Source organism: Diplotaxodon limnothrissa, linkage group LG3, assembly GCF_057381915.1.
Source record: "Diplotaxodon limnothrissa isolate DT_005_m linkage group LG3, D_limnothrissa_male_GT1.1, whole genome shotgun sequence".
Taxonomy (NCBI): Eukaryota; Metazoa; Chordata; class Actinopteri; order Cichliformes; family Cichlidae; genus Diplotaxodon; species Diplotaxodon limnothrissa.
Window position 1 is genome coordinate 34,270,901 of NC_140598.1, and position 72,089 is coordinate 34,342,989.

Sequence of the window (72,089 nt, forward strand, 5' to 3'; positions counted from 1 at the left end):
TTTGCTAAAGCATATAGTTAGGTCTGGATCAAATGACTCTTAATACAGCTGATTATAGACATCACGCAGTGAGTGTTTCTTCATCATTTACCATGCATTTATGTATTACTCGTTATTTAATTATTAGTTAATATTCATGTCTGTGTAAATGTGTTGCTGAACAACCGTTGTCAAATACAATTACCGTATTTCCCGGACTACAAAGCGCACCTGAATATTAGCCGCACAAGCTAAAATCAGGGGAAAATCCTGTTTTGTACATACATTAGCCGCACCTGACTAAAAGCCGCAGGTGTTTCAATGTTGACTTATCATATGTAAGAGAATATGCACAAAGGGAATTGTCAGGAAAGAGATGGCTGTTTGGAGACACCCCTTTTATTAATATTTTGAAAAACAAGTTATGGGTACATATTTGCACATGTAGTACATAACAGTAACCTACAGCACACCAGAACAATAGATTCGGACTACCTTTTAGGCTCAGGTGCAGTGACACGGCTTTAACAAGAAGAAAAGTCAGTCATTCACCATCTTTCTCTTCTTCCTGCGCTCTAAAACCACCAAAGTCCTCTTCTCCAATGTCGGAAACGAACAGGCTCAGGATGGCTTCGTCATCCACTCTCCGCTTCTCTCCTTCGTTGTCACTTTCAAAACCAAAGAAATCCTCGTTGTCAGTGTCAGAGTCGAACACCCTCAGAAGGGCCGTGGCGGTGTCCTCCTCTCCATCATGCAGCAGTCCAGCCCTTCAAAATCCGTTGGTGATCGTGGATGTTTTCGCACTTTTCCACGCTGTCAGAATCCACCGGTGGAGTTGGGCATAACTTGCTTTTCGCAAGTTTATCGCCGCTCGTCATCCACGCCTCCCGCTGAATGCGTAGCGCTACTTTGAAGTTTGTTTTTCGCGCTACTTCGTACGGCACTACGTTGCCTGGCGGACGGACACGTGACTAACATACCACTCTTGAACCCCGATCCTTCCGCCAGGCAACGTAGTGCCGTACAACAGCGGAACAAACAAAACAAATCGTCTTACGATATCACAAAAATCATGGACAATCCATAGAAAAGCCGCACCTGACTAAAAGCCGCAGGGTTCAAAGCTTGTGCAAAAAGTAGGGGCTTATAGCCCGACAATTACGGTATACATGATAGCCTGTCATTTTATGATAGTTGGAGCAGATCCTTCCACTAAATGGTACGCAGGCGGTCAAAGTACACACTTGCCTTATTCACGTTCAGCACAGCCGAAGATCCTGTAGCGTGTTGAACGCAGGTGCAAACTCACTCAGAGAAACAACCGGTAAGTGTGTGATGTTACTTAAATACAGTTTTGTTTTAGTTTTAATGGTGGTTCTTTATTGTAGTTCTAATTTGATAAATTGCAAACTGGTTTTCTTGTTTTATAAACTGTGTTAACTCTATTTGTTAGCTAAGTTTTCATTATATAGAGAATACTATATTTTAAGTTTTTCTTCTGTTAGCCATCATAAAAATAGCGGCCAACCAGTACAGCTTTCTTTTCTTGAACAGGAAGTAGTTTAATGTCAGAATCGAAACACTTTTCTTCTTCCTTGTCTTAGGCTACCTTTATTTTTGGTGTTGACTGTGCTGGACTTTGTGATCAAGCGTATAACTAACACAAAATGGCAGTATTGGTAAGTTGTCTTTTGTTTTGTTTTGTTTTTTGATTGACTAATTTACCCTTTATAATCCAGTTTAAGGTATATTTGTTTTTGTTGATCAAAAACACAGATTGCCAAAGGAAGGTCTGTGGCAGAAAAAAAAGGAAAACAAAATAATTAGCTTTGCAATAAAAGCATTTTTTTTAGTGCACAGTCTACATCAGTATTCAAATTGGTATTTTGTTTCATGTCATTGGCTAAATTTTACAAGATGATCAGTATTTTTTGTTCACCTGTTATTGGTGATCTCAGCTGATATTTTTACTTGTTTATGCTTTTTGCTGTCTTAAAATCATGATATACTTTTAAGTAATTAAAATTTGGTGGCTTTATATTCTTTTTCGAGAACTCCAGGATAAATTCCCAATGTGGTCAACTCACTTTGAAACGTCAACCATGCGCTTTGTTTTTTCACCACACTGTGATCCTACTCCTTCTGACAGATATAAGGACAGGTAACATCTACACAAACGTAATCAGCTAAAGTAAATACTTTACACAAAATATATCCTTCTTGGAGGTCTGTGTATATTTTATAATATATTTTACAATTTGTTAGGTGTATAAAAATATAAATGAAACTGAGCAGTCAAGCTTCAGCTGCAGATAATCTAAGAACATTAGATAAACATGACTGTGAGATACAAACTTTGTCCTGTCCTTTCAGGTCAGTCTCAGACAGTAACACCATCTCAAACAATAATCACAGTAGTTGGTGAGGATGTCATCTTACCATGCCACCTTGACTCTGCGTCAGACGCTGTTTCTAAGATTCTGGAGTGGGGGAGACCTGACCTGGATCCCAGATTTGTCCATGTGTGGTTTGAGGGTCAAGACCATCTGGTTAATCAAAACCCATCTTACAAAGGAAGGACATCACTGTCCACTGAGAAACTGAAGCAGGGAGACCTTTCACTGAGACTCACTAGAGTCAAACACTCTGATAATGGCAGATATAGATGCTTTTTTCCCTCGGAGCACAAAGAATCTATCATTGAACTTCTTGTTGGTAAGTGGACATTTTTCATTACACTGTGAGATACAGATGAATGACAAATAATTGTCCCTGTAGTTAGGACATCCAATGCCTTTATTATGCTGTTGGGACTGTATGGATGCAAGGGTTTGAATCCAATTGTGAATTTACAGGGAAGGGTCACTGTCACTGTTCATATAAAGCTGTTTTATATGGGATTACCTTTATTAAGTGATTACACATTTCTATCCTGAGACAAAAATGAACACCTATGGAAGATTTTTTACCATTGAGTTAGACAGGGATCTCCACAACCATCATCAAAACACCAAATGACAGTATGTGTTATTTGGTGTAATAACTGAAGGTGTTTATGCCTCTAGTTTACGTCAGTGGAGTTCAGATGGTGCTTGGTGGCCCAACTCCTTGCTCATTTTTCTTTTATCACACCCCAGTATCGCTACCCTTTATCAACTACACTGGAACATGTTTTGTTTTCGTCTCCAATAACAGCTGAAGTAAAAAAAAAAAAAAGCCTGCTGGAGGTAAACTATTGGCAGGAGTAAATTATTGGAACATCACATGGCTGTTCTCACGTTGTGGTTGAGTTACCAAGTATGTTACAATTAGAGGAAGTGAAGTATTGGTCAGCTTTGAAAAAAGCAGTCAAAGTTTTTTCCACACTGATTAAGACGTGTTTTACTGCTGATATCATTAATCAAATACACTGTTCTGTGAATGCATTAACACTTCTTATCTTTGCCATCCTCAGGTTCACTTTCCTTACCTACAGTAGCAGAAGTCAACATAAACAGGAGTGCAGTCGCTTTACAGTGTAAGTCTGCAGGTTGGTATCCAGAGCCTGAGCTGTTATGGATGGACAGTGATGGAAACAGCCACTCTGCTGGACCTACAGAGATCCTCAGAGGTCCTGATGACCTCTATACTGTCAGCAGCAGAGTGACTGTGGAGAAGAAACACAGAAATACTGTCAACTGTATAGTCCAACAAAGGGATATCAACCAGAGCAGAGAGACACAGATGCATGTTTCAGGTAACGTTTTCTTCTGAAATTTGATTCAGTCTTAAGATGTGTTATGTTACAACCTCACTGATTAAAAAAATCTGAAGTGTAATATTTAAATGTTATAGTTAAATAAAGTCAGTTTTTCATAATTATTAAGACTTGCAAAGAAATTAAATGCAAATCTAAATTCATTTAAAATTTGATATAAGAAACATTTCTATTTTCCTAAACTGAAAGAACAATACTGGATAATTGATATAATGATAAATTCAAACTGTTACAGACTGACTTTGTCTGTATGGGGCATGAGAGGTGTAATACAAGGGCAATAGCACAAGCTGTTTATAAGCTCAGACTACAAACAATAAAGTGTGCGTCAAAATCTATTTTGCGGTTTTTAAAAATTCTTACAGCTTTACATGATTAAATTAAGTAGGAGTGGAAAAGGAAGCAAATTAATCTCCAGGGTCTCCAAGGCCAAAACAACAAACAAAAACTCCAAGGTTCACATAAAAAAGAAATGGCAGAGAACCCCTACCAAACTTCCACTAACTTCTAAATACCATGACTAAATCGTAAATTTGGCTTCCAAAGCACAAATCAAAGAAAGCAAAAACAGCACTAATGTTTCCCAGGACTCAGTAGCCAAAAGACAAAGAGACTAACACACTTGCTGCTGGGGGGATTATGCTGCTCCACACGTGATCTTGATGCTGCTCAGCTGTGTCAATCAGGTGTAGGAACCTGGAACAGAGAGCGAGGGAGAGAGCAACTCTCTTGCAGGAAGAGGCCAAAAGGTCAGTGGATGTAACACAAACCAATCCAATATCTGACAGTTGATGAAGTTACTTCATAATTGATGTTTGGCATTAAAGAAAACCACCCAGTGAGGCTGAGTATTTCTGAACTGAAGAGGGACGAGTTTTCCAGTCTGTGAAACATTGACTGGCTGTGATCTTCAGACCATCTGGCAGCAGTGCCTTAAAAATTGTCTAGATTTTGAAGAGAAAATAATTTTTGTGGTCTGAAACAACTCTGAAAACCATTTTCAGTCAACACAGTTCATTTCTGCATCAAAATAACATCTGAGCTCATTAAACATATATTGAAGAGACGTGGGAAACTGTACTGCTGTTTTCAGCACACAGTCCAAAGTAATGTAAAGTGATGTATGTGGTAGCTTGGACATCTGTGAAAGCCAGCCAGTCGGTACATAATGATACATACTGGTTTTGGAGTAACATCGGCTGCCATCAGCTGCCGTCTTTGTCAGGGAAGGTCCTTCATGTTTCAACAGGTTCTCTTTGTGGTATTTCTTTTAAAGTATAGGCTCTAAGTGTCTCATAAAATGATTATCTGTTTTATTTACAATTTGAATGCATGTCTGAGCATTATTGGAAGTTATTATGAATTTAATTATCTTGTCTTTTTAATTTTAGGTGATTGTGTTGCAGTTCCACCTTCTTCTGCCCTCCGCGTCAGTATTATTTTGGCAGTTTTTCTCATTTGTACTTGTACAACAGTCATTGTTCTGTGGATATGGAGACAAAACAAAATCAAAGGTAATCATATTGGTCTATCTGCTAGGTGTCACCAAATCTGTACTAACTCAAGTTTTTAACAACTAAAATCACCTTGATTAACAACTTAATCAAGGTGTGTGTACCATTGTTCATCAGACAACTTTTACATAACTAACTCTGTACTTATGCAGAGAAAAAGAGGCAAACTGAGGATGAAGCTGAGGAGAAAGAGAAAGAGCAGCTGTTGGCAGAAAACAAGAAGTCTGAAGAACTACAGCAGAAAGAGGAAGAGCTGAAAGACCTGGAGGAGCTGGTTAATATACTGATTGAACAGGAAAACGAACTGAAGAAAGTAAAAAATGTACTCAAACAACAAAGGGATGTGGTGGATGGTGAGGTGGAGGATATTGAAAACAAGCTTCAGTCAGTGGATAAGAACACAGAAAGTGACAGAGCAAAGGGATACATGGATCTGAAAGAAATAATAACAGAAAGCAAAAACAAATTAATAGAGAAAAAAGCAGCAAATTCAAAGCTGCAAGCAAACATTGAAAACCGTCTTCTTAGAACACAGCACATACATGATAACATGACCCAAAGAAAACTGGAAGTCAAGAAACAACTGGCAGAGTTACAGAAACAGAAAGATGAGATTAAGAAGACACTTAATTTAGAGCAAAATCAGGAAACTTTAAACATTTAGAAAAATTCTCAAACCTCATGTAGAGAGGTTTGAAAAGTACTTCTTGTATCTGCTGATGGTACGTACCGCCAGCCTGTCCTTCCATGATGGCTCATCTCATCCCCTTCTCCCCTTGTTTCTCAGGTGTCTGCTAGCTGAGGTATTCACTAAGCACATCATCTGTTGTGTCTTCCTGATGTACTCATGGATGTTTGTTGTCTCATCCTGGACGGTGGTTCTGCCACTCATTAATGCACGGTCACCTTTCTTTGGTTTAGCATACAGACTCAGGGTGATGGATTTGGGGTGAATAGGAATTAGAATAAGAATAGTTTATTAATCCTTAATTAAACTATGTGCGTCCTCCTTCTCCAAGATAATAAGAACAGTAACAGACTGAAATTAAATAATACAATATATAACAAAGTTACAAAATATAAGAAATAGCTCTAATATATAACAATATACAGATTATAAATATCCAGAATATTACAGGGATTAAATATGTATGGTTTTACTCTAAACTGTAAAGTGTAACTGAAACCCCATGGATGGTAAAGAGCTTCCTTGTCTTGATGTCAGTGGCTTTTATCTCTGCCTTTGGCCAGATTATTATCCCACCAGAGTACCTGATCACAGGTGAGATACAGTGTGTAGGTGTTGATTGCCTGGATCTTGTTCTTCCTATTCAGCTGACTCTTCAGGTCTTACCTGACTCTCTGCAGGTATTTCCCTGTTACAGCTTTCCTGGCAGCCTCTTTGAGGTTCCCATGTGTATGGGCTCAAACTGTGGTCATAAATATGTTGTACTTGTAAATCAGAATGTGTAGTTGTGAGTTTTGTAACCTTCAAATGAAAATATATGAAAATATGATGTTTTTGCATCTATAAATTAGAATTTGTGTGTGTGTAAAAAAAGATTTGTGTTTGTAAAACATATTTACACAAGTTAGATATTTTTTTGGTAAGGTCTGTTTACATATACAAAGCAAAAAAACTATGTGTAAAACTCACGTTTCACGGCTGCGTGTAAGTTTCAACTTACAAGTACGAATTTTTACCCGATTTTTCGTCTTTTCTTCAATTTAAACTCCAGTTTAAATTTATAAAGTCATTTCCACCTCATGTTCTGTCAAATATTTACATCGTCTCCAAGATCCAACTGTGATAAACATTGTTCAGTCAGTGTGATTGATAATAATAGGACAAATGATCATCGATCAGTGTGTAATATGCAGTCCTGTGTAATATAAATATATACATACACACACATACAAACACACACACATATCCCCAACTAGCCATCCTCTCTGAGACTGATTCAAGACTTATGTTATTATTGGGTGACAGCATCTCAAAATACTATCACCCTCAACATCTTCTCAGATCCATTTCATGCAAAAACGGAGCAAAGTAAAAATCTGTGTTGTTTTAACCCAGTGTTAAGTTAGTCTTTTGATATTATGTGATATTCAGTTACATCTATTGGTTGTTTTGTTAGAACGTGCCCTACAATAATTGCAAGTTTTACAATGTCACTGATTTACGCCTGTTTCACGACAGTCAACTGGGGAGTAAACTCTGGTGGGAGGGGCGGTAAACTCACATGGCCTGTGGCAGTGGCAGAGTAAGCTTGTGTGAGCCAGCCATGATATCTGTACAAGCAGTAGCCTTAAGATATTCACTATTCATTCTCCTGCTAGTGGTGGAGGAGAGTTTTCTTATGGGGAAGAGGCCCTGCTGTCCTGCCGTCTTAATGGTGCCACTGAGAGATTAGAGGCGGCTACATATTCTTCTGGAACATCGAGTTTTGGACCCAAGTAATCACAGACACGTTTCACAATTTATTCAGGGTCTGACAGCAGTTCACCATCTGTGTCCAATATCTAATACAAATTTCTGGATTGGAGCATGTATGTTCTTGAGAACTGACCATGTCCTCCCCACACCAGGAGAAACCATAGGGTCCTGATGTATCGGAGATGTAAAAAAAAAAAACACTCCTGTGAAGAGGAGGCCAAATCCATCTGCCAAAACAGCAGCGTTTGCAAGAGACTCAACTTTTTGTTCATTTAAATTAAATACCACATGCTCTAGCAAGCATTTCTTAAAACCCCCCAAAAGCACTAGAAACCTCAGCTGTGCAAAATCTTTGACTTGCTAGCCTGACACCATTTATCAAAAAGCAACCTTTTTTTACGTGCAAACTTCATATATATCTGGTTGTCCCTTTTCCCACAATGTCAGAATTTCTCTTGGTACGCTTCAGGCACCAATTCAAAAGCAAGCAATACTGTAGCCTAACCACGTCATAATCCAAGCTTTGGTCCACACAGAGGCTAGCACACACCTCCTGAGCTTTACACACAAGCCTAAACTGCAGCAGCAAGGCCCAAACCTCCATCAGCCAGTTCAAAGCCTCATTACATCCTCAGCCAATGGTACGGCTCCACCTGGAACTTACATAGGTACAAACAAAGAGAACGAATAACGCCACCCTCAGGTGTGAGGAGCACAAACAACACACAACATCATGACCTGGGCCATAACAGTTATTCTTTGTTAAACTAATATATTGGTTACATCTTCTGAACTGCTTGAGTCAGATAACGGGTCTTGTTTATCTTTGGTTACTTGATATTCTAAAGAATGATACAGACCTCGACACAGGCTTCATTTGGACACGCCCCATTTACACATGCCTCAGAGCTTCAGTGTCAGACGCAACATCATTACCCCCACCCATTGTCTGACTGGTTGACCTAGCAACGTGCAGCAATAACCCCGACTGTATCATCTGTAATCAGAGAGCTGTAAAATACTATTGTATATCAAAGGCTGTGATTTTATGATAGTTGGAGCAGTTCCTTGTACCAAAGATCACACAGACGGTCAAAGTTCACACTTCCACTTTTCAAGTTCAGCACAGCCGAAGATCCTGTGTAGCATTTTGAACGTAGGTGCAAACTCACTCAGAGAAACAACTGGTAAGTGTATAAAGTTACATAAATATGATTCTATTTTAATCTTAACTGTACTTCTTTTGTTGTAGTTCTAATTTGATAAACGTAAATATAAAACTAGTTCTCTTGATTTATACTGTTGTTCGAGTATTTGTTCACTAAGCTTTCATTAAATTGTGTTTCTTCTGTTAGCCATTGTAAAAACAAAACTCTCAACCAGTTTTTTTCTTAAGTGGGCAGCAGTTCAGATCTCTTTTTACTTGCTTGTCTTAATCTGCCTTTACTTTTTGCTGTTAATGTATCACCAGTGCTGGACTTTGTGATCAAGTGTATAATTATCACAAGACACCACACTCACACACAGCAAGAAAAAAAGACCAAATGAAAAGGGGGAAAAAAGATTGCACCAAGGGGAAGATCTGTGGTTGCAACATACACTGAACAAAAATATAAACGCAACACTTTTGTTTTTGCTCCCATTCCCCATGGGATGGACGTAGAGACCTAAAATTCATTCCAGATACACAATATAACCATCCCTCCCAAACAGTGGTCACAAATCAGTCCAAATGTGTGGTAGTGGGCACATCTGCCATATTGAGATAATCCATCCCACCTCACAGGTGTGCCACATCAGGATGCTGATCTGACATCATGAGTAGTGCACAGGTGTACCTCAGACTGCCCACAACAAAAGGCCACCGTGGAATGTGCAGTTTTGTCTCACAGCAAAATGCCACAGATGCCACAAGCAATGAGGGAGCGTGCAATTGGCATGCTGACAGCAGGAATGTCAACCAGATCTGTCGCCCGTGCATTGAATGTTCATTTCTCAACCATAAGCCGTCTCCACAGGCGTTTCAGAGAATATGGCAGCACATCCAACTGGCCTCACAACCGCAGACCTCGTGTAACCACACCAGCCCAGGACTTCCACATCCAGCAGGTTCACCTCCAAGATCGTCTGAGACCAGCCACCCAGACAGCTGCTGGAACAATTGGTTTGCACAACCAAACAATTTCTGCACAAACTGTCAGAAACCGTCTCAGGGACGCTCAACTGCATGCCCGTCGTCCTCATCGGGGTCTTGACCTGACTCCAGCTCGTCGCCGTAACAGACTTGTGTGGGCAAATGCTCACATTCGATGGCGTCTGGCACGTTGGAGAGGTGTGCGCTTCACGGATGAATCATGGTTCACATTGTTCAGGGCAGATGGCAGCTGAGAATGTCCCAGTTCTTGCATGGCCAGCATACTCACCGGACATGTCACCCATTGAGCATGTTCGGGATTTGCTTGACCGGCGTATACGACAGCGTGTACCAGTTCCCACGAATATCCAACAACCTCGCACAGCCATTGAAGTGGAGTGGACCAACATTCCACAGGCCACAATTGACAATCTGATAGACTCCATGCGACGATGTGTTGCACTGCATGAGGCAAATGGTGGTCACACCAGATACTGACCGGTTCTGGGTCCCCAGACCCCCAATAGCGCAAAAAACTGCACATTCCAGGGTGGCCTTTTGTTGTGGGCAGTCTGAGGTACACCTGTGCACTACTCATGATGTCAGATCAGCATCCTGATGTGGCACACCTGTGAGGTGGGATGGATTATCTCAATATGGCAGATGTGCCCACTACCACACATTTGGACTGATTTGTGACCACTGTTTGGGAGGGATGGTTATATTGTGTATCTGGAATGAATTTTAGGTCTCTACGTCCATCCCATGGGGAATGGGAGCAGTAACAAAGGTGTTGCGTTTATATTTTTGTTGAGTGTATTTTCCCACAAACCTCAAATAGGAATGGAAATAACACTGTTGGGAAATGTTGCAATTAAGATAATTAGTGTTTCCCTGCTGATTTTAAATTGCATTTGGCACTAACAACAGAATAAAAGGCCTAGAGCTGTGACCCCAAAAAAGCAATTAAAAGTGGAGCCGTAAGACAAGAAAAACCTGTGCATCTATGTGCCATTGTATAGCTACAATACCATGATAACATATTAGCTAGATACTGGATACTAAGGGTCTTATGATACAACATTTGCTGCCAACTGAGGATATTGCACGGAATATCACACATTGAGCAGTTTTGGGTTTTTTTTCGAGACCTGCACCCGTTCGATCCTATCACTAAGTTATGTGGAATGATCTGTTTTATGTTGTAAATTGTTGCTGACTTAAGAGAAGTAATTAGCAAATTCGCATTTTTTTAAACAAGTAATCTCACAGACCTTATTTTACTTTTTATTGTTTCACTACTCATTTCAATGCGGTACTTATTTATATTTACGCACTTACAGTAGTAACCAGAATAGCACAAATACATTTGACTAATTTGACTGCTGATTGTATTTTAGGGGAGCTGTCTCTACTGATATAATATGGTCTGTGGATCTAGGAAGTGTATGCACAATTTAAATTATGATAATTCACTGAATTTTTAACTGATCTTTGACAAAATGCTTACTACTGAATATACAAACTTGATATCACAGTAATTTAATATTTAAGGTCAACTCACTCTGTGCAATCAGGTTTGAAGTATGTTCTTCTTCCATGGTTCTTTTCTTTCTATTTCCAGAGCACCAGGATGTTTCCCCAGTATGGCCAGCTCATCTTGAAACCTCAGTTATGTTGTTTGTTTTTTCACCATGCTGTGATCCTGCTCCTTCTGATAGATATTAAGACAGGTAACTTCTACACAAACCTCAACTAATTTGAATACTTTAAACTCAATATAAAGTTAAATGAGGTTTGAAGATATTTCATGATTTTGCACATATACATCAGCACAATAGAAATAAAATGAAACAATCAAGAGTCAGCTGCAAAGAATCCACAAACATTAATGTGACTGTAAGATATAAACTTTGTCCTGTGCTTTTCAGGTCAGTCTGAGACAGTAACACCATCACAAACAATAATCACATTAGTTGGTGAGGATGTCATCTTACCATGCCACCTAGAACCTCCATCAGACGCTGTTTCTGAGATTCTGGAGTGGGGGAGACCTGACTTGGATCCCAGATTTGTCCATGTGTGGTTTGAGGGTCAAGACCATCTGGTTAATCAAAACCCATCTTACAAAGGAAGGACATCACTGTCCACTGAGAAACTGAAGCAGGGAGACCTTTCACTGAAACTCTCTATAGTAAAACACTCTGATAATGGCAGATATAGATGCTTTTTTCCCTCAGAGCACAAAGAATCTATCATTGAACTTCTTGTTGGTAAGTGGACATTTTTCATTACACTGTGAGATACAAATTGATGACAAATTAAAGGAAAAACTTTAACACACAGTAAAGTGATCCTTACAAAGATGTCTCTGTATATGCCGTGGGGAGCATTTGGCTGTATAGTTACATGAAACTGTTGCAGTTAATATAAAGCTGTTTTAAGTAATCAACTTTATCCAGTCCAGTCTTTGCTGGTTTTTTCCATTATTTTATCACACACCAGTCACTTTGTCCTTTACCAACTACAATGGTGCATATATTGTTTGATTTTTGCATTATATGGCAGGAAATAAGAAGGTTGATTCTATGCAGGTTTTGAATATTTTTGAAAATAATTTATCTTAGCTTTCCATCTTCATCCTAATAGAGCTTTGTACACTATGACCTTGTGTGAAACTGGCAATAGCACCATGGCAGTTTCTTGAACTGTGACATTTTCTAGCAACAGTTCAACCTTTATTTTCCAGCTGGAAATAAACAATTTGCAGAAGTAAATTATTGTTAGAACATATAACTCTGCTCAGTACGCTTGGAGGGAACCTTTATCCAAACTGATTAAAACATTTTTATTGCTGATATAATTGACCAGAAACACTGTGCTCTGTAAAAACACATTCTTCTCTTTGGCATCCTCAGGCTCTCTTTCATTACCAACAATATCAGGAATCAACATAAACACTAGCAGGGTGGTGTTACAGTGTGAGTCTGCAGGCTGGTATCCAGAGCCTGAGCTGCTGTGGTTGGACGGTGAGGGAAACCTCCTCTCTGCTGGACCTACAGAGACCCTCAGAGGTCCTGATGACCTCTATACTGTCAGCAGCAGAGTGACTGTGGAGAAGAGACACAAAAACAGCTTCACATGCAGAGTTCAGCAAAGGGATATGAAACAGAGCAGAGAGACACACATATGTGTTTCAGGTAAATTGTATTTCTTTTAATCTTTAGAAATATAAATAACAACAAAATTTGATTTTTTAAAAATGCTATAGTTAATTGATTGCACTAAAAAGATCATTATCAAATCTTGAAACTGAAAAAAGATGTTTCCAAATGGACACAAGCGACAATATTTAAAAATCTCTATAATTTAAAAAGAACCCAGTGGAACATCTGGCAGTGGATGTTTGGACATAATTGTTTGTTTGTTTTTTAAATACCAAAATACCTCCCTATGGAAGGGGTGTTTTTTTGTTTTGTTTTGTTTTTTTCCACTCTGAAATATTGGCTGTGATCTGAAGACCCTATGTTATGTGTACCAGTTCAAGGATGACCCCAATCCAGAATGCTGAAGGCAGGAATCAAACTCGAACAGGTGCAGGGAAATCTGAAGAATATATAAAGTCCAAAACCAGAGAGTGGGTTAGGGAATACAGAACAAGAGAGCTCTGGGTAGGCCTGGAAACACTGGGAATACAAAGCCTGGGAATACACAGCTAGCACGACACAACATTGAACAGATGGAGACAGACTGAACACTACAGACATACGGAGGTAGAGGGATGTGAAAATAACAACACAGAATACCTCAGTTACCAAAATAAAACTAAATATAGCTAAATGTGCAGACAAACATACAAAGACAAGACTGGATGAACAGAATGGGAACACAAAAAAGAATTTACTAAATAAGCCCAAGGCTCTCCAAAATTTAACTTAACATGAAATAACAAAACCATAAAGAAATTATATAATGCATCAGGCAATAAACAAGACATGCAATACACGTAGGAAACTAGATAAACCATCACTGCATTAAAAATTGTTGTTAATCTGTAGTGAAAAGGATCAAGAAAAAACACTTTTCTAGTCTATTTGAGCACTCAGAGCTCCTTTTACTACAAGGCTCCTTCATCCAAACACACTTTCATGCAAACAATTTTTTAAGATGCAACAAAGCACTTTGTTTCACACTTGCACACACGCACACACTCCTAATGGGTGGAGGCAAAAAGGACACTTTGACATGTAGACTGGAGTAGCCAGGGACTGAGCAACCAACATTGTGATTGGTAGACGACCCTCCTAAGTCTCAGTTGCCCCAATTCGTATGTTCGTTAAGAATATGAAAAATATATTTTTTAATTTCAAATCTACAGGAAACAACCTCCTCTGATTCCATACACTTATACAATTGCTTCTGGCATCATTTTTATTAACTCAGATATGAAAGACAAGAAATGTTTTTTTCTCTTATTTGATTTTTTTTTAGACATTATTTATAGAGCCCCAGAATTTTGGGGAAACAGATTTTTGTATAAATTTAATTCCGTTGTCTTTTTCATTTCAGGTGATTGTGTTGCAGTTCCACATTTTCCTGCTGACCGTGTCAGCATTATCTTAGCAATTTGTTTCATATTAACTGCAGCAGCTATTTCTGTGTGGAAATGGAAACAAAACAGATCAGGTATCTAACTCTGGTAACTCTTAATAATTTAATGTGAATAAGCATTAGTGACCTTTCCAGTGTACCTACTGTATCATGATAGATGGCATTCATTTAAAAAGCCCCTGATCCTAGATGCATGGCCCAGAATCTATAGCAATGAAATGTCAAAAAAATCTGTTTTGTTGAAGGGTAATTTCTAATATTCTTTATTTAATGTCCATAATCTTCCTTCAAACCATATTAGAAATGTTTTAATTAAATTATGTGACACATTTTTTTCTGCCAATTTCAACAAAATAACTATTTATGCGTTTACACAGAAAGAAAGAGACAGAAAGTAGAAGAGCTGCTCGTGGCAGAAAGGAAGAAGTCTGAAGAATTACAGAAGAAAGATGAAGAACTGAAAGACTTGGGGGAGCTGATTAATATACTGATGAAACAACAGATTGACCTGAAAGAAGTGAAAGATAAACTCGGAGATCAAAGCAATACATTTGCATCTGAGGTGGAGAACCTGGGCACGCAGTTTCTGGAAGTGGATAAGATCACAGAAAAGGACAGAGCAAAGGGATACATGGATCTGAAAAGCATTATAACTAAAAGCAAACACAAATTACCACAGCAAAGAGCAGCATATGGAGAGATGGAAACAAACATTGAAAGACATCTGATTAGCATGCAGCAAGCATGTAATAAAATGAGAAACATAAAAACAGAAGCAGAGAAACAGAAGGAAAACATAATTTTGCAACTGCCAGAGATAAAGAAACAGAAAGAAACTATTCATAAGAAATCAAATTTAGTCAAACCAGGAAACCTTAAACATTTAAATACAACATATACAACTACTTAAAAAAACAACTCAGGTGCTAAAACAAACACACACACATATTATAGATGTACTGTATATAAGATAAGATAAGATAAGATAACCTTTATTAGTCCCACACGTGGGAAATTTGTTTTGTCACAGCAGGAAGTGGACAGTGCAAAAGTTATGACGCAAAAATTAGAATACAATAAGAATAAATACAGTACACAACTGTACAGAATAGAATAAAATAATATACTATATACAGTAGAATAAAATAGAATAAAAATATACAATAAGATAAAAATAGAATACGAATGCTATATACAACTGAGTAAAAATACAACGATGCCAGAAAAGATTATTGCACTTAGTGTTATTGCACATGTGTGGATGTGTGTGTTTGTTCAGTTAAAGTCTTTGTTGTGGAGTCTGACAGCAGTGGGGAGGAAAGACCTGCGAAATCTCTCCGTCCCACACCTAACAATATTAACCTAACAATATTTTTTTATTTGAGTAGAGTTAAATAAGATGAATGCAACTTTAGATGTGGGGTTTTTCAAATACATGAAGGTAAAGTTTGAGCTTTCTTTTTTTTCAGCTTGTTTGATTAAATCTCTAGCAAGAGCCATTTGCTCTTTTGGTGAAAAGGTTTAACTGAATAAAAAATTTAATATCTTTTTGCATTTTTCTGATGACATTTTCTGAAGGCAGTTATTTATTTATTTATTTATTTAAAAACTGTGCTGTAATAGAGAAGAAATCAAAGTTATCATCTTGTCCAGATTAGATCTCATTTATTTCTGTGCTGCAGTTCAGCCATTCAGTCATGACTCAACACATAATGCACATCACATTACATCAAAAGGTTCTTCAAAAAATAAAACTATACATTTCATAAACACAACAAATAAAGTTACATACTATAAAGTATTCTGGCAACCGTCAGTGCTACCTCTGGGCCTTCTTGTTTATAAACGAGTAAGCTGCTGATAAAATGAAGAATAGCCTGTATCCCTTTGGGGTGAGAAAATCATGACATATAATTTTCTTAGGTCAGATGGAAAAGATATCTGATCCTTAAATGGCTGAATGGGTCTAACAGAGCATGATACAGATGTATAACATGCTTATAAAATACGATGTAATGCAGCAGATAACTTATCACAAAATATATAAAGCGTATAAACAGCAATATGAAACAAACACATAGATAAAGCAAAAATATTTCATGTTTAACTGAAGAAACATAAAACTGAAGTTAATATGCTTGACGTTTATTTTCAGGGATATTTTGGTGCGAGTGCTTACACACTTTAACTTTTTAAATGTATACCTTTTCACTGCCCAGTGCTAATTTATTTATTTAACCATTGCTAATTATTTTAAACTTTTCTAACAGCCTTCATCAAGAAAGAGCAGTCTGTGTCTTCACCTCCGCTCTTCTATATATCTCTGAGCTGGCACTTCTTCCTCTCCTCTTCCTCACACTGTTGAATTTGTCCTGGTGTATCATCAAGAGTAGAAAAACCTTGTGTCTGGGCACCTCTCGCCTTGATGGATTTCTCAGTCTCTCTTGACTCTGGCAAAGTAAACCAACCATGGCACTTAACAAAAAATAGCAAAAGTTACAGTGGTCCTGAGAGGCCAAAAGGAGTGCAAGAAAACACCATCAAATTAAAAACACCACAAAACACAACAGAAATCGAAAAAAGATTACAAAGAAAGAAAACAAATAGAAAAATGCAGCAAAAGCTAAAAGAATAAACAAATCAGTCACTAACTTGACAAAGCTGATGCGGAAAGTGTGGTAGTGGATAATTTTGTTGCAAAAATGGCTGAATGCTCAAACAGCATGACGAAGAGTAATGTCAGGGTTCCTGGGTTGTGACCCAGTGTTTTCAGTTCATTCATGTTCACTGTTTATTTTCCACATGTTCTACTTCCTATGTGTCAGATTAGGTTCAGCTGTGTTCTCATTGTCAGTCAGTCCGTCAAATAGAACTCACATTCTACTTGCTTTAAAAGCCTCTACTTTAGAATGCACACCGTTCATGCTGTCTGAACACTGGCAGAAAGCTGTGGAGGACAGGAGGGCCATGATGCTCAGCTGAATATCACTTTTACGGTCCTCCACAAACATCGGGATCATTTACACTAATGATAATGTTAGTTCAGTTATTTTGCTGCCTTATCTGGTTATATCGGTGGTGCTAAAAGGACGTTTTTTATAAGGAGAAACGAGCAGAAAAATAGTAGTTTATTCGGATTAAACCTGTGTTCTAATCCTGCATCTTAGCACACATGTGATTTCCATGTGTAAAAACTGCAAGTGTCCAGAGTCAAGACAGACTGAGAAATCCACTGCTGCATGATGTTATCTTATAGATATATTTCTCTTTTACTTTTATTATAAAAAGAAGTTTTATTTTTATTTATTGCATTTAGAGGGCAGGTGACCTCTAAAGGTCCTCTAAATTGGAACTCTAAATTGCATTCTATATATATTCTAATGTCTTAAGCCACAGTTATATCTGTCACATTGCATGTCTACTTCAGGTTAAGCGAACATCCAACGGTTATATTCACAATAACCACAGTATCTACCAGCATATAAAGTAAAACTGTATTGTGGTATAACTGCTAAACTATAATAAACCACTACCTTAAAAAACAAAAATTGAAGCTCTAATAGGAAGGCAAATATAAGTTTGAAATGTTGAAACATTTTAAGAATAGTAATTCTAAATGTTTGTTGCTTTTCAAGGTTTCTTTTTTGTTTGTTTTAGTCTTGATATGTCATAAATTCATGAACATATCAAATCAAATCAAATCAAATCACTTTTATTGTCACATCACATGTGCAGGCACACTGGCACAGCACATGCGAGTGAAATTCTTGTGTGCGAGCCCCACAAGCAACAGAGATGTGCAAACACAACAACACAAACGAGCAAAATACAAGAATGGCCAACCTGAAACTAATAAATATATGTACAATATATAATAGTGTATGCATTTCTGGATGTGTATACTAAATATTTTCCTACGTGTGTGTGTGTGTGTGTGTGTGTGTGTGTGTGTGTGTGTGTGTGTGTATGCACATTTTTACAAATTAAATAGTTAAAAAAAAATTAAAAAATAAATAAATAAATATAATAATAATAATAAAATATATAAAATATACAGAGTTGAATATGTGCAAAACAAGTGGCATTTATATACATTGTGGAGTGCATAATGTTAAAGTTCCAGTAGTGTATATATCTGACAAATATGCTGTTTTCTATATTCCATTGTATAAACTGAATCTGAAAATGTATTTTTATTATGTTTCTAATTAATACATGTACATGTCTTCTAAATGTATAATTAATAGATCCACATCATACAGGTACAAATAAAGAGACACATGGGCTAAAAAATAAGTTTATACAGGACAGTGTATTACATGCCCAATATAAGAAAACTGGCCATAGAAGTTACAAAAAGTTATGCAACTGCTCTTCCAGAAGTCACATGTATTGTAACTGAAGTCAACGAGTCAAACATAAATGCAGCTGCCAGTATACTATATGAAGATAACACCTAATAACACCTATAGCAATTAACATAATAAAAATGGCTCTTTGCTGTAGTTAAATAGCACTTAAAGTTGACCTTTGCAAATTGGGTTTACTATAATATTCACTTATTATTTATTGGACTCTGTTAAGTGCATGCCCTGCCTTTTGTATGCAACAGATTTTAAAATTAAAAACAAATGCTAAATAATTATCGAATACCTTTTAACTAAAACACACATGTTTTGATACGGTGGAATTTTAGATAAACTTAATCTTTAATCACTTCTTTCCTATTTCTTTTTTTTTTCCATGTCAGACATCTGCCAGTAAACATGTTCAACTCAAACTCATCTGTATTGAGAGCTGAGTTGTAAGTGTTGTAAGATACACGTAGCTCTTACTTCTAAGCTGGTGGCTTAAGAGCAACCAATCTTGAATAGATGAAAGTAAATGCTAAAGCAACATGAAAAGCATGAAAATCAGAAATCTATTCAACCATCACTTGGATGGATCATTTCAGAGTGGTTTAGAAGCGCATCATAGTGCAGAATCAGCACTTTTAATCATGTTCAGTGATCTTTTATTAATTGTAGATTCCTACTTCAAAGGTGATCTTGACCCTCTGAAAAACACATTTGGTATTAAGCGTGGTTTTTGACAATATCTTTACATTTAAGAAAGAAAATGCTGATGTCAGAGCTAGTTTTTACCCACTGAGGCTCTTAGGATAAAACATAAAATCCAAATCCAAATGCCTGTGCATTTGGATTTGATTGTAATATTTTATTTGTTTCAGTCATTAAATTGCTTCTGGTTGTACCAAGAAGTTAAAGAAGAGAGGAATTTGTATCTTTGTTCTAGCTTCCCGTAAACTTTGGAACAGCCTGGCCTCCTATTAGGACCTCACCAACACTCAGTAACACTTTTCAAAACCTGTTTCAACACTAATTTTCATGCCTTGGCATTCAATCTAGACTGAGCCTTCACATTTCTTTTTAGTTTTTTCTTGTGGTTATGTGTATTGTGTTGTTATTATTGCTTTCATGATATAGTTGAACAGTATTTTGGTCAGTATTGTTTTTTTGTGCTTATAAATGAACTGACTTGACTTGGCACTGGATATTTTAATTTAATGTAATTTGTTTTATTCATTGTCAATTCATAACAATCATCATCTGGAGGAGCTTTCTTACTAATTCCACTTCCCCAGCAAGTGGGGCACACCCTGAATAGGTTCGTGTCTATTTCAACACTAATATAATGCTCTTTGTGTCCCATTGTCAGTCAACAATCAAGCAAATCAAAAATATAAATATATGTCAAATACAGAACACTATAAATTATGATATCATGATTATCATCATATTTTAAGATATATATTTTCTATAAGTTATAGAAAAATATATAGTTTTCCTATATGGTTTTCCTAAATAAAGTAACAATAATAATAATAATAATAATAATAATAAAATGTAAAATGAGTACCTCATTTCTTTTTCTGTTTTGTCTCATTGTTGTAGGTATCCATTTGTAGATGAGTTACCTGAACATTTTCATACACTGAAACAGATAAAAAAAGTTTTGAAATAAGTAGTATGTGGTGACAGAAAGACATTCTCACATAAAAACACTCACTCTTGGTGATACTGTGTTACAGCTTCCTAATTTTACAATTAGTTCACTGAGACTCAAAACTTCGCAGGAGAGATGAGTGTAAGATTAATAAAATAAACATAAACACTCTTACAAACACTTTTACAATACTCACCAAAAAGACTCAAAAACAACACAAACTTCCACAAATCTACTACAAACTGGACCTTGGAACAATATGCTTATTCGCACACCTCAGTCACATGGTCACTGAACACATCTACATTATGCTATATTTGCAAATTTTACACCTTGCACATGTCTTTGGCTTGTCTTCTCTACTAAAACCTGACCATAACCTGAACCTGGTATTCAATACCTACTGCACAATCATCTCACTTTACTGCAATTGCACATGACCACGTTGTTTTGTTTGGGTTTCCACTGGCGTGGAATTACCAAAAATAGAGAGGGCATAGCCTAATATATGAAACAAGAAAATACCGCCATGTAATCCCTTTATTTCAACAAAGTAACTGTATTCTGAATACCACCTTTTTAAACTGAATAGATTTACTCATATTTTGTATTTTAAATACGTGACGTAATGTATTCCCCAACACTGTCTATTTTTTATATTCTCATAAATGCAAAATGGGGGGTTTGTGGTGAAACGGCATTTTGGTACGCTGTATACTGTGTATGTTGTTGTATACAATAAAGACCTTGAATCTTGAATTTATAAACTACTCACCTGTTACTGACATGACAGCGTAAGAGCTTGCTACTAGGTGGAACAAAATAAAATAAAAAGAAGAACAATAAATAAAAAGTTAAAGAACAAACAGGTAATCTTACATTAATAAACATCCATTTAATAATTCCAAAAATTATTTCTCTTTCTGCCTTGTTTTGCTACTGAACATATTAATCTATTGTTATTATAAGTGCTTTACTGCACATCCAAACTGAGCAAAAGACTTCTTCTGATATCTACCTCGATGAACATCATATGAATTAAATTGTATTATTTAATTTTCTGTTCACCTTAAATTATTGGCACAATAAATAAGTAAATGCACAAATATAGAAAGAAAGAAACCTGTGTGTTTCTGGCAGTAATGTAGTCCAGCCACTATTATCACATCCACAGCCAAAATGATCAACATAGCAGGCAATATGATGGAGAGTCCAGTGGACCTGGATGGAGAGCTCTTCTGTTCAGTCTCTTGATCATCTTGAGGTATTGTCTCCTGAGGTGTGGGAGCAACATGTGCTGCTAACACAATAAATATACAATATTGTATTTTGTTAATTTTTGTTAAGTATTTCAAGATGATGAAATGGATAACAATCGAATCTATATTCCCTTGACGTGAGTGAAGACAGTGTTAGTTTCTCACTAGATCAACTAAATCAATAACTCAAAAGAAACTGCAATGACCTTTTGCACAGTCATGGTCAGCAGACGATTCATTCTAATAATTCTGGAGATAGGATTGTGACGCTGAAAAACTTGTTCATGCATTTATTACTTCTATGCTGGAGTAATTCATTATTATCAAGATGTCCTTAAAAAAATCCTCATTAGAGCGTTTCCCTCTCGGACTAAAGGCTTACTTGTTGTTCCTAGAGTATTTAAAAGTAGAACAGGAGGGAGAGCCTTCAGTTTTCAGTCCCCTATTTTGTGGAACCAACTTCCAGTTTAGGTTGGGGAGACAGCCTCTCTACTTTTAAGATTAGACTTAAGATTTGGGCTGGATCAGTTGCTCCTGAATCCACCTTTATTTACACTACAATAGGTCTACACTACTGGGGGATTCCCATGATGCATTGAGTATTTCTTCTTTACTCACCTTTTCCACCCTCTATGTGCTAAATACACCTTTCTTCGAGTTAACATTGTCCTGGTTACATTAGTTATCTAACTTATGTTAAAAAAATAATAATAATGATGAAATATTATCTCCACTTACTCAATCATAATCTATGCTAAATCTGAACATTATATAGTAGGACATGAAAGAGTGAAAATTATAATTATGGTTGAAGGCTGATGTTGATGTTGCACAAAGCAACACTGTGCCTTACAAAACTAGAGCTTTACAAACCCCAAAGTGTGGCTTTATTCTTGAATAAAATTCAGTTCAAGCATTTCCTTAGTATGCCTGATATTTTATATTCTTACATGCAAGCAGAGACTGCAGAGACCTGTTTTAAAACTTTAATTTTCTTCTAGCACCACTACACAAAGTTTAGAATATAGCAAAGAGACTATTGCGTGTATATTTGTGCATTGCATTTGCTCAAATGCAGAACTGTATAGTTTATTTGAAAATATTATGCATCCATTGTGCTAAAAAAATGTCATAGCTCACCTGTCACAGCCATCCAACTCTCTGGTGATTTCCCTTGAGATTCAGAAAAGCTGCACTTGTACAGTCCTTCATTAGACTTGGAAACATGGGGAATGGTTATCTTTCCTGCATATCCAGTTTCCAAGTAGTGACCGTCCTTGTAAAAATCAGGTGGAAGACTGGAAGGCATTCCTTTTTTTCTACAGCCCAAAGTGACAAAATCTCCCTCCATAAAAGGAAAAGCGGGAATCTCCAGGATCACATCTCCTCCTCAAAAAACAAGAAGATTTATAATAAAAATGAATACATTGACATCCCCCCTGACTAAAGTTAAGATGGCTGTAAAAACACATTTAACTCAAGTCCATCTTGATTTTTGAGTCTTAGTAGCATGTTGAAATTTTGGAAAAATGTGAAGTTAGTGGTTAGTAAACATACCAGTGATGGTGATGCTGACAGTCATGCTTTTCTCTCCATCTTCATTTTCACACCAGTATTCTCCACCGTGTGACTTAAAGGCAGGTTTAATGTACAAGAATTTTTTTGATGTTTCCCACTGAGTAGAATTTAAGCCAAGCTTTTTGATCACTCTCCATTCTGCTGGGCCATGAAACCCTGAGCAGTTTAATGAGATGGAGTCATATTCAAAGAACTGCAGTCTATTTGGATGAACATGAAGATAAGCTCCTTCTGCTGCACACACACAAAAATAAGTAAATGGATAAAATTAAATAAAAAAATGACTAGATGAAGAGATTGATATCTACTCTTCAAAAAAAGTGAATTTAATAGGGACCACCCACTTGCAAGTACAGTACAATAAAAGTGCAATATACTTTTTTTTCCAAATCATTTTCTTAGAAAATAGAAAGATAAGCCATGTCTAGTATTTGTAATTGTTATATACACTAACCGGTCACTTTATTAGGGACATATGTTCAACTGCTCTTTAACAAAATGGCTAATCAGTCAAATCAACAATTAGAATAGAAAACAAAATGATCTGAGAGACTTTGAATGTGGCATGGTGCCAAATGGGTTGTTGTGAGTCACAGATTTATCATAGATAGACATTTTTTTCAAGCACCCCTTGATTTCATGATAGCACCCTTAAAGTAACAATACAAATAGTATAATAGCAATTTATGTTGGTATTGTTTTTCTGACCGTTACATTTTCCCAGCTTGAAGGGAGTAAAGGTTGGAATGAAAATCGGGTTTAATGTGCAGTGTCATGATGGCACTCACACCGAGGCATCACTGATTCAACAACAGGTTTGTCATTACATTCAACCAGGCACAAGCAAAGTGTACCTAATAAAGTGACCAGTAAGTGTATTCTTACAGACATTTGTCTCTGTTAACAAAAGTTTGTCTTACATTCTTTAGCATACATACAATATTTATGGTCTTGAGCTATAAGCAGCAACAGCATTTTCACCACTGTAGAGACAAAAAAAATGACACATTACAGATGTCTTTATATGTAAGACATGGAATCTCAACAGCAAAAAATACTAATACTACTGCTGCTAATAATAATAGCAATAATACTAGTCTGGCTTTTATATACTTTTAGTTCAGTGTCCAGCTGACAGCGATCAGCAGAAGCAATTTAAAGTTACCAAATGATCTGGTTTCTTTAAGGCAACAGAATTAACACTTGCATCATATAAAAATCGTATTAATCACTCAGTTTAAATTCACATGCACTGTGCTTTATAAATAAATGTGACTTCTGAAAAAAGCATTAACAAACCGCTTAATAGACACACACATCCATGGATTTTATTTGAATGTTGATTCAGATGCAAATGAGGATCAGTACTCACTCAGTTTGATGCAGAGCTCCATATTGTACCTCACATGGGCCTCACTATTTAACTGAATACAAGTAAAACGTGACAGGGTAGTACTTCCCTTTTTCTGTGCAGCATAGAAGCCACAGCTACATGTGGGGGATTTTGTTTTTTGTCAACCTATCTCTTGAACTGTCAGAAGGAAGAGCCACTGTTACTTCACACAAGACATACAACAACAACAATCTTTATTTATAGAGCACATTTAAAAACCAGCGGTATACCAAAGTGCTTAACATAAGAGACAGAGCAGTAACATGAGTATTATAAGGCCTTAGCAAAGTCACCTCTAGACTTCAGCTGAGATCTAAGCTGCACCAAGAGTAACTGAGTAGATGATCTTAATGCTCTGGCAGGAACATACGATTTAAGGAGTTCCTTAAGGTGGCTCGGTGCTGTGTTGTTGGTAATTTTAAACGTAAGCAGCAGTATTTTAAATTGGATGCGGTATTTTATGGGTAGCCAATGCAGGTCAGCTAGAACAGGAGTGATACAGGCAAACTTCCCAGTTCTGGTCAGAATGCGTGCTGCAGCATTTTGGACTGTCTGCAGTCTATGAAGGAGGGCAGAATGAAGACCAAAATAAAGTGAGTTGCAGTAATCCAGCCTTGAGGTCACAAAGGTGTGGATGAGCTTTTCCAGGTCCTTATGCAGAACATACTGCCTAGCCTTAGAGATGAGACGGAGTTGGTAGAAACTAGATCTAACTACAGCAGACACTTGTTTATCGAGTTTGAACGAGCTGTCAAGCAACACGCCCAGATTGCTAACAGTGTCAGAAAGGGAGCTGGTAAGGGAACCAAAGGCATCACGAAGTTAGCCACGAGGAATGTTGCTGCCAAATACCACGATTTCAGTTTTCTTATCATTTAGGATAAGAGAGTTTGCTAGGAGCCATTCTTTGACCTCGCGCATGCACTCCATAACGCGGCAAATCTCCGTTAACGAGCTACCGCGGATCGCCCCGTGCGTGGGGCTGGACAGCGTCAACACGTTAACGAGCAAACTGTGCTAACGCACTAGTTCCCACCAATGTAATTGAGCATCGCGTGGCACATCTGATATACTGTTTTACTTTTTTCCATGACGCGCTTACCTTCAGGGTCATACGTCACATGAAAACCAAAATAGTTCCAAACGCCAGATCTGAATGAGGGTGGGGGAGGTTCAATTTCGGGTAGCGTTGAGGCAGTTGCCATGTTGCAACGAGCTTAACTTCTGTCTTGCTAGCTTGCGCTGCGCTCAGTGGATCTGCGCTCGACAGTGCAGGCTAGGCGGAGTAGTCGAACGCAGATCCACTGAGCTCTCAACACAGACAGCATCGTCAGAATAAAAGTTGATAAAATAAATTAAAAAATTTTGTATTGTTCGATACATATGCGTACCGAACCGAAAGCACTGTATTGAACAGCTCAATACCGATACATGTATTGTTGCACCCCTAATATATATATCTATAGATAGATAGATAGATAGATAGATGATGTTCCTGGGATCTGCCGGAGCCACACTCACTTATATATAACGTAGGGTTGGTTAGCATGGTGGCCTAGCCTAGGGACGCTTAGTGGTGATGATGTAGTAAGTAATGATGCGAAGAATCATGAACGAATGGTTCAATACTCGAGAATCACTTTTGAATCATTCATGAGTCAGTAACTCAACTCCAACTGACTCACTGACTCATCCCTCTTGCTGTTAGTTTCATTCTTAGAAATATATCTAGCTTATAATTAAAATTGTGGAGAAAAACACAACATCCAGTATCTTAACAAAAACATTTCTGCTCTGAAATGGAAGAAAAAACCCTGAGTAGAATCTCACATCAAGACAATAGCTCCTCGGTTCACAGTAGCATCGCTCTGCTAACATGCTAACAACACATTTGAGCTACTCACCCCCTCCCTTCCTGTGCTGATTTGTAGGGTACGCGAATCACTCAGGACTCACTAACTCATTCCCTTCCCGTGCTGAATCATAGTGCGAAGGAATCACTCAGGACGCGCTCACCCCCTCCCTCCTGTGCTGAATCATTGCACGAATGAATCACTCACTCACTCACCCCCTCCCTCCTGGCTCACAGCTTCTTCTTCTTCTTGGTTGGCACCAATGTTAAGGCGCATTACTGCCCCCTGGCTCACAGCTCAGTGGACATTTAGATGAGAAAATATATATTTGACACATTTAAGGAAAATACTAATAAAATAAAAATAAACAAAATAAATGTTCCCTATAGAATTTTTTTTGCTCTTTTTTGTTCTATAAAATAGTTGTTTTCTTTTAGAATCACTCATCTTAGCAGTAGGATATACATGAAAAGAGAAACAAATTAAGTTTGAGTGAAAATGTACATTTTTTGGATTCTCTGGTCAACTGACTCAGTGACTCAAAAAGTCCGATTCACTTTGGTGAGTGACTCATTAAAACCTGATTCAGTAAAAAAAAACAAATTTACCATCACTACTGGATACAGATGACTTGCTGAGGATTCAAGTATGGGTTTGACTATCTATCTATCTATCTATCTATCTATCTATATAGTTACAGTTAAAAGCTTATATACATGATCATGGGCATGAATGTATTGGTAATGTGGGTTTAAGGCTTTTAATCATAACAACTGGTCTTTTTTCAGGATGTATACAGCATAAGGCTGCAAGGGCTTTAAAAACATTTATATGGCTGATTTTTTATCTATGAGTGTAATTTCTGGTCTAGAGCTGAGTTTCCCACAGTGAAGGAGTCCCACCAAAAGCAGCAGCAGAGCCACCATCACAATAGTGAAAACAACCCTTAAGAGGAGGAGGAGATCACGAAAGTTGTCAGAAAAGAGATTAGTATCTCTGTGAAGCCCTGCAAAGAGACCAGAAATTTGCATATTAAGAAGAAACATTTGCAATTTTTCTTTTTGCATCGTCTTTCACACCATGGTGTCTCTTCTAACATCATGATACCCTAAATTTAAAAAAATATTTCTATCCCATTGTAAGATTACTTAAAAAATATATAAATAAAACCTTGCCATGCAAAATGCACTTTTTAAAAGAATCTAGTTATGTTGGTTAAATAATGGTACATAATAATATTGAATGATAAAGCGTGCTTTTCAGAATTCATGAGCATTTATCTCCGAATGTAGGTTTTGCTAATCCTTTAATTTAAAATACAACCAGCCTACGTGTTATTTTGAGCAATGCTTGGATGGCTGGACAGAACAGTGACACAGTTGACAAAACTGACAATGCTCCCAGTATGACTAAAATGATATAGGTTTGTCAAGTTTAAATGTGATCAATAAAGTTTATTATATAAGTTTACTACAAAGTGAACAGATATAAGTATGAAATGTAAGGGTTTTATTTTGAAACATTTACAGACTGTGCTAATGGTCATGTTTCCCATAGAGTTGGTACCAATGAAGATGTCATCCTTATAGAAGGAAGTAGCAAGGCTGGCAAAAGCCATTTTGGTTTTGCAGAACAGAGTCACAGATTCGCCCTCCATCACAGGATGAGCAGGAGTCTCCAGGATTAAAGCAACAACTAAACAAGATAGGGCTTGTCAATATTTATATAATTTAACCTTCCAACATTCATAAGGTCACTGGCAACCCATCTAAACTGAATGCAATTTTCAGTTCATTCAGTTTTAAGATGCGCTAATCTTTTACTACAGGCAGAATCAAATAATTAAAATGACAAAAGATAAACCAAAAACAAATGACAGTACACAATTTTGTTCAATTATTAAATGATGAAGCCTATAATTACACTTCACAATACAATATACAGAACATATTAAATTCAAGACTTATTACCCTCTCTTTTTTGTTCTTTCACAATCAACAAACTCTCTGGTGATTCTCCAGCCCCAGAGATTATACACTTGTAGAGTCCTTCATCAGACCTGGATACATTGTGAAGGACCATCTTCCCAGAATAGCCAGTTCCAATTTTCAGATCATCTTTATAGAAATCAGCTATGTGGTTTAGAAGAGCTCCTTTCTTTTTACAGCACAGGGTGACAGTTTTACCCTCCATGACAGGGAAAGTTGGACTCTCCAGTATCACAGAATTAACTGAAATTAACAGAATTAACTGAAACATTTATACAGTATGTTAAGGCCTAATATGCATTCATTAGAAATTATTTTTGTTGTTTAACTATCGGGTGTTCAGGCTTTCAGGACACCTGGTTTTAACTAAAGAATTATGGTTGTCAAAACATTCATGAAAAGTATAATATCTATTGATACAAAAAAAAAATCTAAAACCTTGTGCTGCCAAATCTATACATGTCATTATCTTGTTTTTTCTTAGTTTTAAATATAGAGGTGCACTTGTAAGCAAAAAAACCCCCCACATTTGCACGATAGTTGGGATGGGTTGGATCAAACCTTTCTAGAATTTCAAGTTTCTCAAGTACACAACAGTACATTTTACTGGCTCAGGTCTGAGTGGGCCAAAATTCTGCCACAGCAATGTAAACGTGTAAATATTCTAGTAGGCAATGAGCATATCTTCACATTGCATATTGACACAAATATTGTGACACATATTGACACAATATTTATGGAAATTTGAGATGGCCATACAGAAAATATTCTAAAAACTATATATGATATTACAGTGGCTTGTTTTTTGTTTTGTTTTTTTTAAATACTTTAGTTTTTAGAATATACTTGTAATAGAATATAATTTTTTTTTTCCAAACATTTTTTACAAATAAATAACTGCAAAGTGGGGTGTGCGTAATTATTCAGCCCCCTTTGGTCTGAGTGCAGTCAGTTGCCCATAGACATTGCCTGATGAGTGCTAATGACTAAATAGAGTGCACCTGTGTGTAATCTAATGTCAGTACAAATACAGCTGCTCTGTGACAGCCTCAGAGGTTGTCTAAGAGAATATTGGGAGCAACAACACCATGAAGTCCAAAGAACACACCAGACAGGTCAGGGATAAAGTTATTGAGAAATTTAAAGCAGGCTTAGGCTACAAAAAGATTTCCCAAGCCTTGAATATCCCACGGAGCACTGTTCAAGTGATCATTCAGAAATGGAAGGAGTATGGCGCAACTGTAAACCTACCAAGACAAGGCCGTCCACCTAAACTCACAGGCTGAACACCTCCCACCCACTCCATGACATGTTGGTCAGTCACAGGAGCACGTTCAGTGAGAGACTGAGATTACCGAAAAGCACCACTGAACGACACAGGAAATCATTCCTGCCTGTGGCCATCTCCCTGTACAACGCATCCACTTAACACACTGTTTGCTGCTACAGCTACACATGTTTCTTTTCCAAATATTTATTTATAAGTGACTTATGTATGTATGTATGTATATATATGTATATATTGTACTATTCTTAGTTAGCGTATTGTCTGTCTTGTCTTAATGTTGGTTTAAAATGGAGCACTGTAACAAAAAATAATTTCCCCCAGGGATCAATAAAGTATTCTGATTCTGATTCTGAACAAGGAGCGCGCTGATCAGAAATGCAGCCAAGAGGCCCATGGTGACTCTGGACGAGCTGCAGAGATCTACAGCTCAGGTGGGGAATCTGTCCATAGGACAACTATTAGTCGTGCACTGCACAAAGTTGGCCTTTATGGAAGAGTGGCAAGAAGAAAGCCATAGTAAAAGAAAACCATAAGAAGTCCCGTTTGCAGTTTGCCGCAGGCCATGTGGGGGACACAGCAAACATGCAAACACTACTGTTCACAAACGCTGTCCATCGAATCTGACTGAGATGGAGCTGTTTTGCAGAGAAGAATGGGCAAGGATTTCAGTCTCTAGGTGTGCAAAGCTGGTAGAGACATACCCTAAAAGACTGTCAGCTGCAATTGCAGCAAAAGGTGGTTCTACAAAATATTGACTTAGGGGGATGAATAATTACACACACCCCACTTTGCAGTTATTTATTTGTAAAAAAATGTTTGGAATCATGTATGATTTTCGTTCCACTTCTCACGTGTACACCACTTTTGTATTGGTCTTTCATGTGGAATTCCAATAAAATTTATTCATATTTGTGGCTGTGATGTGACAAAATGTGGAAAGTTCAAGATGGCCGACTACTTTTGCAAGCCACTGTAGATCTTATATTGTGCTTAATATATGTTTTTCTTGGTACAGCTTGTAATATTTGCTCATCCCAGCATTGAAGTTGAATGAAAATGGCATTTTCTTAATTTTTGTGACTAAGAATTTCATGTTAAAAAGTATTTTTACAGTGTTGTGTAATTCATCTTTATACAAATCATCATTTGCAATTAGTCTGTGCTCAAATATGGGACTTGACAGGACTGTTTGGAAATTTTTTATTTTTTTTACATTTTAATTTGCCCATTAGTACACATTTTTAAAAATATTTGTCCCAAATTACAAATTCTAATATTTTTTTTTTATGCTAAAAAAAGTCAGGTTTTTCTTGAAGATACTCATGTGCAAACATTGTTGTAGAATTCAATGTCAAAAAAAGGGCCTGAAAGTGGGTAGTTGAACCATTAAAATATATATTTATATGAAGTTAAAATTTCACAGCAATAATTATAAATGTTCAGATTTTCTACCATAAAATACTATAATGTAAATTGGAGGCGTCAAAGCAGAAGGTTTGATTTGAAAAAGAATTACTCTATGGTGTTGCAGAGTTTCAAAGGAATGGTGGGTAAATTACTTTTCTTAAGGGACCACATGAGCACCTGGTAATGCTGTGGAGGACTGTACCAATAAGCATATAAAGACATAAAATTAATATCGAGCACAACTGAATTCAGCTTATTGGCGTCGCCCTCGGCAATATTACCAGTTTGTTTTGCAGTCCTTCAGAAAATGTATTGCCCATCCCTCTTTTTAAGCTTTAATTTTAAATTTATACTCAAATCAGTAAAATGCTTTTCAAAAACATTGTACATTTTGACATTTTAAATTTTAAAGTGACGCTTTTCAGTTAACAAGCTTTTATTTCGACTCCATGTTTATTTCTCACCTCTGACAGCCAGCCAGCTTCCTGGTGATTCTCCACCTCCAGATATTCTGCACTTGTAAAGTCCCTCATGGGACTTGTAGACTTGGTGGATGGTCATGTTTCCTGTTGAGCTTGTCCCAATGAAAATGCCATCCTTATAGAAGAGAGCTGGAAGGCTGGCAGACAGTGTCTTGTTTCTACAATGCAGAGTTACAGCTTCACCCTCCAGCACATGAGCAGGGCCCTCCAGGATTACTGAAACAACTAGAAAACATTTTACCACATTTTTAAAGTGTAAATGTTTACTTAATCTCTTTATCAATTTGTTGGTGATCCATCAAACTTGAGGGTAATTATTATAAACACTGAAAAAATGATTTTGCAATGCCATTTATACTCAACAGTTTCTTTTATGTCCAAGTGGAAGGAAGCCTTGGGCTGGACCCAGGACACATTAAAGAGATTATACATCTCGGCTGCCTTGGGAGGTAGGGAGAGAGGGAAGTCTGGGCATATCTGCTCATACTGCAGGCCTCAATACCCTTATGAGTGGTCAAAAATACATGGGCAGAGTTGCATGTTTTATTTATTTTTTTGTATTTAACTTTAGGGTATTTCTATTTGTGTTGTAGCTATGCCACAAACTAATTAAATAACCTAAAAAAAAAACCCCACAATGTTCCACTGCTAAATGGTTTGATCTAACAGAGTTTCGTGTATAATTTAAAGAATACATGAACTTGAAAGCAAATACCTTCTCCATTTTGATTTTCCAAACTGCTGTTTATCACCACCAGGGAGGTCTCTGGTGATTCTCCAGCTCCAGAGATTATACACTTGTAGAGTCCTTCATCAGACTTGGAAACATTGTGAAGGACCATCTTCCCAGAATAGCCAGTTCCAATTTTCAGGTCATCTTTATAGAAATCAGCTATGTGGTTTAGAAGAGCTCCTTTCTTTTTACAACGCAGGCTGATAGTTTCGCCCTCCATGACAGGGAAAGGTGGACTCTCCAGGATCACAGAACCAACTGAAACATTTAATAAATGTACAATAAAAGTTCAGTCCTGAATTCAGATTATACAAAATTGCATTTAATGTGAATTATACATAAAATATTAGATAATGATATGCCATGTGGGGGGTTAAAAATATTTCATACATATGGTAAGAAACAAGGGGGAGATTCAAAAAGCATGTGACAAACTACTTAAAAAAACACACGCACAGGAAAAACATTCCCAGACATCACTGTGGCCATATTAACCTAACATGTATTAGACAAGAAAGTGGCAAAAGATAATTCATCATCACAAATATCTAATACTAGGGCTACTTGTTCAGTTATTATACCTGCAGTGCAGGTTATACAGTTTTGTAACTGTACAATCCAACAATATGCTGGGTTGGCTTCCAAATGGTCTAAAAATATTAATAATACTACTGTAATCAAAAGATACATTCCAAGGCTCTTGCCACAATACTACATGAAAACTACACAAACTTGCAAATTTAACAGCTACTATAGCTCCACATAGTGTAATAAACAAAGTTATATCTGTAACTGTTTAGTTAGGAAAAACTGCATTACCCTTGATGTTAGAATTAGTTTTTGTGGCCACGATAGAGTTGTTACTGTAATTGTTTTAAATTACTTGTATCAGAACCTGAGTCATACTTAACTCGAATTTCTTGGATAATGAATGTATTTAAGCACTTATAAGACATTTAACTGTATCAGAGATATTGAATGACAGACTTCCCAAAAGAGAATATTTTAGATATAATGGCATATGTATTATGTGATCATCTTCATGTAAGTAAGCTATAAGGTCAACCAGACTTAAATTCTCACCTTCAGTCATAGGATGAGAAAGATGCTCCTGTGACACAGCTTCACCTGTACATAACAGAAAATATTCTGTAACCATATAATTTAGTACCGTATTTTTCGGACCATAAGGCGCACTGAATTATAAGGTGCACTGTCTGTGTTCATACATAAGGCACACCAGATTGTAAAGCGCATTACGCGAAACAAAACAGTCTAATAAGTCAAACTTTATTCAACTCATTCTTCTTGCTTCCTCCACTTCCATACAATTGATTCATGAATTCTCTCGCAGCTGCCCTATTCCGATGTTGTTGCAGTATATTAATGACTAACCTCGTATTGTGGATGGATTATCTCAGTTGCTCTCCTGTCTGAAGTTTGATCTATTTACAGCATCCTGCCATGCGATTGCGTTTGACCATAACCACTCGATGTGCCTCTAGCGATCACGTAGCACCAGTGTTGGGGAGTAACGGAATACATGTACCGGCGTCATGTATTTAAAATACAAAATATGAGTAACTGTATTCCGTTACAGTTACCGTTTAAAAAGGTGGTATTCAGAATACAGTTACTTTGTTGAAATAAAGGGATTACACGGCTGTAATGCCCGTGTCTCAATCTCTCCTTGTGGCCTGCATAATGATGTGACGAAATATTTATTATTGTTCAAAAAATTATTTAATATGAAGGCAATAGACAGAGTTTTACAGGCATAGCCCTAAAGAATATAGTCTCATGGGGAGTGTAGCCCAGTTGTAAGTAAGCTATTAAGACTCGACTGTATACTGTGTTCGTGTTTTCCTCCAAAACAATAAGTTCCGTTGGAGCAGCAAAGTTGACCCAGACAACAAAGTAAAGCTAGTTTTTGGTTACGAACCCAACACGGAACCCAACGCATTAGCCAGAGGTCCTTTTACTACGGTTCAGAGCCGCGGACCTGTTTCATATACGCGCGGAATAGTTTTCTATACGAGACCGCTGCAAAAATTGCAGCGTTAGGTCCAACCTACTGTTACTCATTTTATATTAAGATTTAAAATTCTAGTTGGTATCGGTATGGCGAATAGCCTTCAGTAATAGTAATAAATCACACAGCAATAGTACATTCATGTAGTTGTAAAAAGCATGATAATATATTAAGTAATCCAAAGTATTCCGTTAAGTTACTCTATTTGAGTAATGTAACGGAAAACGTTACAAAATGGATTTTGGGGCATGTGTTCTGTAATCTGTAGTGGAATACATTTTATAAGTAACCTTCCAAACACTGCGTAGCACATTATTAAATACCAGCTAGCCCAACTTCAGTAACCCTACAAACATCACTGCTGTTTAGTTTTCTGTCTTCATTTATGTTGGAAGTGATAGCAGAGCTGTACGTTTTAATTTTTTCAAAAATCTCTCAGTCAGAACATGTTATATCATGTTTGGGTGGAAACTAGCGAGCTAACTTCTAACTCTGTTAAATTTAATACATTCTGTTTTCATGGATGCCTGGATGTTAAACTTAATTATTACACCAAGTAAAGCAGCAACTCTGATCATTTTATTAAGGATGAAAGAATTTAGACCGTCTTTAACTTTCAGCATTGCGACAGTGTTTGTTTGACTTTGGGACCTGAATGAGACGGAGTATTGCACCCAGATTACTCTGCAAGGGTCCTGACTATGGTAGCCGTAATGCTACGACAATCTATTTTTTGAGAGATTTTTGAGTGCCGTGTACCACACAAAATCCGTTCGAGGTCAGTGAGCACAACCAGAATTCATACATAAGGCACACTGGATTATTGGCGATTTTTGTAAAGATTTAAGGATTTTAAATGCACCTTAGAGTGCGGAAAATACGGTAAATAAATCAAACAGTGTAAACCTGTGTTAGCTCCTCAAAGCTGAGGCAACATAGTTACTGGAAACATTCCTGGTTGCCAAAATGTGCCCCTTAATCCTTAAATTCTCCTTGATAGAGTCAAAAATACCCTAAATTTCATCCTTGCATCCATCCTAAATTTTGATTACTTTTGTTAAAGTGACATAAAAATAAACAACATTGAACATTTTTTTAAACTGCTGTATAAGTGCTGCAAATTTCTTGTTTGATCTTGCTAAAATTTGACACATATTTATTAAGATACGTTTTAAATCCTAGAACAACTAATTAATCTATTCTTATACACTTTTATATGTAACAAACTTGAGGCTTTTATTTTGAAATATGTTTATGTCTCACCTCTGACTGACAGCCAGTTTTCAGGGGATTCTCCAACTCCAAATATCCTGCACTTGTAGAGCCCTTCGTGAGACTTGTAAACTCTGTTGATGGTCATGTACCCTGTAGAACTGGTCCCAATGAAGATGCCATCTTTATAGAAGACAGCTGGGAGACTGGCGGACATTCTTTTTCTGCAGCACAAAGTTACGGTCTCTCCCTCCATCACAGGATGTGTAGGACTCTCTAGCATAACAGGAACAGCTGAAATAGATCATTGACATCCACATATTATCAAAAATACCTTCTGCCCCACTGAAAATCTGCATGACAATCACATCTTGATGGTTTCATTTAACAGATGAAAGATTACAGAAGCTTTGTCAAATGTATCAACCTAACTGTATATTTTGACATATAAGACAATAATTCGTATATTTTTTTTTACCCCTACAGTACATCAAAAATGTATCATGCATCCTGATAAGCACACAAATCCTGATGCGCATAGGTTGGTATCCAATTTGGAACCAAGAATATTTCCAGCAGTGTTACATTACGAATGGTATGCATACACCATAAACAAAATATACAATAAAACAAAATGATGACATATCCTTTGTGCTGTGCTTACTTTTGATAGCTAGCCAGCTCTCTGGTGATTCTCCAACTCCATGTATTTTGCATTTGTAAAATCCTTTGTGAGACTTGGAAACATTTTGGACTGTCACCTCTCCTTCAAAGCTGGTGCCAATGAGTAAGTTGTCTTTGTAAAAATAAGCCGTAAAATTGGAGGAAGTCGTCTTGTTTCTACAGTACAGATTCACAACTTCTCCCTCCATCACAGGATGGACGGGACTCTCCAGTATGACAGAACCAGCTGAAAAATGTGTAGAACGTTTTTTTTCTTCTTCTGACTTTATAAAAGCTGGATTGTATAATTTTCACATTTCAGATTTTAACTTTGAGAAAACATACTTGACACAGTGATATTGATGGTGTTACTTCGCTCCGCTCCACTCTCACACCAGTATTCTCCACTGTCTGATACAAAAGCATAGTCGATCGTGCAGGTCTTCATCGTAGTGTTAGTGGAACATTTCGAAACGATTTGCTCAATGTTCCTTACTTTCCATTCCGCTGAAATATTAAACCCATTACAAGTGAAATAGACTGACTCATATTCAAAGAGCTGCAGCCTCGATGGAAGGATTTGAAATGCTGAATCTGAGAAGAAAGCATGTCATAAATGTAAAATTCAGTTTAATGCAGAAATTAGGGGAAAAAAGAACAAGGTTAAGCAAAGCCCATCAAAAGAGTGTGAAAGAAATGTGTGTGCGTGATTTTTTTTGTTAAGATTAACGTTAAGTTGACTACTACTTACCAGATACAACATATGCAACCAGCAGCATCGACCCTTAAAAAAACAGCCAGGACAGTTTTGTATAATGTTGATTGTATAACGATATATATAAATATACACTAATTTTTATAATCTACTTTGGAGAGTGACAGAGCACCATACATATACTGTACATGCACTGCACATTAAACCATGGTTACCTGGTGATGCTGTCATAGTCTGGCTATACTCAGTATGTTTTTACTTCAAGTTCTGAAACAATTTTGTAATTTTCTTATTAGTATTGTGCTGTGTGGAAGGAGCTCCCTTTTTATTCAATCCTAATCTCAGGCTAACACGGTTCTTGCTCTTATAAATGAACAAGAGGGGTGTTGTCTAGTACTTTTGGGTCATGAATTCACAAAAAATAAATGTAAAAAAATATATAAACAATAACGGTTTAGCATATCTTATTTTATTTTCTTGAAATATTATTTTAGCTGATAGTTTTTACTATGAGACTTTTGGATGTCTATTATTTTACACTTCACAATTCCGTGTTGTAGAGATTACATGAACAAATGTTAAGAACCTAAAGTAAAACTAAAAGAAAAGTCTTGCATTTAGATGCTACTACTATGGTGTCCCATATTTGAGCATAGGCTAATAAAAAGTAAAAACATATATTGTTGATTTTAATGCCTCTTACAATATTATAAATTTTACTTGAATTATATGACTGCTCGAGGGGAGTAGGTCTTAAAACAGCAGGTAGAGTAAGATTTTAAAAAATGTCTAACAAATCAATTTTCTCAGTTATAATTAGAGTATCATCTGAACATGATAAAACATTTAAAATAAAATCTGTATTTATGTTTTTGTTTTTATGGTTAATAAAAAAAATAGCATTTTTGTCATTTTGTGTTCATCTTAAAAAAAAGCATTTGAAATGTTTTGTTTGCCTTTTTGTGAAATTCAACTATAAACCATCAGAAATTGCCACTAACATTTGACATTTGTGACATTTTAGTTAGTCAAATCTGGGCGTCTGCAGGAGTGCTGGCCTTCTTTCCACATTTTTTACTTGCTAGCTCTAAAATCCAAATCCTGGTAAATTACAATGATAAAAAAAAAATCACAGGAACATTTCAGGCTCCTTTCTTCAATAGTTTTTGCCTCATTTTTCAAAAAAGTGATGATTTTTCCCAAAAAAGTGTCTAAACAAATATATAAGTTAAAATTTACAGCAATCATTCTCTGTGTCCTCATTATAGACCATATAATTGTATGCAAATCAAAGACAAACAAGAAGAAGGCCCAAATAAATTTGATAGGATGAACCAATAGTAACTTACAGGTTAAAAATTACACCAGCTGATTACTTATTGATAACTTATTGGGACACACATTGCACATATTGCATTGCAAGTCTTGCGTTTAAATGTTTGACATCATCTCATTGATCATATAATAACTTGCAGAAATGTCCAATAAATAAATAAAAAAGACATTAACTTTGCATTATGCCGAAAGAAGAATGGTGGAAGTAGAATAATTTCAAAATCTTAAAACTAGCCAGTGAATGAAAAACAGCAACATAGTTTGCAACCTGTCATGCCTTACTTATGTGAAAGAAAATTTATGAGGACTACAGAATAATACACTACTCACAGATTGTGCTCCAGAAAGCTGTGACCATCATGCTGTCTTGATGTTGTCTTGGCTGTGACAATGAGACAACAATAAAGCTCGAAGTATTTGAGGTCTTGCACTTCCTTTGCTGTTTTTTTTGGTTGTTTGTGTGTTTACGCTAATATTCATGAACTAAGATACAACTTTCATTTTTAAACCGTATGAACCATTTATTTCTGTGTCTAGTAGGGTGTTTCTTCTGTTTGTTGTCTTCATGTGTGGTTTGCTTTTGATATGCTGCAGCTACTAAATAAAACTTTGAAGACATGCTGTAAAAACTCAATACATGTCTCTAAATGTCTACATGTACCTTCAGACTTGGTTATTAATATTCTACAACCAGTTAACTGTCAACACAGCAGAACTAAAAAGCTTTTGATCAGTAGCACACTCAGGCCTCCATCAAGTGATAAATAGGTTGTAAAAGGTAATTTTGCAGGAATTCTTTCTTTTACTCATTTAATGTATTTCAGTGCAAATGTATTAAATTTAAGTAGTAATTTTAGATGATGTAATATGCATTTTATTATATAACCATGATGCATTTCATGTGTGACTCTTTTCTTATACTTTTTATGTAATATTATTAAGAGAAACTTATAAAGTAAAACAGCTCCAGGTTTTAATTTATAAAGATTTCAATATGAGCCACCACTGTGGTAGTGGCAGGAATAGTTATAAGTGAGGGGCTCCTCTACTCTGATGGATGTGACTTTCAACAAGTAAAAGTCATAAACTATGTATTATTTCTTACTTTATTTCTTGTCTGACTTCTCTGTTACATTTCTCTGCAGCTTTGAGTGATGTCTGTAATCACTGCTCTTTTTTTCTTGTATTTTGCATCTAATCTTTTGCATTTTTTTCTTCCACTTTCTTCATCATTCTTACATGATTTTTTCATAGTGTTTCTCTCATTTTTCTGCTGCTCTAACTTTTAGAATAGAATAGAATTCAATTTTATTGTCATTGCACATGTCACAGGTACAGAGCAACGAAATGCAGTTTGCATCCATCCAGAAGTGCTTAAGCCATGATATAGATATATTACAATATATATTAGCAATAATATAGATATGTAAGTATATTACAGAAATGGGTCTATTGTGGTATGTAATATGTACACGGTATGTTATGAATATGCTATAACTATAAGTATGTACAGGCTGTAGTGAGTACAAGCTATGTACAGGATATAAATATGAAAAAAAAAACTATACAGAATATGAAATAAAGAACTATACAGAAATATGAGATATACAGCTATACAGAAATGGGAACTATGCAAGTTAAGGGTTAAAAATTATCGTATTGTACAGAATGATTATTTACACAGAGCTATACAGTAGTGCAGTTAAGAGGCTATATAAAGTGCTAGTGGTTGTGAGTGGTGGTTCAGTCCATGTTATTATTGTGTGTTTGAGGGTACAGTTGTCCATTGTGGGTGTGTGTATGTCCAGTCCATGTGTTAATGTGGGTCAGATGTCAGGAGGCAGAGTTCAGGAGTCTGACAGCTGTGGGGAAGAAGCTGTTCCGGTACCTGGTGGTCTTTGTCCGGAGGCTCCTGTAGCGCCTCCCAGAGGGCAGGAGGGTGAAGAGTCCATGTGATGGGTGACTGGGGTCTTTGATGATTTTCCCAGCCCTTTTCAGACACCGCTTCCTGTAGATGTCCTTTGTGGCAGGAAGTGGTGCTCCGGCAATGCGCTGGGCAGTTTTCACGATCCTCTGCAACGCCTTCCGGTCCGAGGCAGAGCAGTGCCAGTTGGAACAAACATGGTCTAAAGTCTTGTCTCCTCTGGTGTGGCAGGAGACATGTTGGTGGAATCTGGGGAGGACTGTCTTTAAGTTGGTGTGGTTGAAGTCGCAAGCAACAATAATCTTGATCTCTTGATTTGTTGGTAAATCACACATTGTCAATCAGCAGCAATGGCAAAAACTGTTTCAGTAGTACATCTATAATATGAAGTTTAATATCATAGATGCATCTACTAATCATATTGAACAAGTTCAAATCTTGGTGAGTCAGAGATGAGGTTTTCTGAAAATTTTGTGAATGCAATGAATTGAGAAATATGTCCCAAAGGATTTTCTAAATGATACCATAGCTGCATCTACTAAGTCTTGGACAAATAAATCCTGGTGACCTTGACCTTGAGGTTAGAGGTCAAGTTTTCTGAAAATCTTTCTGAAAATGAGTTAACTTGGGATTTGCAAATTCATACTATAAGTGCACGTTATCAAACAAATCAGGGACTGCAAAAATTCAAATTTTGTCAAACAAGAAATTCTGATGCTTACCAAATTTGTGAAGTTATTTCACATTTACTTACATAACCATAAACAAGAATTATCGTGTGGCTACATGACATTTAGTTATTTCATCCATATTTTGAAAATTTGATGTGTTTCCATTACAACATAATATTTTCACTATAACACTATAACACAACCATGCTCAGACAATCAAGAAAAAATTTTATAAAGAATTTTTTGGAAATTTACACACATTTAACTCAAGTCACCTTATTCCAAAAACACACACTAAAACAAAAACATTAGAAGAATATCTAATAAATGTGGCCCAATCCTAGCAAGTGAATGGGTTGGACAATCTCCTTGATTTAGCTGACATTCCTTTTAGTGATCTGTAAGGAGGGACAAGATGATTTCTCCCAGCTGTGTTTCCCTCTTGTCTCCCATTCCCTGATTACTCCAGTGTGTATTTTCTTGTGTTTTCCTTGCCCTCTGTTGCGTAGCTTTCTATTGTCGTAGTGTTTGGATTTGAGTTTGTAGTTCTATGATTTTGTTTTGTGTTCGGATTTTTTCTTTTTATCCAGCAATAAAAGCTGTGCTTTAAGGTTAACCTCCCGTCTCTGAGAGTCCTGCTTTAGAGTCCAATCCTGCCTGCCACATAGTGCATCATGACAGTAACATTGTTTTGTTTCAATCTCTACACTAAAACCCCATTCCATTTTTTAAAATATGCATTTGGCTACAAAATCAAAATTTTGGCAATTAAAGTGAGCAGGAAAATTGCTCTGTAGTTTTTGCAGCATTAACCTAGCCTGGCACATCTTTTAACTAGCTGCATAAAGCTGATACCAAGGAAAACAAACATAATCTGGACAAGTAAAACCAACAATTTATGTCAGTTTCAGGTGACATTTGACCATGTTGAAATTTGGAGTTAGTAAATAGTCTGTCTGGAACAAAAGAGAAATTGTATTTGACAATTTCTCGTATCAGTCAGCTATAATTACATTTTTAAACTTGCCTAGTTTTGTATTTAAAAATATATATATAAATAATTTAATTTAAAAAAAAAAAAAAAAAAAAAACTTGTGAAGGAAACAGCAATGCTACCTATGCCAGAAGCCCCAAAGACAGGCTACCAAAAATCCAGTGGGTTCTTCACACTTGTGTCAAGCCAGCCTCAACTTTGTTTTGTGTTCCCTGTGTATTCCATGTACTACGGGAAGAGATGTTGAAAACTGATTTCAAAATAAAGCCTGTGAGGTAGCATAACATAAGCAGCATGGAAAGTGATAGGAAAAAAGCATCTGCAGACTGTTCAAGTTTCTTTTAATTGTCCTTTGTTTTCTGCCGTCGCCTTTCAACAATTATTTCACAAAACATCAGAACCTGGCAGTTTCATATCTCACCTGCTTTATATAGAATTCCACTCACATCTGAACCTCATTAACCTCTTCCATTGAGAAAACAGGGTAGACTAAATAACACAGTATAGACAAAGAAAAAGTAAACTCAATCTTCCACTTAACAAACTCATTCACCCAGCTGAATGGTTTGAAAAGTCAATCTCTTCACAAAATCTGACTCATGAGGTTATTTTAAAGAAAATAAACAATTTTACACAAAAGAAACTTCCTTCATTTGGTTACACCCAATTGACATGATCAATGACATCATATCCTATAAAAACAGGAAGTACTGGGGCAGCCCTTCACAAATACCGGTTTCACAAATAGGACCTGCACAAAGGAACACACAATGGTAAGTATAACCAAACTGCATAAACAAATGAAAGATTCAAATCAACTAATGATGAAGTGACCTTTAGCTTTAAGAACACTTGCACAGATGTAATGAATGTAACCAATACTACCACAAACTACCACAGACCCAGGATAGTATGCAAGGTTACATGTGCTGTATTTACATTAAAGCACTATGACTGACTATAAGATAACAGAACACAAAAGAACAATATATGCAAGTAACAAATGGTAAATTAATTCAGTCCTAGCCACTTTGTCACAAAGCCCAACCTTGGGTGAATTTAGCTTCAACATTTACCCTGATTTCAAAATAAAAGCCCACTTTGAGTGAATTAATAGACATATGTTAAGTACATAATAACAAATATAACTTAGTCCTGTTAAAAAACTAATATTAGATCCGCATGACGTACCCTTCCACCCTAGTAGCACCCTGTCAACATCAAGGCCATCTTCTTTTACATTTCAAAGGAAAAGCCTTGTGAATTTTCATTTTCTAGACTTTCAATGTATTCAGAATGCTCTTGAAAGGAAATCTCATGTTTCCGCATACTAGTTGTACATTATACAACCACACAGTGATACCATGTCAATTTCAAGTCAGTCGGATTCATCCATTCATCCATCCATCCATCCATTCGCTTCCGCTTATCCTTTTCAGGGTCGCGGGGGGTGCTGGAGCCTATCCCAGCTGTCGTAGGGCGAGAGGCGGGGTACACCCTGGACAGGTCACCAGTCTGTCGCAGGGCTAACACACAGGGACAGACAACCAGTCACACTCACATTCACACCTAGTGACAATTTGGATTTTCCAATTAACCTATCCCCACAAACTGCATGTCTTTGGACGGTGGGAGGAAGCCGGAGTACCCGGAGGGAACCCACGCAAACACGGGGAGAACATGCAAAGTCCACACAGAAAGACCCCGGCCTGATGTTGGAATTGAACTCAGGACCTTCTTGCTGTGCAGCAACAGTGCTAACTACCGTGCCGCCAGTCAGTCGGATTTTGCTTTTTAAAATAAAAGCCCTTTCCAATTGCCCATATATCGTTGTGACTTTAGAATGCTCTATAAAGGAAACTTGCCATCTCCACAGGATAATTACAGTCTATATTGACTGTAGAAAACCTCACACTTGTCAAGGGGTTTAAAACTGACTCAAGCGCAGACCAGAAATCCTTTGCAAAGAAGACAGTGCATTTATTTACAGTGGAAAACACCAGGTGATAATATATACAGAATGTGGCAGGGGAAAAGGGTCCGAGGGTCCAGGGAAAAGGGAATTAGTCCAACAGAAACTTCCTCAGCAGTTCGTTCACACAAACTCATTTGGTTTACGCTGCATTGCAGTGATTCGATTTGTTACATAGAATTTTACCGCTGTCCAGCTTCTTTTTTTAAGTGCTTTCGGTGAAGCCTCAATACAGGCAACGCACTTTGACTTTCCTGGTATTTTACCAGACTCAATGAAGGACATTGGTGTCTTTTCCACAGCATTGACCTCAGCTGATGTCCAAGTCATCTTCTTTGATGTTCCTAAAATAGAAAAGAAAGTAACTTAATACAGTTCTAATAATTAATTTAAGATAAATTAACACAAACTAAAAGGGTAGAAACTGCAGTTTTAGGGTAATTGTTGGGTTTGCAAATGTAAACTTCTGCAAACTAAACCACTCAACTATGACCTTTGATAGCAACTTTATGGATGAGAAAAAGAAAACTTAATGCAAGTCAGCCAGTTCAGATACAACAGAAGCAGGAGAGGAGTCAAAGAAATCCTGCAGGTTAGGTTTACAGGGTCTGTACCCCAGTATCTGACTCCATCCTCACTCTGAAATGGAAAACCCGGATTATACTTCATCACCAAGTTAAACTCAGAATTTTATCCAAACATGTTTTCTGGCACAGAGCCCTGATTCCTGGAATCCTCTTGTCCAGAATTAAGAAAGTGTACTTTATTGATCCCCGTGGGGAAATTCCTCTCTGCATTTAACTCATTCACTCAGTGAAGCAGTGGGCGAGCCATTGGGCGCCCAGGGAGCAGTGTGTAGGGATACCTCAGGGTAGCTGTTCAGGGGAATCGAACCCCCGACCTTTCGATCATGGGGCCACCACTCTACCTACTGAGCTATCCCTGCCCACAATATAATATGAGATAAAGACTTCTGTCTGTATTCACCCACCCAAGGAGTATGACTTTGGTTGCTTCAGGTTAAAGTATTCACATACAGGAACTCTCAAAAAAGAGCTGACAGATGAAGAAGTGTTTTTCTGTTAAGTAACAAAAGTAAATTCTTTGACCAGTAACAGTCTTTTTGGACAAGAGCATAATAACCAGCTAATCAACGAGATAGTTAGCCTTAATTAAGAAATTTGGCACACATTTTATCCACTGTAACGCCTCTAAGTTTGCTTAGAGGTTAAATTAAGACAGGTATCTCAGATGTGCGGTAGGTGTGAGAAGTACCTGTTTTAGGGTCATCAATGTCAGATCCAGTCTCCATTCTTCTCTTAGGTGTTGAGGATGCTGTTTAAAAAAAAAAAAAATCAAATAATGATATATATATATATATATATATATATATATATATATATATATATATATATATTACATTTCTGTGTTTATAAAAACCACAAAAGAATAAAAACAGGTACCATCTAGTTAGTCTGCTGGATACCTGTGGGTGTTTCATCAAACTCATTGGAAGTTGGCTGGCTTTTCGATCTTTGGGATCATTTGACAAAAAAGAAAAAGTCAGTAATGGTATATGGTTGAACTCAGTGCCCATTCAGCCTTCACACTATGCAATGTATTTTTTGTTAGACGTATTAACTGTATGTAAAGATGACTGGTATGTCTCCACATCTTTGCACTATTCAAACATTAAGCCATAACAACAAGCGCAGACATCTTTTGCTTGTCGTTTGGACCAAGAGTCTGCACAATAGTGATGGGGCAATGCAGCAAGGGATGTAGTTCTTGTCCATCCACCTGCCAGAAACAAACTGAAATCAGCTGTCAATAATGACAACTCACAGCCTTTTTATAACATTGAAGTACACTTCAAACCAAACTGATAAGAAAATTTAACAACTGAACATACATTCACGTGATAAGAACTAAGTAAAAAGAGAGAAACTCTTTCGGAACAATTTATTTGGGATGCACTTTGAGGTTTTAGTTTATCCCCTTTGTTAACTAGTGATGGGATTTCCGGCTCTTTTTAGAGATCCGGCACTTTCGGTTCGGCTCACTAAAAAGAGCCGGCTCTTTCGGCTCCGAACCGGCTCTTCAGGTTGTTTTGTTGCTTTAATTAATTTATTATTAACAATAATATAAAATTATGCACAAAAGGAATTACTAACGTAAAAACAAGTGGTTTTATTTATATATGTTTATATATAAATATATGCGGTGGCCCCTAGAGACAAAACACGTACAAACTCCAAAATACATTTCTAGCATGAACTGAACTTCCAAAGCAGAGCTACTAGATCACTTAAATTACACAATTGAAAGCATGTGTGTATTGTTTGTGTATTTATACACAGGCACTCATATATATATTCAAATAATTTAAAAAAAAAAAAGTTCATTTACCTGTTATTACCACACACCAAATCCGGTCGTTGGTACTTGCTGGCTTGTGTAGCCACAAGATAACAAAGGCTCAACACTGCGCCTAGCATCCTGGAGCACTTCTGTTGTCTTTTGTACGTGTTTTGGAGTTTTTACGTGTTTTGGAGTTTGTACGTGTTTTTACGTGTTTTGGAGTTTGTACATGCTTCAGAGTTCGTACATGATTTGAAGTTTGTATGTGCTTTGTCTCTAGGGGCCACCGTAAATATACTTTTATTTATTCACTCCACATAAAATGTAATAAATAAATCATATAATACAAAAATCAACTATTCACATTTCAAGTTTTAACTATTTAAATTTTCAGCTTTTTCCTTTTAAACCAATTTAAAGTGAAAAGAACACAAAACACTGCAAACCACAACACAATTAAATATAAATTATAATATGAAAACAAACAGAAGATGCACATTCTCTGTCATATGGACCTGCATGAATAAACTTTCTCAATCCTTTATCATCTGCAACCTAAAATAGTTGTGGATGATCACTATACCTTTCTAATGTTGTTGTCCCTGGCTCTTTCTCTCTCTCTGGCTCTGTTCCTGTGCTACTGAGTGTAACTACCGCCCCTTCGCCCCTTCCCCCCTCTGCCCAGCGTAAAGCACAGAGTGAAGCGGAAAAAAAGTGCGAGAGAGAGGCTGAGAGAAAGAAAAAAAAAAAACAAACAAACCACGTGACGGCTCGCGATAAGGAGCCGGCTCGCGTCGTTCACGTCTAAGAGCCGGCTCTAAGAGCCATTTCGTTCGCGAACGACCCATCACTATTGTTAACAGCCTGCCACCATAAGATTCCACATTTTAGCTACAAGTTTAAAAACTATCATGTCATCTATTTTTATACACAGTAAATGGCTGGATGCTAAAAACATTTAAACCTGACACCTACTCAGTGTTGAGGAACTGAAAGAAAGTCCTTTGATGCATTAGTCTCTGAAAGATCACTGTCCACATCTTCCTGCATTTTTTCTTTAAATTAATTTGGAAGTCTGATAGTCTGCCTTGTTCTAGAGCAATGAGCACTTTGGTGACTTTAGCCAACTCAAGTGTTCCTTCAGGCAGTCTATAGTACTCCCTATGAACTCTGATATCATGGCCTAGAAAATCTGCGAGGATGTCCATCTCATTGTCTCTCAGTTTTAGGACTGTGGACAGTGTGTGGACACATGCCTTCCCAACTTAGTTGAGGACAGCATTTCTGGTTGCTTCGCTCCACATTCCTTTGCAATCTGTCTGATGGTTTTCGATCCCCTGAAGTGAGTGTCTGCTTCAGGTCCAGAGAAGAAAAAGGGATTTTCATCAGACACACCACAGGCCCACCGATGTGAAACCAAGGCTTCCATTGAAGACATCGATGGCTTATTTCGATGCGCTGGAAATGCAGACAAAGTTTTGTTCACACTCTAAAAGTCCTACTGCCAAATCCGAACTCCTGAAGTGTCTCGCAGGGTGAATGCAGTTAGTGGCATTTTTGATACCTCACTTTATCTCCTGCGGTTAAACAGTATCACTTCACGAAGAGTCAAATTGGTCAGCATGGACCAGTTCTTCTTATTGAGATCACTGGCAAGTCTGGTTTGGTATTCTTTTCTGTTTTTGTCTTCATCAAAGCCAGCCACATCCTTGACTGCTTCAACCACAAAGTTGAAGTTGGAAGGTACATTGAAAAAAAAATTGAGGATTTCTGTCTCCCTGCAGAAGTAATCATGCTATGTCTCGCATTTTTTGTCCGATGTACTTATGTTTGGTCTTGTCATGTCCATGTTTTGAATACAAGTGTCCTCAGAGTCTCAAGATACTTTTCTCCTCTGATGATGTTTCTGACTTCATCCTAATACATAGCATTCACCAGTTCCCAAACCGTTCTGCTGACACAATCTAGGACAGACTGTGCAAAGTGACTGGATCCAACTTTTGCCTGGTTTTGCTGTGCTGCAATTCTGTGAAAGCTTGCATCTTGAACTATGTCTCGATAATGCCTGGCAATGTTGGGTCTACGCTTCCACAGGCCCCGCTGGTTTAGAAACGTATTCCCGTTAACGACAAGGAAGCAAGACAGTCAGCGATCGTTCGATTTTACTTGAGCAAGGGAAGCCCCGGTCGGAGTCTCAGAGGAGCACTCTGAATCCAACTGCAAAATGACTCCGACTTAGGCCTCCGCTTGCCACCTTTTATTGAAAACAATTACAGTACACACAAGCACCTCCCATTGTAAAATCCCCCTATGGTTACCAGTGATGGGAATAACGGCGTTACAAGTAACGGCGTTACTTTTTTCAGTAACGAATAATCTACCTAATGAAAGATATAAAAAAAACAACAACAGCAATAGAATAATATTAAACACAAAGTGAACCGTCTTCCTTCATTAAATAGGTTCTTTTAGATGTTAAGGAGGAATTGACTTAACCAGGCTGGCGGAGAATGAAGACAACCGGACACCTGCAGCAGATGGGGAATCAGTGAACTTTTATTGAGACAGAGACAACCTCTCAATACAGCTCACATCAGAAGATTCCTAATATTTGCTGTGAGGATGGGTATATATTCTCTAAAACTTACAGGAGGGGGTTGTGAGGAAAGTGCTGCATTAGCAGAAAAACAACTCCATAAAAGGAAATCGGCCTTGGGTGTTCTAGCCTCTTCGCTTGCAGATATCTTCCACCTGCAGGATGAGGCGATCGCTTCTTATCGCTCTCAAGGCCAAAGTCGTGAGCACACATTTTTATTACACAGTTGCACAGTAACTTTAAAGCTGAACAATATTTAAAGCTGAATAATGTTTGATCAGATTATATTTTCTTCAAATCCCCCTTTTGACCCATCTTAAATGGGTCAACACACAAAAATAAGTAACATTCAAAGGAACACAGAGACGTGTCGAAGCCTGGCTCGAAAAACTCCTCGGGTCTTATCATTTGTCTTTATCTGTCATTGCAGATGAGGAGAAAAGAGTCCAGGCACCACCCTGCCCAGGGGTCGGCTGCAAGCAGTCTCGGTTCCCGACGAAAGCAGTAACAGCTGTCCTGCACAGAAGGATACACGAGTCAGTGCAACCAGGGTAGTGACACAAAATTAACAGTTCCTGTAACCTAGCAACCAAAAAGCATAAGTAATGATAAAAATGTGGAGAGTGCAGAGTATACTATAATAATGAGAGATATAAACGTGAAAATGTGAAAGAATAAATCAATCGTAAAATAAACCCAGAACGGTAACTGCTAAGGACATTCAAAAGTGAATATGGTAAAACGTGAGGAAGGGGTGTGGAAAAAAACAATTTATATCCAGTGGTGGGAGTACACATTCGCTCAGGCTTAAGTCCGGAGACCCTGAGAACATCGCTTAACCCTCACAACCCGACCAGACACAGTTCAACCAGATATATCCTTCAAGAGGAAGTGGGTGAGGGAAACAATTAATAACAAACCTAATACAAAACACCACAGAGAAACAACCAGTCTAGAAGCATTTAAACAAGAGAAAGACGATAATGTTCGTCACCCTCACGATCAGGATTATGCCAATGGGAATGAGACCCAGGGCCAGGAAGCAAATAAAGACGCAACATCTTTGCCTGCCTGTCATTTCAGGGGGAAAGGGCCAAGACATGTTTACTTAGCTTGGATGTCTTCCAATAGAGGATGATGGGGCAGAGAAAGGTGGTCCAGTTCCCCCCACCTCGCCAAGGGCGTGTTCTAGGAGTTAAAGAGCAACAACCTGCAATCTGTACCAAAAAATCTTCATAGTCCCACCGGAAAATCATAAGAGTAATAAACGATTCAGCTCAACAGACAAGTATCATGTTCAGGTTTCTCCAATCATTAAATCACTATTATTGCCACAATTTGCTTTATTCACCCTTTGGGCAATGTTATTCCAAGAGAGAGAGAGAGAGAGAGAGAGAGAGAGAGAGAGAGAGAGAGAGAGAGAGAGAGAGAGAGAGAGAGAGAGAGAGAGAGAGAGAGAGAGCGAGAGAGAGCCCCTAATGGCCAGTTAGTGGGCTCTAGGTCAAACTGTCCCCAAATTTGTTAGTTGTTATTATTACTTGTTTTCATGTCACTTGTCTGTTTTCTACTGCACCCCTCTCACCAAAGCAAAGCAAACATTAGCAGCACATTGACCGTAGTCCGGCATCCTCATTCCATAGGTGCTATAAAACATTTCCTGTAAAAGAATCACAGTTTTCAAGACAGGGTGTGTCTCCCCCAACACTCTCACCAGAATACAGTGTAATAGCATCCCCAACTCCTAACCCATAAACACCGTTTCTTCACACATCCGCCCAGAAATCCTGTAATAGAAAAACATTAAAACTGTAACCCTGTAGGGAAGAAAATGTAAATGGTAACGCTGCGCAGTCACCTCTGTAAGCAACACAAGACACAAAAATGGCATTTACAGGTTCACTCATCCTCGAATATTTTGTCATCCTTCTACTCCTGTAAAAGAAACCCACATAAATTCATCCACCCTTTTATCCTATCTAGGTGGAGGTGGTTAACCTTGAGTCATGGTCAAGTCTTGTCATCTTTTACCAGTCAGTCCGTTTGTTTTTATTCCCAGTCTTTCATCCATTCATCCGTTCTTTGCTGATAGTGAAACCTGTCGTCGCATCTAGTTTCCACACTCAGCAAAATGACGTCATCTCAAAAAGAAACAAGAACTTGAGTTTGGATTACCTCGCTGAATCCTTTTTTAAACAGGGACTCTCGTTTCTAATTGTCCCCACAAGTGTTTCCTCCAGAACCCATTTCAATGCGGAGAAACTCACTTACAACAATTTTCTCGCCGACGTGTAATGCTTGTAATTTCCGATGTGCAGATCTGCTTAAAGAAAAGATTCACAAACAAAAATCAGTAAATATAAAACAAAATAAAATGAAAAATAACAAAAACAAAATGCAGACGCCCGGGTCTTAGGACTTGTCACTGAATATTCTTCCCATCAATAAAAATACCAACCTAAACCTACACAGAGTCAAATCAACACCACCTCAACCTTTTCATATTCATAAACCTATATGTTTTGCGTTCGTGAAACAAAATTGAACCATTAAGTAAGTTGAGCTCTTGAAATGTTTTAATTCTCTTAATTCTGCCAGTTTATTTCAACACTTATTCAATGACTTTTATTCAACTGCTACTTGGTCACTCGACTTTTACCTGTTCAAATTGCCTAGGGTTCAACAAAGTCTAGATCCCCGTTATCATGAAACTTGAACGGTGTACGATGATTTACTTACAGTAATTTAGAATCATTACTCAACCTAGCTCTACTACTGGCACTGCGTGACTTTTCTCACACTGGAAACCAGAATTTAGTACAGAACTTTAATGCCTCAGGCAATCGCGTTCAAGGGCTGCCCCCCCTTCTCTTCTTCTTTGTCCGTGTGTTCCTCCTTTATTAAATCTCCATCACAATGACGTGGCGCTCTGAAATAAAACTCACACTGTTAATTCCTCGTTTTCACTCTGCACCACTGCTCAGAGTGTTTTCTTTTCTTTTTAGTGTAGAGTAAACAATTAAGTCGAGGCCTTAAGCCCCAGATATCTCGCACGGGCATCATTTTCATAACCAAACCGCTCCGGACTCTGCTCCCCAGACCACACAAATGCCCTCCGGGCTTATTATTATAGCAAATTCTGTATTTGACTTTGTTGTGTGCAGCATTGAGCCTTTGTCAGTAAAGCATTCTTCATTGCAGCAGCTGGAGCATTGTGTGTCACTTCTTAGTAAATTAAATCAACATTTTGATTTTAGTGCATGGGTATGTATCAGTTTTTACTCCCTCAACAAGTGCATAAGTGTTCATGTGTGTGTTTCCCTTCATTCTAAGTAGGCGCATGCAGAAGTGTGTGTTCGTGTGTTGGTATATGTTTGTGTTCATCACCTTCCTGTTCTGTAGTTTAGGTAAACCAGCGGCCTGACGCATGGCCTAGGGTCCTCCCCTCCTCTTTGGGTCTGTTTATGTTGTCCTTACTTTGCTCCACGGCCTTCTGCAGCTCTGCTGTTCGGCTCTTCTCAGAGGTCAGCATCCTTCTGCTCACCGTCCCTTTTCCTCCGGGCTTAATGCGCGTCTCGTCACAGCTCTGTCAGCTGACGCAGCCTGGGAATTTCCCCCGTGTAGTGAAACGGGCTTTAGGTTTAGTGCTCTCCGTCTCTGCTGCATGAGATCACTCTTTTGCAGCACTGTTGACATCCTCAAGTTGTTGTTGTGAGTCCAGCTGCTGTGGCCTTCAGGGGTCAAAGGGTCAAAGATGGTCGCGGAGAGGGCAACGATGGTAGAGGGGAGGGTAGGAGTCCAGGTCAGCTTCGGCTCTCAGAAAAAACAAAAACAAAACAAAACAGGCGAACAGGAAAATGATGTTGTGTTGGCTGTGCTGTGTTGGCTGTGTTATCCCGAGAGGGGAGAAACAACGAGATCTCGTCTCCCCCCTTTTTTTGTTTTTGTTTTTTTTTTTTTTTGTTTTTCACCATATAATCAACTCATAACCCCTCAAGTTGACAGGACAACACAGGTACGTGTTAAAATTCTTAAGATCCTGTTTAGAAACCTAAAAAGGAATTTCCTATCATTCAGTAGTCATTTGTCTTAAACGATCAACAAAAACATGTCCCAAGTCGACCCTTTTAACCACTAAATTTGTCGTGTCCTCACTTAATCCTCAGACCAGTGTCTTTGTCTTTTGACGTTACGTTGTTGTCCTGCAACCCAAAGCGTTTAATTGTCAGTAATGTATAAACTATATCATTTAAAAACAGGTGTATGTTAAGTGTCGCTACTTTAACCTTGCATGTACGTGCACATGTATGTAAGCTGTTTCTTCATTGCATGTATGGGTGCGTCTGTATATGGGTTACTTTAACTTTTTCTCAAACGAGGCATTTCTCTAACACGCACATGTGTCTGTTCCTCACCCTTCTCATATCTTTCTCTGGTTGTGTGTGGTTTTATTTGTTTCAGTGATTTACCAGGAACATCTTTTCCTTTTCTCCATGTCTTCCGCCAGAGGTTAACACTGGTGAGATTCAGGGACACAGCACCCAGAGCAGTTCAGCGAGAAAAACCCGCCTCAAACTACATTCTCTCTTTTTTGTTTTACCGGGAGGGGTGAGGACAACTCTGGTGTCCAGCCGTGAATTTTAGCCAAAGCTTGGCCTGTCTTCTGCTGCCGTACTCAGGCTTCCAGGTTAAGAAAAAACACCTGTATGAAGACACTAAACATACATTTAGTATTTGTATAAACATAACTGCCTAAATCATTGAACTCTTGAGGAGGGTGTATTTCAGAATCAGAATCAAAATCAAAAACTTTATTGTCATTGTCATGAGACCGACGACATTAAGAATGGTCCCCGATCATTGCATCATCCCTAGTAATATCAAATATAAAAAACAATAAAATTCAATCAATAAAATAGATAGAATACTTAAAATACTAAGTATTCCCACCGTCATGCTTCAGACCGTGCATAGATTAACACAAGAGTGGCATGGTGGACATTTTTGTAGTATTCAGATGTGTTATTGCAGTTGGATAACAGCTGTGTTTGAGTCTATTAGTCCTTGCTCTGATTGCCCTGTACCGTCTGCCTTAGGGCAACAGTTCGAACAGGGAGTGGCCAGGATGTGAGGTGTCTTTTATGATGTTTTGGGCCTTTTTAAAACAGTGGGCGTTGTTTGACTCTTTACTAACTTTAAAACCCCACCATAACAATTTCTCACTGACAAACTTCTATGCATCCATTTAAACATGCGAAGCCAGCACAAAATCACACACATACCCCTACAGCAAAGCTTTAACATAACCACAATGCAACTCCTCCCTTAAACGGGAGAAATCACCCTGAATCAACCAACTCTATATAAAACGTCAAACAAAGATAAACCACAAACATTTCTACACTTCTGTGTCTGCCACGCAGCACAATAGGCAGAAAAACACCGATTACTCACAGTCTACAACAAAAGAAAAACCTGCTCTTTTCACAACTCTCACAGCTAAAGTCAAAACTCTTACCCAGTGCCTCTGAAATAATAAAAAAATCACCAAATACTCGATTACTCTTTTCACTCGCTCCCTCTCACTCCCTTCTTCCTCATACAGCATACACGCTCGCTCCCGCGGACCCGCTCGGCCCCGCGGGCTCACTCGGCCCCCACCTTTTTCCTCTCACAGAGACAGAGAGAGAGACCCTTTTCCTTTTTTTTATTTCTCCAGCACACATACACACACAGAATCCCAACTGAGAGAAAGAGGGAGAGAAGAGAAAAGAGTTGTAGAGAGGAAGTTTTTTAGCAGGAGTTTCAGATCTAACAGATTTATACAACTTATTTACACACACCGGTAATTTATGTTCTATTTATTGATTTTAAAGGAGAATTTGGGCCAGCTGGGTTTCTGCCTCTGTTAGGCACTAACAGCTGGGGCGCTGCTTTAAAGGTGAGTCAGCACTGAAATATCCCTTCAGGTGTTACCAAGCTTCTACCAAACCGGAGTCTGGCGGGTAACCTTGCCTAGAGCTTCCTGATAGGGGTGCTAGTTGGTTGTCACCTTGTTCACACGTCTCATTCACACTTCATACATTACCTGCAGTCACTCATTACCCTCCTTATGTATGTAATAAATGTGTAAAAAAAAAATTCTATGTGTGGTGTATTATTTTGACCAAAAGAGGAACCTAGTTCCTTTAATTGTGTAATCTGTGAACAACGGAGAACCAAACTGTCCTGCCCAGTGTTCCACAGCAAGCATTCAGCGTGTATTTATGTGTGTCCAATATCAAACAGAACATCAAAACATTTAAAACACTAAAATCATCGGGGTTTTAAGAAGAGATCCGTTTTCTCCTATTGATCAAAGGGACCCCTCCTTTGGACTCCAACCAGTACTTCTCCTTTTTAAGTTTTAGAGGATCTTTTCTAATAAAGTCCTCTGGGCCTTCCTAACCCTTCTGTAGTTTAGAGAATATTACTAAAAAATATTCTCAAGGCCTTTAACCTTTTAATCTGTTTAGAAAGGCGTTACTAATAAACCCTTTCAAGGTCCCAGACCTGCACTGAGGTATTTATCCGACACCGGAGAGCAACCCGTCGGCTGCAACCGTGGTCAGACCTCAGTTCACTCTTATCTTTATTCACTTATTCACTTATTTCTTATTCACTTATCTCTTATTCACTTGTCTGATTCTCAACAAGCCTTAAGTAAGCCAGACAATTTTGGTTATGAATTACTAGGAGTTTGGACACTAAGTATTTTTATAATGTTCAATATAGCAGAAATAAAAGGTCTGCTTACCTTGTTTTTGTGTGCACACAGCTTTTGTCCAAACTCCGTTCACTCAGACCACTGCCGATGTCCTCCCATCCGTTCCAGTTTGGCCTGGAGCGGATCCTGTTCGTGACGCCAATTGAAAGATATAAAAAAAACAACAACAGCAATAGAATAATATTAAACACAAAGTGAACCGTCTTCCTTCATTAAATAGGTTCTTTTAGATGTTAAGGAGGAATTGACTTAACCAGGCTGGCGGAGAATGAAGACAACCGGACACCTGCAGCAGATGGGGAATCAGTGAACTTTTATTGAGACAGAGACAACCTCTCAATACAGCTCACATCAGAAGATTCCTAATATTTGCTGTGAGGATGGGTATATATTCTCTAAAACTTACAGGAGGGGGTTGTGAGGAAAGTGCTGCATTAGCAGAAAAACAACTCCATAAAAGGAAATCGGCCTTGGGTGTTCTAGCCTCTTCGCTTGCAGATATCTTCCACCTGCAGGATGAGGCGATCGCTTCTTATCGCTCTCAAGGCCAAAGTCGTGAGCACACATTTTTATTACACAGTTGCACAGTAACTTTAAAGCTGAACAATATTTAAAGCTGAATAATGTTTGATCAGATTATATTTTCTTCACTAATTACTATTCCTGTCGTTACAACGCTGTTACAGTTACAAACAAGAAAATGCGGTCCGTTACTATTTTTCATCAAACAGACGGTTGAAGTTGTGTTCAGGTTACCGCATTTTATATTAGTTGCACGGAAGTAGCTGTAAGTAATCTGGGTGCTACAGCTTTAAGCAGCTGTGCGCGCTCCCGCGGATGGTAATCATGATTACTGTCTAGCACAACACCTGGAGCTAAGGGGGCAAAACAATCGCATGAGTGCTGCTGTTTGACTGAGGAAGAATAAAGTAGTCGTGGTAATCCAGTCACATGGCCACTTAAAGACAAAGCAACAAGGTGATATATACCAGTTTATAAATTGTGTTGATAGGCCACGTAAAACCAGAGTCATGATAAACAATATATACGCGTGTTTTTCCTCAATAGTTTCGTCACGTTTACTGTCTAAGGACAGCGCAGCAAGCACTCTCTGCTTATGGGCGCAAAATAAAAATAAAAAAAGGGAAGTTTTAGGAGTGACGGCGAGAGAGAGAGAGAGCAGAAAGAGAGAGAGAGCGAGTTTTGAGATGTGAGAGATTTGTTACATTTAGTGTGTTTGGAGTGTGTAGTTAATGTGTTGTCTTGTGTAGTGTTGTGGATAGTTTTGTGTTGTGTCAGAACAATGAGGCGACTGCTGTCTCCAGGTAGAAACAGGAGTGATACACCTGCTGCTGTCAGACCTGCAGGTATCAGGCTGTGATGTTCTCCTTTAAAGTGGACAGAAATTATTTTTTTGGAGTGGCACAAATAATTTGTGTGGCATCTTATTGAATGCAGAACAGCTGATTGTTCTGTAAATAGTTTGAAATGGTTATTTAAAAAATCAAGGTAAAAGGTAAATGGCTGCAAATAACTTTGTTGTTTGGAAAACTTGTGCATAGGATTTTAAAATTGACAATTTATATTTGCATTTAAACATGTTTGTGGTTGTTACAGTAAAAAATATAACTTTTTCGACTCTGATTTTATGTTTTGTCTGATTTTAGATCAATTGTGTTAATACAGTATGTCAAAACGAAAACATAACTGTAAATTCAGACACGTGAGGTTGTGCTGAAAAGGATGATACCAAACAAGGCAAAGTAAATAGTTTTTAAAGGTAAAATGTGGAGGGAAAATCAAGTAGTTAAAAATGGCCAATTATACCCTGGAACCCAGAGGGTTAAACTTTTTTTTAAAGTAACGCAATAGTTACTTTTCAAGTAATTAATTACTTTTAGAATATTGTAACCCAGTTACTTTTTTGAAGAAGTAACTAGTAACTGTAATTAATTACTTTTTCAAAGTAACTTACCCAACGCTGATGGTTACAAAAGACAAGGCACTATGTGTGTATGTGTGTGCACGTGTAAGTGCGTCTATGCATGTGCGAGAGTGTGTGTATGTGTTTGTGTTTGGGGGTGCGTTTGTGTGACCTCCTGCTCACCAAAGGGTCATAAAGGCAGGAAGTTTACTAAGCAACAAAACGGAACCCTCACATAGATGTCCCTATAATAAAACACTACAGCCTCCCCCACCAACAGACTGGCTGGGGAAGGAGTCAGAAACAAAGGAATGTCTTTGATCATAAATTTGTAAGTCGTGGGTCAAACTGTAAGTAACACAATGACAACACTTAACAATTCGACTCCAACAGGCAGTTTATGCAATGTAATCATTTGCCTTCACCGGTTTCTGAGTTTGCTGACTTAAAATTAGTGTCCCACAGCCAGCTTTCAGAATCTCAATATTACGTGCACGGTTCCCCTTGTTTCTAATGAAGTCAAAAAGTAGTTTTCGCTCCTTTGATTTCAAAGGAAAACTCATTGCTTCTGCTACAGCTAGTTCACTGCTGTGCTTGTGTATTAAGCAAAAAAAACCCCAAAAAAATCCCCGCTTATTTATCCCAGTTTTATTATTTCATAAGTTGACCATTTATTCATTTAAAAGTAATAAGTATTATACACGTTAATTATTTGATATTGTCTCCTTAAATGATATCAGTTGTGTAACAAAAAAAAAAAAACAAAAAAAAAATCAAAAGGAAAATAAATGAGCTCCTCTTTGCTTCATCCAGTTTGGTGAGCACGAATGCGTGATCCTGCGGCAATATATTCATGTTCCCCTTGTTTTGTATCACGGTCTTATGCAGCGTGGGTCTGCTAAGGTCCTCCAGTGGAAGGGTTTTTAGTATCTCAACAAATTCTGTCAAGCCGCCATTAACAAGGTCCACCGTGTGCCTTGTTAAGTAGCCAGGCATTTGAAAGGCTGTCTACCACCACAAGGGACTTGGGAATTACTATTACCTCTAACTTGAATCCCCTGTCCAGGTTGGCAAAATCAAAGCCTCTTACCTTGTGCAAGACCTTTAAGCCTCCACAGACAAGTTACTACGGTCAAAGTGTTTCTTGATCATATGCCAAGAGCTTTTCAGCTGGTGCATCTTGAAGGGTGCCATGTTCAACCTAGAAAAAGGTATTCTCAGGCCTTCCAAGGCTTTTAGTTCCACCACCTCTCTGTCGTAGTCAAACTCAACTGTCAGTAGTTTCCTGGTATCCTCAACGGTCGTCACCTGCAGCGGAATGATAATGTCAGGGTCCAGGAGTAAATCTTCAATACTTTGCGATCTCGCGAAAGTGTCCGCCAATCCCTTCATGTTTTCCACACCAACGACCTCCGTGGCTGTTGTGTTCTGGAAAGAACAGAAAGTGAAATAAGGTAATTAAAAAAACCTGTCAAACGAGGAAACGCAAAAACAGTGTAATTAGGTAAGTAAAGAACAGGAAATTGCAATTTGCAACAGTTAGGGATATGCAAAAATATTACCTGTACTGTAAATACAGTCTTTAAATCCAGCAGAGAAAAAAGTTGTGCGTGTTATCCGAGATGCTGTTGTCAGAAATCCAGAGACGCTGCTCCTGTGAGTTTCAGGGCCCGAATGACTGAGCTGAGCACTCCTCCCCTTATATAGGGTCTGTTTGGTAAGTGTAAGAAATAACTTTTTAAAAAACGTGTTTTTAAAATTGTTTTAAACAGCAAGGCCTTTAGGTTTTCCAGGTAAGTATGAATGTTTTTTTTAAATGGTTTTTACACTTTGTAGGCAAGTATAAACTGCTTTTTAATTGTGTAAGTATGAATTTTATTTGGATGTTTTCTTACATTTAGTGTTAGGGGAAGGGGACTGAGCCTGCCATCTACATGAAGCAGAAAAGGGTTAGGGTCATCCCTCCGGTAGGAAACCCAACTTGCTGGTTGTTTCGGTTACGGGAAGCCCTTCGTCTTTTCCCATAAAGGACCACGGTCAAGCCTTCTGAGGCCATCGGGTCCTCGGGTGTGTTGGTGTTGTTGTTTTTAGTGTTGTACTTGTTGTGTTTGGGTTCACCTTTGCTATATAAATAAATCACAATTAATTTTTTTAAAATAACTCTAATAGGAGTCTTTATCTGGCAAAAAAAAAAAAGTATATAATATTAAAAAATACAAAAACAAAAAAATGAAATAAAAAAACCTTTTATTTAATAAAAAGTTAAAAAATGGTGTGCCATATGCGCAACGTTCTGACCCTTCAAGGGTCTTCCTCAGGCCCTTGGCACGCACACGCACGCACGCACACACACAGATCCAGAAAATGTGGCTCTATTGCACACTGTTGTGGCTTCTGTGAGAGAGGTGTACTGGTCAAATGTTTTTTTACATTTAGGGTAAGGGGTTATGGGTTCGGTTGAGAAACGAAAGCCTGTCCCCATCATAGGGTAGGAACACGGAATGCACGAGCCGTCAACCCCCATGGCCTCGAGTCCCACATTCTTCTCCAAATTGAGGCCCCAGGTAAGTATGAATGTGTTTCCGTGACTGCAATCTCAGGCCATAGTTTCCAGGAAGATAGAAAAGTGTACACATACACACACGTCCAGTTAGTAAATGGTCTCACAAAACTCACAGATTCTGACTTGCAGATTTCAGAGGGACTGACGCTGATGGCACAACGATCCAGCGAAGAATAGCACAGGTCCACCATCTTAAATAGTGCTTCAATCTGCTGGAATCAGCCGCAGGTGTTATGGTGAGCGCAGGTGCGTGGGCTAGGGGTGGGAGCCCGTAATGAGCACCACCCCTGGCAGAGAGGAGAGAGAGCGACAGTGTTGGGAAGGTTACTTTTAAAATGCATTTCAATACAGATTACAGAATACATGCCCCAAAATGTATTTTGTAACGTAACGGAATACTTTGGATTACTTAATATATTATCATGCTTTTTACAACTACATGAATGTACTATTGCTGTGTGATTTATTACTATTACTGAAGGTTACTCGCCATACCAATACCAACTTTATTTTTTAATCTTAATATAAAATGAGTAACAGTCGGTAGGGTAGGGTAAGGCTGCACTTTTTGCAGCGATCTCGTATAGAAAAATATTCCGGGGGTATATAAAACTGGCTGTGAACCGTAGTAAAGGGACCTCTGGCTAATACGTCGGGTTCGTGTCGGGCTCGTAGCCAAAACTAGCTTTACTTTGTTGTCTGGGTCAAGTTTGCTAGCGAGAGACAGAGAGAGGCGTTGAAAGTCTGCTCCAACTGAACTTATTGTTTCGGAGGAAAACACGAACACAGTGTACAGTCGAGTCTTAATAGCTTACTTAGTATGTAAGTAGAGGTGACATAGGGCACAAGATTGAGACACAGGAATTAGAGCCTTTTAATGTGTGTTTTATTTGGGTTTCCACCAGTGGGGAATTACCAAAAAACAAAGAGCATAGGCTTAACATATGAAACAGAAAAAGGCCGCCGTGTATTCCCTTTATTTCAGTCCACCTTTTTAAACTGTAACAGAATACAGTTACTCATATTTTGTATTTTAAATACGTAACGCCGGTACATGTATTCCGTTACTCCCCAACACTGTATGCAGATGACACCCAACTCTATGCAGTGGTTTGTATCATATCTATCTAATAGACTCCAATTTGTACATGTAAATGGAGAGTCCTCTTCACACACTAAGGTCAATTATGGAGTTCCACAGGGTTCAGTGCTAGGACCAATTCTGTTTACATTATACATGCTTCCCCTAGGCAGCATCATTAGAAGACATAGCATAAATTTTCACTGCTATGCAGATGACACCCAGCTCTATCTATCCATGAAGCCAGATAACGCACACCAATTAGTTAAATTGCAGGAATGTCTTAAAGACATAAAGACCTAACTTTCTGCTTCTTGATTCAGATAAAACTGAGGTTATTGTACTTGGCCCTGAAAATCTTAGAAATATGGTATCTAACCAGATTCTTACTCTGGATGGCATTACCTTGGCCTCCAGTAACGCTGTGAGGAACCTTGGAGTCATTTTTGACCAAGACATATTAAACAAATATGTAAGACTGCTTTCTTCCATTTGTGCAACATCTCTAAAATTAGAAATATCCTGTCTGGGCCTTTAGGGCTGGGCCATATTATACCGTTCACGGTAATACCGGTATAATGTTAGGCAATGACAGGAAAATGAAATATCGCGATAGAATGAGTAAAACGCGCATGCACAGTTCCTTTGTTTTCATACGCACATGGCCGATTGTTGAGTGAAACAAATGAACCAGAATTGGTTTGTAAAAATGGTGCAACTTCAGTGATGTGGAACTGGTTTGGTGTTTGTCCGTCAGATACACGACAAAGCACATTTTTTGCAGAACATGCAAGGGGCCGTCGTTATTGTCGTATTTGTCGGACTAAGATGCTCTTAAATCTGGGAGTAATCTGGGTCCTAAACTCCGTATTCTTCAGGTCAAACGAACACTGCAGCATCACTGAGAGTTAAAAACTGTCTAAATTCTTTCATCTTTAATAAAACGATCAGCATTGCTGCTTTACCAGGTGTAACTATGAAGTTTAACTTCTAGGCATCCATGAAAACAAAATTTATTACATTTAACGGAGTTAGAAGTTAGCAGGAAGCTAGCGGAAGTTAGCTAGCTAGTTTCGCTAGTTACCTAAGCATGATATTGCTATCATGATATCATTATATATGATATAGTATGTTCTGACTGAGAGATTTCTGAAAAAAATCAAACGTACAGCTCTGCTATCACTTGCAACATAAATGAAGACAGGAAACTAAACAGCAGTGACGTTTGTAGGGTTACTGAAGTTGGGCTAGCTGCTATATAATGATGTGCTACGTGATCGCTAGCAACACAGCTATGTTAGCATAACATAAACAGTGAAGCTGGAGGACGAACACTAACACTTTTCCACTTATAAAAGTTAACGTGAAGGTTCCTGATGGTTAGAGACAAATGTATTGTGGATGAATAATCTCAATTGTTCTCCTGACTGAAGTTTGCCCCGTGTATAGCATCCTGCTATGCGATTACATTTGTCCCTGACCACCAGAATCCCTCACATTAACTTTTAGACCGTTTTCAACTCTGTGTTTGTTTGACTTTGGGACCTGAAACAGATGGAGTTTTGGACCCAGATTACTCTGTGAAGCTCCTCACTACAGCAGCCGTAATGCTCTGACAATCCATCAAAACATTTTTTAACAGATTTCTGCACGCCAAAATCGGTTTGAGGTCAGTAAGCACAACCAGAATTCATACATAAGGCACACTCTCGATTTTTGAGAAAAAGGATTTTAAGTGTGCCTTATAATGTGGAAAATACGTTATTCAGAAGAAAAGAATATATCGCGATATATATCGTTACTGCATGTGCTTCAAATTATATCACGATATGGATTTTAGGCCATATCGCCCAGCCCTATATACATCTTTTCCATATGGGCCAGTTTGGATTCGGGAGACAGACACTATCTCTACTTTTAAGATTAGGCTTAAAACTTTCCTTTTTTCTAAAGCATATAATTAGGGCTGGACCAGGTGACCCTGAATCCTCCCTTAGTTATGCTGCAATAGACGTAGGCTGCCGGGGGATTCCCATGATGCATTGAGTTTTTCCTTTCCAGTCACCTTTCTCACTCACTATGTGTTAATAGACCTCTCTGCATTGAATCATATCTGTTATTAACCTCTGTCTCTCTTCCCCAGCATGTCTTTATCCTGTTTTCCTTCTTTCACCCCAACCGGTCGCACCATCGGCCACCTCTCCCTGAGCCTGGTTCTGCCGGAGGTTTCTTCCTGTTAAAAGTGCTTGCTAATAGGGGGTCATATGCTTGTTGTTACTACCGTTATTGTGATTTGGCACTATAGAAATAAAATTGAATTGAATTTAATACAGCAAAAACAAAACATATCGCCTAACACTAGGGATGGGTATCGTTTATCCGATACCGGTGCCAAACCGGTACTTTTGAAATGGTGCCGGTGCTTAAAGAATGGAGACCACAAAATTGGTCCAAAAACCTCTCATGTTCAGCTGTTTTTTTTTGTAAAAAGATAACAATGTTAGCCTTTTCTGCAGCTATGGGGCATATATGGTATCACTCTTGGCTGGAAGCAGTGCTTAAACAATGGAAAAAACACAAACTTTGTCCAAAAACTTCTCATGTTTAACTGTTTTCCACTTTTTCTTTGGTCATTTTAGCCTTTTTGGCCAGGGTGAAGGGAGCATCTGCCATCAAACAAGAAGACAGCCGCATGTAGCTATGATGGTGTTTGCTAGTTCACCTTACATGCATTAATTTAATAACGTGGCTAGCCTACTCAACGTAAGTTACACACGAACAACATTAAGCTACTCATGCAGAGAAGAACGGCTGCTGCTGCCGTCATCATTTCTGCTACACTGGCAGGGCTAGGGGCCAAGACTCTCCTCTTCGGGTTCTCGGGGGATGTTGCAAACTCCGAATCCGATAACAGGCACCACACCCGCAGTAGATGTGCTCGGTGTGAGGTCTCGCAGCAAGCTATCAAATATGGCGCATTTCTCGGCTTTTAAAAGAAACGCTATGCGTAGCCAGGTGTTTCATCGGATTTGAGGTGTTACCTCCTTTGACAGTATTACAGTATCAGCTTAAAGCACTTGTTGCAGGCTGCTGAGTTTGCATCTTTTGCTGTGAAGTACAGATAGACTTTGACCGCTTCGCCTTGGGCATTTTTAATCTGTAGCTATGCTCTAAAAGAACGTACATACCTGGACCCGCCTACTATCCTCGGAAACGTAAAATGATTGGCTAGAATCTAAAGTGTATCACAGCTCGGGAAAAAAAGCACCGAAATAAAGCACCAAAATGTTCGCTGCTTTTCGGTCTGGTTACTACCGTTTATGTCAGAACACCGGTACCCATCCCTACCTAACACAGAGTCAGCCAGCAAGGCACGGGGACCATGACAACACTGATATCATGTCAATTTCAAGTCAGTCTGATTTTGGTTATTAAAATTTACCGAAATAGTATTGTCTTAAAAGAATCAAGACACAATGTTTTCAAAAATTTTTCCTTGTATTTCTCCTGTTATGAAATATAATAATTTTAATTTTAACACCGGTAACTCCACTTAACTTGGAAAACCAAAAAAAGTAACAGCTCAATAGCAGGAGAGTACATTACTTTTAAAGTCCCAAAGGTGCAGTGACGATAACATTAAAGGTGCACATAGGGTAAATGAAAATGTCACGGAAATTTGCAGTAGTGTTAAAACGTTATACCATACTATGCTGTTCAAATTATTACGTTGCTGGAGACAACAGAGTACATCTTCAGAGATTATGATGCAAACATCCGTCTCTGGTTTAACAGCACAGGAGAATTCCACGCTTCATCCCTTGCTTTCTTAAAGTCATCGTTAGTTGTGTCAAGGCACTGTTCATTATACCACCTTTGACATGTGTCATATTGTATCTATTAAAAAACCCCACAAAAAATACAAACAAAGCAAAAACAACAGTTATATTCAAAGACTAATGCACATTTTTCAGAAATTCAAATACTGTCCAACTCACCCAGTTCATTATTAAATGTTGATCATTGAATGTCCTGATCCTCAGAACAGAATTTTGGAATAGTAGCTGGTGGCTTTGTCATTTAACACAGTTGCTACTTGTGTCAAAAACTAAACTACAGGATCAAAATAAATCAGGCAGATACTTGTTCGAGGGCCAATTCGTGCATATGTCAGACTGTATACAACTTTCTATAGATTAGACCACAGCATAAAGTGCAATTGTGCCTTATAAAACGCCCTCCAAAAAAAAAAAAAAAAAAATCACTAATAATAGTACTAACAAAATAATACATTTCAGGCTTCATACACACTACTGTGACAGCAACATGATGAACTTAGTCACCCCATACAGTTGAGTTATTCATTTCTAGACACATTGCAGAATCCCACAGTGCAAATGTCCATAAAAGGTGAACAGATAAGTGGCTGCTTGTAAAAAAAAAAAAAAAAAAACCTGTTCCCCACCGTGGCTCAGCTCCGTGAAAAACACACTCCGCTCCGGATTCCTGGTGAAACACCAGAACACAAATGTCAAAGGCAATCCCAAGTCAGTGAAGTTACTTTCACAACACCAATGATAATCCACAGCTGTACTGATTAGTTTTGACTCAAGGATCTGGCGCTAACTGGAGCTCAGCCACACTCTTAACCCTTGGTGAGTGTAATCTGCTGCAGATAACTAGCAGCAGGTGTGGCTGCCTCCAGCGCAGGAACATTCCCGGGGTCGTGATCCCCTTAGCTGACCCAAAACATCTGAGAAGAACAACAACAAAATACTACCCACAGAAAATAAACATACAGTTGCTATAACTTTTTTTGGGTGTGTGTGTGTTAATGTGCTGCCGTGGCCTACGGGTGTCTGTGGTGTATAATGCAGTTTTATCATAAATAGAAACCAAAAGTCTAATCCGAAGACTGATTTTGAGAATCTAATTTTAATGTATTTTAATGTGTTTTAATGAGTGTGGCTGACTTTTATTTTATTTCACAATAAAACACTACACTACATACCCAGGTACACAAATTAGTGATAGGGCTTGTCATTTTTTTTTTAAATGTGTAATTATTCTTTATTTTGCTTGTAGACGTTTCACCTCTCATCCGAGAAGCTTCTTCAGTTCTAGGATCAAATGGTGGAGAGTCCCAGATTTAAGCTCTGTGGGAGTAACCCCCCAGGAGGCACAATGGACCCCCTAATGATCCTCTACCTAATCACACGAGCCAAGGTGTGAAAACAGATGTAGGTCACAATCAGCCAAGCCATCAGCAAATTTTAGAAAGATATCAGAAGAAAGTAGAGGAAAAGGCAAAAAAAAGGGACCCATGGGAAAAAAAAGACAATAATGGGGGTGTTGGGAAAAAACGAAGTATATGTATCAATCAATCAATCAATCAATCAGTCTTTATTTATAAAGCACTTTTCATACAAAAAATGTAGCACAAAGTGCTTTACATAGTTAAAAGCAGCCCACCCCACCCTCCAACTCACTCCCCACACTCTCATGAACAATCTGCAATGTATCTGCATCTGTAACAAAACACTCAAATTATATCCAGCACCAAAAGGACAAAACAGACGTTGGTACACAAAAACAAACCAAGTTTTGCTGTGTGTGTGTCTGTGAGAGAGAGAGAGTGTCACGGTTCTGGGTATTTGTGATCTAGCATTTTGAGCTCTTGTGTTTTGGTATTATTTTATATTATGGTTTATGTTCTGCGTACTTTGTGCTGTTTTGATTATTGTTTTTGTAATCATTATTATCCTAGGGTTCAGCTATGGCTGTTAAGGTTTTAGTTCTTAGGTTTTGTCAAATGTTCCATCTCGTGTCTACTCTGTGCCTCTCGGTCCCACGTTTCATGTCTCTATATTTTGTCTCCCCGGTCTCTGTTAAGTTTACATGTCTAGAGTTCAGTTGGTGTGTTTTCTGTTTTACTTTGAAGGTCCGTGTCAGGGTATGTAGTTTTGCTTTTCTTGTCTCATCTGGCCTAATTACTCCCAGCTGTGCTCTCCTTCTGTGTCTCATTCCCTCATTATCCCTCAGTTTATTTAAGCCCCATGTTTCTCTTTGTCAGTGCTGCACTCTCCCTCATACAAGTCTGTGTGTTCTACCTGCCTAGTTTATGTTTGTAGTCCAGTCTAGTTCTTTCTTGTGTCCAGCAATAAAACTGCCATTTTGAGTTCAAGTTTTACCGCTACATTGAGTCTGCATTTTGGGTCCTTTCCTGACTTCCATAACAGCTCTGACAGAGAGAGAATATGTGAGCGTCTGTGCCTGTGGGTTGTGGGTTTTTTTTGGTTTTTTTTTTAAGTTAAACTACCTTGAAAGATGAGTGTTAAACCATAGCATAAACCTGAGGTTGATGCAGCCCAAGCCACCCCAGACTACAACCCCCAAATGAGCAGGCTAGCAAACATGATTCTCTTGTTAACAAATAAAACAGACTACCATGAACATCAACAATGGATGTCCGCCTCCATAACTGCAGGTTGTGAAAATGTTTTTCAGCATTCTCACCAATATACGGACTTGCAAAAACAGCTGCAGCACTTTGAACCATGTCAGTGAGGTCTTTTAAGGAAGTCGCAGTAGTGAAGAGTCCAACAGTGTGTATTGTGAGATGGTAGTTCAGTTTAAGAAGAAATTATCTTTAAGCTTTTCCAAAACTGTAATAATAATGTGAAAAGTTTCCCCAAATTGAAAAATGAGATGCCATGTCACATATCAAGAGCCAAAAAAAACCCACGCAAACACTAATAACAGGATTATACTTACTACTTTTTACAAATCTCCTTGGCATTCTTCATGACATGACTAAGACATCTATGAAGAATTGGAGCCTCAAAGTCTTGTTTCCTTTCCCAGAAGCGGTGTTGTAATAATGATTTATTGTGTCTGACAGATTTTTTTTTTTTTTTTTTTTGGGGGGGGGAATGCTAAACAGCTATTAGGGCCATTGATCCATCACAAATGAGCATTACAGGTGACTGCATGGCTTTGTGCCCAGAGGCCCTTGTAACATCGGTCATAAGTGCCTCCAGAAAATATGTGACAGAGGCAGTGATATGGTCGCTTGTCAAATATTTAGCCACTGGTAGGGGAGAGCATGTTTTCTGTGGATTCCTTACTATAAGTTCATGAACATAGAAAGGAGGCGAACCCTTCCTTTTTTGATGATACTGCCTGTAGCATCCAAATAAACTATGTCCTCCTGACATCGGCTCTGAAAAATTTCAATGCTCCTTTAAAACCATAAAAGAACACCTTTTGGGTGTAACATCACTTTTTGCAATACGTCATTTGGGTTGTTTTTCTTGTTTTCTACCATTACCTGGAGACAATGTCATTGTGATGAAGCTGACTTTTCTTTCGTATTTCCAATGATATGATTCTCAAGACTTGAGCAAATTTGGATGATGATGTTGCACAATCGGGGTGCAGTAATGAAGTTCCAACTCACAGCCAATCTGGTCTCTCTTATCAACTCTTACTGGTCTTCTTTTCAGTTCGTAGTGGTTGTACACACATTCCAGATCTTAGCAATTGACTGTCGCCTTCAGATCTTCCTCATCATCAACAGTGTCTGGACAATCCTCGAACCTGCATAACCCAGACACTAGAAGAGAGGGCCCTTTCTTTTTGAGTCTAAAGCCTTGACTCTATGCCTTTTTGAAAGCAAAATAACAATATGGAAACACTGTCCACAGTCCATCTGAAATAAGACTGGTCCACTAGTCCCATGTATCCTCTTTGTGATCTCTCTTTTTTATTTTTTTTTATTTTATTTTATTTTTTAGATTTGTCCATTCTTTCCTTTCTTAAAAAAAAAAAGTAGGTTTAAGTGGGACATCATCAGACAAGTTGCTGTTAGACTAAAAAAGAGAAATTTGTGAAGAGACTTGTTTTTCTTTCTTTTTGCATATATACTATAATATCTGTAAATATGCTTGAAATACTAAGGTATTTTAAGCAAGCGATTTTAGTTAGGAATATATTGCAATAATTTATGTTGAGAACTGTCATTAAATATCAGTTATGTCTGAGTTCCCAGGCCGCATCCTTCGGAGGGCCCGACCTTTGGTCTACGTGGTCCAGGTGCTTCTATGATGATGATGTTACGTTCACACTGCAGGCAAAAGCGCATCAAATCCGACTTTTTTGACCCTATGCGACCCATATTCGATCATGGTATGAAAGTGTGAACGGCTCAAATCCGATTTGGGACACTTTCGTATGTGGTACTGAATCCGATACATATCTGATGTTTTAGAAAGTGATTGCTGTTTGAATGGTCATGTTGCATTAAATCAGTCTTTTACGTCACTGACACAAGACAGACGCCACGTGCATGCGGGCCGCTTTGAGGGTTCACACTAGAGCGCGCTTGCTGTCACATTTTATTTTAAGTGTGAACAAGCAGACAAAAAAATCGGATTTGATCAAAAAATCGTAATTGAGCATTAAGACCTGCAGTGTGGGACGGTCTAGCCTTCAGATTTGTGTCACCAGGGCTGTTCGATATGATGATGATGGAGAGGGAGAGAGAGAGAGAGAGAGAGGGAGAGAGAGGGAGAGAGAGAGAGAGGGAGAGAGAGAGAGGGAGAGAGAGAGCGAGAGCTGTTTACGGCAATATTGTTTTTCATCGGTTTGATGGCCACTGTAGTGACTATATTATTTTCATAAAGTTCTCTTTCTCATATATTTAAAACGACCACACTACGGACAAGCAAGCAACTGCTTTTATACGTTGTCGTTGGCAACAACAATCATGTGGCCCTGCCAACCTTCATTAGGCTCTCCATCATCCAGCCTTGCTTATTGACTTACCCAAAATAAATCGTGGTGATATTTTTCCTTTGATATTGTCAGCCACTTGTTTTCAATGTGATGGACAAGTTTTTATTAACAGTCAGAGTGAGAGGCAGGTCAAACGTCAAAGGTACTCATCCATATTTATAATATCATTTGGCTCAATGGAATTCTCCACTGTCTTTGTTTGAGTCAATGTGCAGAAGTTAGCAAGTTTTTCCTCGTAGTCGGGACACAAAGCTGTGCGTGCCCCGACGGACAGGCCTTTTCGTCTCATATCAAAACACCACGATGGCCCACCTCTAAAATCTTCAATTTTCACTTCGGTAGCAATTGCTTTAGCCTTCAGTCTGATCTGCACTGTAACATCGCAGCCAACTTCTCTCTGAGTGTTCACCCAGCCTTCGTGAAAGTTTTCATGGTTGGGCTATCTGCTATGATTACCTGTGAAAGCTTTTGTTGTCTTCTTGCATTGACTCAGTTCTTCACGCTGGCGTCTCCACTGGCTCCCCATCGATTAATTTATGCCAAGACAACGTGCAGCAACTAGATTTCCTTCTTGAACCACCAGATTGATTGCCTTTAACTTAAAAGCTGCATGATGCTTTTCTTTGAGTGTTTTCCATGTTAAGGAGGACGAGTACAAATTACTGATTTACAAAAATTGTAAAAGTGCAATGGATTTATTGCACAATTTCCTTGGACCTCTGTGAACTACTTATCAGTTTTATTGGTCTGCAGTTACCAGACAATGTTTTTGGCGGCATGAAAAAAAACATGCATTAGCCGCCCCATAGTATAGGCCACAGTCTTCAGTGTGGAGAAAAAAGTAGTGGCTTATAGCCTGAAAAAGACAGTAAATGTAATGTCCAGTAGTGGGTGGTATAGGCTTGTGTACTTTCCCCCCCCTGACCCGTTTGGCACTGTAGCAATCAGACTTCTTGTCTGAAGACGAAGAAAATGCCCAATGGAACTATTTATTTAATAACTCTATTTTAATATTTACATTTTCAGCTATTATCAATGGAACAGCCATGAATGCTTGATAGGAAGGTAAAGACGTAGGCAAGAGGCGTTCAACAAGAGGAGAAAAAACAGAGGGGATGACGGACAGTGAGAAAACACAATGAAATTCCCTGGATTACCTGCTGGAAGAAAAAACAGAAAACAAGCAAAAGAGAGCAATGCAGTAGGGAGACCACAGCCACAACCTAGATAAGTATAAGTAACGGTAAATAATAAATATTGGTATCAGCACAGCCCCTCCCGAGAAACCTCAGTCTACATGTATTTAAAATTGAGGGGTGGGAACCGGCAACAGAGGTGAGGTTGAATACACAGACCATCCCTTGGATGCGGTTCAGTCTGCCCAGCCCCAAGGCTCTACGTGTATCTATTATGAGAGTGAGTAATGTTGATATCTAGGTTGGCACAGGTGGTCAGAAGGGGACATAGGAGGAATGCCTCCCCTGCACCCCAAGGCCCTGCATGTGTGGTGGTGGGAAGAGGGAGGCAGCTGGAGATGGGGAGGGATGTCAAGGCAAAGTACACTCTCCATGGGGCCAGCTCCCCGCCGACCCCAGTAGGCACCCCTGTTCCATAGAATCCACCAAGGGCAGGGGGCCCGGGCCCATCCAGACAGGAGCCCATATTAGCAGCACACCCAACCCCACCTCAGAGGAAAACACTCAATTATCTCCCTGACTACCTAAGACGATAGACTCCCAGGTTGGGTTTATTCTCCAAATCTGTACTAATTTTAAAGTTAATTATATTTCTTTTTTGTGATTCTGGGGAATACTTTAACACAATAAAAATGAAAAACAAAAAACTTTAGAAATGAAAGGACCTTGAAGATGTGAGTCAAAATGATAAAATTGCACATCAAAACATATGTAGGTAACAGAAAGGGGGGGGGGGATGGATTTAAAAGACTGGGTCTTATGTCGGCAACTTCAACAGGCCATTACTTTGAAAGGCAAAATCAAAATGACTTGATGTTGACATGATATGAATGTGAGGTTGTATGCTGTGGATCAAGAGTAAAGGT

General features: G+C 38.2%; 4 protein-coding genes and 1 pseudogene across 4 annotated transcripts; 2 read left to right on the forward strand and 3 right to left on the reverse strand.

Moving 5' to 3' along the window:
- The first annotated feature begins 2,315 nt into the window (after positions 1-2,315).
- On the forward strand, positions 2,316-5,914 carry LOC146635499 (butyrophilin subfamily 1 member A1-like). The gene is made up of 3 exons (XM_085350149.1): positions 2,316-2,694; positions 3,434-3,715; positions 5,403-5,914. Exons 1-3 carry the CDS (start codon positions 2,316-2,318, stop codon positions 5,912-5,914), a joined length of 1,173 nt encoding a protein of 390 aa, XP_085206275.1.
- Positions 5,915-6,468: 554 nt separating this feature from the next.
- Positions 6,469-16,803, forward strand: LOC146635500 (uncharacterized). Its single transcript, XM_085350150.1, has 9 exons — positions 6,469-6,618; positions 7,395-7,477; positions 7,597-7,713; positions 8,946-8,994; positions 9,519-9,525; positions 11,759-12,100; positions 12,746-13,027; positions 14,816-15,184; positions 16,709-16,803. The coding sequence occupies exons 1-9, from the start codon at positions 6,469-6,471 to the stop codon at positions 16,801-16,803; spliced, it is 1,494 nt and encodes a 497-aa protein (XP_085206276.1).
- A 3,555-nt stretch (positions 16,804-20,358) lies between these two features.
- On the reverse strand, positions 20,359-24,675 carry LOC146635501 (low affinity immunoglobulin gamma Fc region receptor III-B-like). Its single transcript, XM_085350575.1, has 7 exons — positions 24,654-24,675; positions 24,202-24,264; positions 23,261-23,515; positions 22,844-23,092; positions 21,568-21,744; positions 21,220-21,252; positions 20,359-20,432 (listed from the first exon to the last, which is right to left on the reverse strand). Exons 1-7 carry the CDS (start codon positions 24,673-24,675, stop codon positions 20,359-20,361), a joined length of 873 nt encoding a protein of 290 aa, XP_085206701.1.
- Positions 24,676-27,473: 2,798 nt separating this feature from the next.
- LOC146635502 (Fc receptor-like protein 5) lies at positions 27,474-37,111 on the reverse strand. Its single transcript, XM_085350151.1, has 9 exons — positions 37,084-37,111; positions 36,678-36,926; positions 36,334-36,579; positions 35,721-35,963; positions 32,408-32,683; positions 31,675-31,917; positions 28,498-28,758; positions 28,059-28,222; positions 27,474-27,533 (listed from the first exon to the last, which is right to left on the reverse strand). The coding sequence occupies exons 1-9, from the start codon at positions 37,109-37,111 to the stop codon at positions 27,474-27,476; spliced, it is 1,770 nt and encodes a 589-aa protein (XP_085206277.1).
- A 28,728-nt stretch (positions 37,112-65,839) lies between these two features.
- On the reverse strand, positions 65,840-68,558 carry LOC146635503 (uncharacterized; annotated as a pseudogene).
- Between the last annotated feature and the right edge of the window lie 3,531 nt (positions 68,559-72,089).

Excerpts from the sequence above, each read along its gene's own strand:
- LOC146635500 (XM_085350150.1), top strand. The coding sequence starts at position 6,469 with ATGTCAGTGGCTTTTATCTCTGCCTTTGGCCAGATTATTATCCCACCA. Across the intron at positions 7,478-7,596 it reads CAACTGGGGAGTAAACTCTG|TGGTGGAGGAGAGTTTTCTT; the intron begins GTGGGAGGGGCG and ends TTCTCCTGCTAG. Across the intron at positions 12,101-12,745 it reads TATCATTGAACTTCTTGTTG|GCTCTCTTTCATTACCAACA; the intron begins GTAAGTGGACAT and ends TGGCATCCTCAG.
- LOC146635501 (XM_085350575.1), bottom strand. The coding sequence starts at position 24,675 with ATGGAGCTCTGCATCAAACTGA. Across the intron at positions 21,745-22,843 it reads GAGTTGGATGGCTGTGACAG|CAGCACATGTTGCTCCCACA; the intron begins GTGAGCTATGAC and ends TTATTGTGTTAG. Across the intron at positions 21,253-21,567 it reads TTACTGCCAGAAACACACAG|TAGCAAGCTCTTACGCTGTC; the intron begins GTTTCTTTCTTT and ends TGTTCCACCTAG.
- LOC146635499 (XM_085350149.1), top strand. The coding sequence starts at position 2,316 with ATGACTGTGAGATACAAACTTTGTCCTGTCCTTTCAGGTCAGTCTCAG. Across the intron at positions 2,695-3,433 it reads TATCATTGAACTTCTTGTTG|GTTCACTTTCCTTACCTACA; the intron begins GTAAGTGGACAT and ends TGCCATCCTCAG. Across the intron at positions 3,716-5,402 it reads GACACAGATGCATGTTTCAG|AGAAAAAGAGGCAAACTGAG; the intron begins GTAACGTTTTCT and ends GTACTTATGCAG.
- LOC146635502 (XM_085350151.1), bottom strand. The coding sequence starts at position 37,111 with ATGCTGCTGGTTGCATATGTTGTATCTG. Across the intron at positions 36,927-37,083 it reads GGTTGCATATGTTGTATCTG|ATTCAGCATTTCAAATCCTT; the intron begins GTAAGTAGTAGT and ends CTTTCTTCTCAG. Across the intron at positions 27,534-28,058 it reads GAAACATGACCATTAGCACA|GGCTTCACAGAGATACTAAT; the intron begins GTCTGTAAATGT and ends GTCTCTTTGCAG.